Consider the following 72,089-nt stretch of genomic DNA (forward strand, 5'->3'; position numbering starts at 1 on the left):
TATTCTATCCTTCCTTTTAAACTATACACACTCATAGCCATTCACTATCTTTCTTCCATTTGTTTTGGCTCATGTTGTGTGTCCTAGCCCATACTTGATTGAGGGATTCCTTTCTTTCTTGTATTGTGGCTCTTTTGGTTCATCCTTCTTCTGGTCATTGATTTGGGCCTTGCCATCCATGCACTCTTTTTAATAATCTCATTGAGCCTAGCAATCTCCTTTCTCATAGCCTCCATATTTGCAAGGTTAGTGGAATAGGCATTCAAGTCAAGATTATAACATTTTCCACAACATTGGCTAGTAGAGGGTGTAGAGGTTTCCTTTGCCATAGAGGGATGTGAGTTGCTATCCCAAAAAATGCCATATTACAGCTCAAGTTCTTTGTGGTTTTCATCTAAGTTACAATACTTTTTCTTGAGAGCATTATGTGCTTTCTTTGTGATAGCATGGTCCTCTTGCTCTTTGTCCAAGGCCTTGCACAATGATTCCACCTCACTTCTCTCTAATGCAAGAGCTTCCTTGCTAGCAAAATAGTAGAGATCCTCTTGTTGTATAAGAGTCTCCTCTCTAGATTCTAGCTCAACTTGAACACTCTCTAAATCCTCCATTAAGTTAGTAATGAATAATTTGGTCTTTCCATCCAAGTTTTTAGTTATTTGGTCAATTTCTTCATCACTAGATCCCATCATCACTAGAGCTATCACTAATATCACTACTAGAGATATCACTAGGAGGTGGAGGAGGTTTGGCTTTTGATTTTACCTTCTCACCCTTTGCCATGAGACAAATATGAGGAGAGTAGTAGTCATCATCGGGACATGTTGTTGAAGAGCCTTGGTGTAGAGGATGACTCATGGATAGCAATGGTTGCAACCTTCTCATCCTCTTCACTTGTGCTCTCTCTAGTTGAGTCCCATTCATACCCAATGTGAGCCTCTCCCATGTATTTCTTGCTCTTTTTATGATTGGTCTTTTCCTCTTTCTTGTCCTTCTTATAATTGTTGTCTTTGATCTCATATGGACACTTGGCAATGAAATGTTCGGTGCTATAACAATTGTAGCATGTCCTCTTCTTCTTGTTTGGAAACTTTCTCTTCACTACCTTGTAGCCTTGCTTCTTTAGACCCTTTTGAAATCTCTTCATAAAGAGAGCAACATCATCAACCTTCTCATATCAATCATCTTCATTTTCAGCTTCACTTGAGGATGATGTAGTCTCTACTTGCTCTTGAACTTGCTTGATTGCTTTAGTCTTGCTTATTGAAGCTTGCTTGTTGATCTTGGACTTGCTAGTAGAGCCTTGCTTGCTTGATTTGTTGGCCTTGAGAGCTACATCTTTGATCTTTATGCCATCTAGCTTTGCTTGCAACTCACCATGCTTCTTCCTCTCATTTGCTTCTTCTCTTTGCATGTCAAAGGTCAAGATCCTTCCAAGTACATCAGTTGGTGTGAAGTACTCAAACTTCTTCTTATCTCTGATTAGGGTCACCACGGTCTCATTTCTAGGTGAGTAAGCTTCCAACATAATCTTCACTACATTGTGATCATCTAGCTCATCTCCACCATAGCCTCTAATCTTGCCCACCATTGTCATCAATATATCAAACATCTCTTGTGGCCCTTCTCCATCCAAGATCATGAACCAGCTATGCTTGGCCATCAACAAATCAATTATTGCCTTCCTTACTTTGTCAACCCCTCCATGTGCAAGGTGCAAAGTGTCCCATATTTGCTTGGCAACATCAACACCAATCACTCTATTGTATTCATCACCATCCAAAGCACTAAGCAACACACTTGTGGCTTGGCCATTGAGATGAATAATTCTTATTTTATCTAGAGTTGGATTCTTGGGATCAACTGGTGGCTCAAATCCATTGCAAATAACCTACCAAATGCTAGGATGAAGACCTATAAGATAGGCTCTCATCAAGTGCTTCCACTTGGCAAAATTATTCCCATCAAAATGAGGTAACTTGCTCACGGGCACATTGATGAAAGACCTTCGATCATGGTTAGTCATAGGCATAAAAGAATAGTTAAAGGATACGGCGGCATATTTGTTGTTGGAGTCGGCTTTGCCCTTTCCTTTCTTCTCCTTTTTGCCCCCTTGGTCACTTGGTAAGACTCATCATCATCTCCATCTTCAGAACTACTTGAGATGTCACTAGATGATTGTCGACGAAATTTGGTCGGTAGTCTACCGAGGGGTACACCCACGGTAGTAGATGAATCGGTGGAGGTGCATGTGAGGGAACCGGATGATGACACAGAGTGCAAGAGACAACGATTAGACAGGTTCAGGCCATCAGTTTGACGTAATACCCTCCTGTGTCTTTATGGATTGTATTGCATATGATCTGATCAAAACAAGGGATCCCTACCCGCCTTATATAGCCTAGGGGGTAGGGTTATAGATCTGTTGTTTCTATCCTGATCGGCTTACAAGATAGGAAGTTACAGATATCATGGTAATCTAGCACATCTAAGCTAATTTCCTAGATCACCAAGGATCTTCACGTAGTCTTGCGAGGCATGCTGACTTACACCGTACTTCACACGGTGTCATCTTGCATAATGGGCCTCGACTGGTGGCGTGGCCCCTATGTAGTCTCATGGGCTAGGCCTCCCCTAGCAGCTCGGCCCATGTGCATCCCTGTGGGTATCAGGGGTTATACCCCCACAGCTAGTCCCCGAGCGCCTTGTATCCGCCGAGCAACACTGTCTTGAGCTTGTCTAAATAGTCTAGCTAGTCGTCGGTCGTCAAAAGCATGCGTCTGAACAGATTAACTAGTAGTAGAGCTATTGAAACAGGCATCCGAGCTATTGAATACATCATCTGAGCTATTGAACATGGTGTTTGAGCTACAGAAATAGATGTCCAAGTGTTTCAATCTAGGAGCCAAGCTCAGGCTCACTTGAAGGTTCAAGGTTTGCCGGTAGGATGTAAGGAGCTCAAGTAAAAAAAATGAAGTCTCAGCCAGCGAAGTGTACACACTTAAGTGCCAATTACGATGGCTCTGACAATGTGGTCATTAGGGCAGAGTGGAGGCACAAGATGGTAGACTTGACAAAGTCAAAACACCATGGGAAAAAAACAGTACATGCACCGCAAAGTGCATTATACACAATGTAGTCCCCAAGCCTGTTGGAAGATGGTGAAGGAATCTTATAGCAAGGTCAAAGAAAAATATCTAGACCAGGCAATCAGTACATTCACTGCTAGGTGAAGTGTACACACTTAGTCCCCAAGCCTGGCACTAGGTGAAGCAGTCTCATGGTGCTAGGATCCAAAGAGGTAGTCTACGGGTGTTGAACCTATTTTTGTCTTAGCTAAGAAAAACAGTACAGTCATCGCAAGATGACGTGTACACACATAGTCCCTGAGCCTACTGAAAGATGATGAAGGTATCTTGTAGTAGGGTCAGAAAATATCTTGACTCCGTTGAAACGACGCATAGCATTGGACTCTATTTTATCACTCCACATTCAACGTAGTTTGACGCGGTGACCTATAAGGCCCACTCGATGGCCCAACAATGAACAAAGGTTTCAGGGGAGAATGCGGCAAGGGAGGTGTAGTTTCCCAAAAACCCTGGAAGGCAAAGGGTCAGGTGTCGAACCATTATAAGAGTGGTGCAACCCCGGTGCACATTCTCCACCTTTCCTTCACCACTTCATCTTCTTCCTCATGCTCACACCGCATCACTCGATAACTGCTCCACTATCAAAGTAACCGCCAGCTCGTAGTCTCCTCTAGGCCACAGATCTTTTAGATGGCACCCAAAATAAAACACAACAGCTCGAGTAGGGCATCGTGCGAGCTCAATCGTGCCAAGGAATGGGTGGGTGAGCTCCGTCAGCAACAAGGCAGCGCTCAACTAGTTGGTGGTGGACAGCATGCTGCCTGATAGGGTGATGGTGGAATGGCATCCGGCTCATGGTGAGAGCTTTCCTACCACCCACGGCGATGAATTAGTGGTTTTTGAAGATTACTTTTATCGCGGATTTGGTGTTTCAATCCATCCATTCCTTCGTGGGTTGATTGACTATTATGGGATTAGTCTCTGTAATCTGGGTCCAAATTCTATCCTTCATGTCTCTGTCTTTATCCATTTCTACGAAGCCTATCTTGGCATTCTTCCACATTTTGATCTCTTCTGTTTGAAAGCTCGAGGGGGATCTAGATCTTGGATAGTAGGTAGCTCATACTTGCAGCTTCGGGATGGGATGGTTGGCTAGTACATCACTACCCGTTGAACATAAACATGAAGTATTGGGCGCAGTGATGGTTCTACATGCAATAGGGGGAACACCATGTGGCATGTGACATTGATTAGATTCCTATGAGCAACGCCAAGTGGTTGGAGAGACCTGGTTTCAATGGAATGGAGCAAGTTAAGGTGCTCTTGACATTGATCAATCGGAGAAGGGTGGATAGGGTCATAGTAGCGATGAATTTCACTTTTCGATGATGCCAGCCCAGCAAGGAGAGGGCACATCCCGCGAATGAATTCCGCGGGGATACTAATGGGACCTGAGAGGTGCCTGAGCCAATTGACCTTAATGAAGTCATATGGTGGGTTGGGGTGTTGTTTAACCTCATGAGTCACCATAAGATCGACGACCAGCAGAGGGCCTTCAGTGTAGGGAACCTCCCACCACGAGTAAAAGTCTTATTTCTAGTTTCATTTAATTCCTTTTTTGTTGTGGCATAGTCATTCATGCTCTTGAAGATTTGTGGGTAGGACCAGGTGGTGTACTTCTTTGTAGTGTCATTAGCTGACTGGCCAAGGGGTGTTAATGCTCGGTCGAGCAGTCCCCAGCATTGGGCTAGATTGGAAGCTAGAAGGGACACGTCGGATGATCACGATGACGGAGATGGAGGTGAGCGGAGGTCGCATGTCCATGAGAAACTCTAGGGGAAGCAGCCTTCGAGCGAGGAGCTATCCCTGAAGAGAAGGAAAATGGGAGGGTTGTCTCATCGAGAAAAGCAGTCGGTGAGCATCGGCGCTCCCACTCAGCACTGGAGGTGGCAAATGGTGGTTTTGAGCTCATCGGATGATGATGGGATGGTGGCACCACCTTCTCTGAGGGTTGGGATGCCCTCGCTAGCTGCGCCAGCTAGAGCAGAGATGCGCGAGATGCCATGGATGAGGGAAACCATAGCGACGAGACATGACAGTGTTCGGGCAACTTTGGCGGCAACAACTCATGTGGCACCAGAGGCAACTGCTCGAGTGGCCACTGGAGTCCCTAAGACCATAGTTATGACCCCTGTGGAAGCAGCTTGGGTGACCACCACAGTTCCTGAGACCACTTGGGCAGTCTCGGTGGTGGCGGTGGAGACGCCGAGTGATTTGGCTGCTGGACCAACTGGTTCTAGGCGGGGGCACCAGTTTCCGGTCCACATAGTAGGAGTCCCAATTGTGAGTGACTTATCTTATTTGATGTATTTCTTTAGCACGGTGGTTTATTTATTGATGAATTTTTGTTTGTTGAAGTGCAGAATCGATGGAGGACCTATAGCCTTCTGCTACCAATGATGGAAGGTGCGCAAAGGAGCCATGAGCTCCTCACGCTGAGCTAGAGCAGGCCTAGAACAGATCTAGGTTTCCCCCACCGTGGAGCAACCGATGGTTGCAAGGCTGAACCACCCCTACTATAGAGGAGCCCTTAGCAACTGGACCGACCTCGCTTGGTGGCGGATTGCATGATGAGGGTGATCCTAGTGTGGAGGAGGTGTGGGGTATGGCGGCGATGTCAAGTGGCCTTGCCAGAGTAAGTATGGAGCTCGTAGGTGATGAGCCGAGCGGTGCAGCATGAGGCCAACCTTTGGTTACTGAACAAGTGGCGGCGACTGGCTGAGGCAGTGCGAGGACACCCTATCCAAGCACTGGCAGTAGCCGAGGAGGGCGCCTTTGCCAGTGGCCAGCCGTTGAGGTCGAAGAGATAGTGTGGGAGCCCACCTCAGCCTCCCCAACTTCTCCGGACAGGTCATTTAGCCGTGGTGAAGAGTTTGAGATGCTGGAGGAGGGGGAGGTGAGCACGGAAACTGAAGAAGCTAAGGGCTGATCTGATGTCAATTATTGGCCATATTGAGGTAAGCTTGAAGATATCTTTTTTGTCCCTTGTAGAGCACAGTCTGTTAATCCATTTGCCTCTACAGAATGTGATGAAGGTGTTTGAGCAGCACTGGCGGTAGCTGGAGGAGATGACTCCAGTACTAGAGGAGAATAAGAGTCTACAAGCATCGGTGAATGACCTCCAGGCACGTCTGCTCTGAGAGTGCCACTACAGGGAGGACCTAGAGGTGAAGGTTCTGGCATTAGAGAAGGACCGTTAGCAAATGGAGGCGGAGGGCTAGTCGATGGACGAACAACTTAGCCATAGCACTGATCAGCAAAAAGGTATGTCTCATAACTTTGCTTTGCTAGTAGGCAGCATTGTAAAATGTCTGCCGGTTACATGCAGCATAGGAGATGGAGCTTCGCCTTTCTCAGGAAGCCTTTGGCTAGCTTCTGGAGGCGAAGGAGAAAGCAAAGGAGAAAGCCATTTAAGATCTTCAACGTGAGTATTTTCACACTATTTTGACTTGTGTGGTGTTAGGCGCATGCTTAGCATAGGACTGTGTTGCTTGCAGTATCAACACCAGGCCCAGGCATAGTTCCAAGTGCTTGTGGAACAAGTGAAGGCACAAGATGATAAGCTAGAGACGATGATCGTAGGAATCCAATCCATGTTGGACTGCGTCGGTCTTGAGCAACCTAAGGGGGGACTTCTGCTTGGTGATGGGCCATACTAATCGGTCATGGATCATTGTCGAATAGCATGGATAGACTTCAAGGAGTTTGTGCACAGCGTGGCCCATGGAGCCATCATCCACGCGCTCGCATAGTTGAGGTCACACTACCCTTCGGTGGATCTCCAATGGATGTCGACCGGATACACGCAAGGCATGAACAAGGAGAAGATTGCCAAGCTAGAAGATGATAAGGGGGTGAGCAGTGCTCTGTAGATTAGGAAAAACCCATGTTGGGTACTTGGTAATTTTTTGTTGAACACTTGTAGTTATGGTATGTTTATGTTTATATTTGATATAAACCATCCGATCAGTGGTGTGTAGCTGAGTCCCCAGCCCTAGCTAGCCTAGTTAACCGTAACAGCGAGGCCCTAGGGCTATGTGTGTGTGGAAAGAATAGGGCATCACTAAGGAGCCACTATCAACCACCCATGACGCAGAGGGCGGATGCTCATGCACTGTGCAGGGAGAAGTCAGAGACAGGGTTGTTTCTAGAGGCGTCCGAGCAGTCAATGTGTTTGATTAGGTATTTGTGTTAGGCATAGTTGGCATCTCATCTTTGAGATGTTGTACATAGAATCAGAATCACTTAGCGGAAAAGTGTGGAGAAAACATTATGGAGAAACATCAGTGTAAAAAACTTTATTGAAGTACTTAAATATGAAACGTACATATCTTTGAAATGAACGCTTCATGGGTAGTAATGTCTAAGCAGGTCGATGTGCTAAGAGTTTGGAACGTCTCTTTCATCCATATCACATAGTCTATAGGACCCTAGTCGAGTGACCGCATTGATGATGAAGGGGCCCTCCTAAGGTCAGGAGAGCTTGTGCATCCTGTATGTCTTCTATTTCCTACAGAGTACTAAGTCTACGACCACAAATAATCGATCGTTAACAAGTCATCGAGGTATTTTGTTGTCTGAACATAGGTGACTAGACATTCCTCTTCTAAGCTATCTACTTCAATGAGCTGAGCTAGGTCAGGAGTTCTCATCATTGTAATTCTCCACCTTGGGTGCTCGGAAGGCAATGTCAGCAGGCAATACGGCTTAGAGTCGAAAAACCATGAAGTACGGGGAGGACGCCAGTGCTACGACTAGGTTGGGTCCTTAGTCCCTAGACCATGGCTGGTAGTTCCTTCAACCATTTGCTTGGGTCTCTTCTATTCCTTCTCGAAGAGCCATTTTTTCAATGCGTCTATGATCATACCATTGGCTACGCTCTACTTAGCCGTTGGCCCTTGGGTGTGCCACGGAGACATACTTGACTAAGATGCATCTTTCATCATAGAAATCCTAGAAGTCACTACCAGTGAACGTGGACCCTAGGTCGGTGACGATGCTATTTGAGAGGCCAAACCGATGAATTATGTCGTCAAGCAGCTTGGCTGCTTTCTTCGCTGTTGCTTGGACCAGGGGTTTATATTTGATCCACTTGGAGAATTTGTCGATATAGACATAGACCCTAGTGGAAACCTCCTAGTGTAGGCTTGAATGGCCCAATCATGTCTAGTCTCTAGCATGCGAAGGGCCATGATGCAGGGATCGCTTGCAAGGGCTAGGCTGGGACATGCATTTGTTTGGTGAAAAACTAGCAGGTCTCGCATTGGCGAATGAGTGTTTTAGCATTAGCTACAACCGAGGGCCAATAGAAACCTAGCTTAGAAAGCCTTTTTGACTAGTGTTCTAGAGGCTACATGGTTACCAGCAGGTGCCTGCATAGATCTCCTTGAGTATCTTCTCGCCTTCTTCCACGGAGATTCACTTCTAGAGTAGCTCCCCTTTGGCGTTTTTGTGGTACAACTTCCCTTCAACAAGGACGTAATGCTTACTACGGTGGGTAAGGCATTCTCTCTCTATGTTGTTAGCTGAAATGTCTATAGTGGTGAGGTATTTCATGAAAGGTTCCCTCTAATCACTACTTGGCCCATGGACTGCTGCGACTATCTGCTCGACAGTAGGGTTTTCTTCAATGTCTTCTTGTTCCTACTTGATGGAAGGGACCACAAGGTCATGGATGAACACTCTGGTTGGAACTTCAACTCATGTTGATCCTATCTTTGATAGCTCATCAGCTGCTTGATTATTGGCCCAAACCACATGGTGGTATTCAATGCCATAGAATTTGTATTCTAACTTTCTTATCGTGGCGCAGTAAGCATCCATCTTCTTGTTGATGCAATTCCAATCCTTGTTGAGCTAATTGATTATGAGTGCAGAGTCACCATACACCTAGAGGCATTTAATGTTGAGCTCCATAGCTATATGAAGACCATGAAGTGCCACCTCGTATTCAACGGTATTATTGGATGCTTGGAAGTGTAGGCGGAGGACATAGCTAAGCTTATCCCCTGATGGCAAGATGAAATATATGCCTACCCCAGCACCATTGAGGTTAAGAGGCCCATCGAAGTACATGGTCCAATGCTCAGGGTGGTCGACTAGGACAGGAGTCTGCATATCCGTCCACTCGGTGATGAAATCGGCGAGCGCCTATGACTTGATCATGTGTCGACCCCTAAAGTTGATGGTATAGGTGCCGAGCTTGATCGCCCATTTAATAATGCGGCCGCTAACTTCCTTGTTGTGGAGGATGTCACTGAGCGAGTACTCAGTGACTACTACTATGTGGTAGGCATCAAAGTACTGGCAGAGCTTCCGAGATGTGATCAAGATGGCATATAGCAATTTTTGGACCTATGGGTAGCGAGTCTTAGACTTGTTTAGGAGCTTGCTGATGAAGTAGGCTAGGCTCTAGACTTTGTATGTGTGTCTAGCCTCCTCTCGTTCAACAATGATGGTGGTGCTAACTACTCAGTTGGTCGCTACGATGTAGATTAGCAGGGTATCATCCTTTTCAGGGGCGGTCATGATCTAAGGTGTGGAAAGGAACCGCTTGAGCTTAGCGAATGCCTTGTCAGCATCCTTCGACTAGACAAATTTATCTTGAGCCTTAAGTAACTTGAAGAAAGGGAGTCCCTTTTCGCCTAGGTGAGATATGAAATGACTTAAAGCCACCATGCGCCACGTTAGCTTCTGGATGTCCTTGATGTAGTTTGGTGGCTTCATGTTGGTCACCGCCGCTATCTTCTCTAGGTTGGCTTTGATGCCACGGTGACTGATGATGTTGCCTAGCAGGATACTAGATGGAACGTCGAAAATACACTAAGTGGGATTCAGCTTCCATCGGTATATTTTAGGGCTTTGAAAACTTCGATGAGGTCGGCATTGAAGCTGTCAGTAGTCCTAGACTTGGCCACCACATCATTGACATAAGCCTTGACGTTCTTCTGATCTGGTCCTTGAGGCAGCGCTAGATGGCTCTTTGATAGGTTGTACCCACGTTCTTGAACCTGAAGGACATTATCGTGTAGCAGTAGGCACCGAAGGGCGTGATGAACGATGTCTTGATCTGGTCTTCTTCTTTTAACATGATCTAGTGGTAACCAGAGTAGCAATCTCAAAATCACAAGAGCTCATAGCCGGCCATGGAGTCTATGACATCGCCGATGTGAGGTAGGCTGAATGTGTCTTTAGGGCAGTGTTTGTTGAGATCGGTGTAATAAACACACATTCTCCATTCTTTATTCTTTTTTCTTATGAGAACCGGGTTGGCTAACCACTTTGAATGATACACCTCTTTAATAAAACCGATGTCTAAGAGCTAGGTTATCTCTACCCTAATGACCTCCTTTTATCCTGCGTGAATCGTCGAAGCTTTTGCTTGATCGGCTTGGTGGTCGCCGAGAGGTTTAAGGAGTGCTCGATTAGCTCCCGAGGCACACCGGGCATGTCCATAGGTTTCCACATGAACACATCGACATGCTCCCTTAGGAAGTTGACTGAGCTGCATCTTCCTTTTTAGGTTTGAGGCCTGTCCCCAATCCGAGTAGTCTTGGACTGGTCATCGAGGATGAGGGTCCACTTCCTTCACCTCCTTGGACTTGGTCTATGCTCAGGTAGCCTTCGTGGTTGGGATCTCTAGGTCCTCCAAAGAGATTAGCTATCGAAGTCATGATGCAGTCCTACATGTGGATGGAGATGTTCAGTTGCCTTAGCGAGCACGAAAACTTTCCTTCTCATCAGTTTTAGGTGATGTCGAGGTTGGCGCATAGGGACAGGACCCCCTGCTCCATCAGCATTTTCAGCACCAGGTACATATAGTGCAGCACGACCATGAACTTGGCAAGAGCTGGTCAGCCAAGGATGGCATGGTACTGCCATGTTAAAATTAGCGACGAAGGAAGTTGACTGTAATCAACGTGAAAATGCTTAGCGGTGCCAAAATGAACTGGTAGTGTAATCTATCCTAGGGGTAGGGATGCCTTCCTAGGGAACTGATTCCCTAGAACGATAAGTCCATGGGAATGTGCTCTTCCTTCTTGAGCCCTAGCTCCTCCATAGATCTAGCGAAGAGGATGTTAAGGGAGCTCCCTCCATCGATGAGGACCTTCTAGAAGCACACGTCCTTGATAATGGGATCTAGGACGAGTGTGAAATGCCCTACATATGGGATGTCCGACCACTGATCGGCTCTAGAGAAGGTGATCGGATGCTTCTACCAGTTGAGATACTTGGGATCAGCGACAGGGCCATCATATGTAGCAACCGACATGACATGTCAGGCTATAAGCTTCTACTCCATCTTGTCTTCGGAAATAGCTCTCCCACCAAAGATGGTGGTGATGGTCTTGGTGGGGTTCTAGTAGGTTGGGCCCTTGTTCTTTCCTCATTCTCCATCCTGACCATCTTCGGTCTCATCATCATCATGCCATGGCTTCTTTGAGGATTCACCACCGAGCATTGTCTTTAGGCCTCTGCACTCTTGCATAGTGTGCTTAGCATCCTTATGGATAGGGCATGGGCCATCTAGAAGCTTTCCAAAGTGAGCGTCGTAGGTGCGCTTGGCTCGAGTATTAGCGGTGTTGATCAAGTTATCAGGCTGGCGATGATGGCCTTGTCTGCCCCTTGAGCTCTCTGGGCGGTCACCATGCTAGAGATCGTGATCATCTTGGCGGTGATCACTGTTGTCATGGCGGTCGTGATCATCATGGTGGTGGTTGCGGTCGTCGTAGCGCCTATCTTCACATTAGTCATCATTGCGGCGCTGGTAGTGGGCAGAGCGGTAGCCCATTTAGCTTCTTCGGCATTGGCGTACCCATTTGCTATTTGTATTAGTTCGATGATGGTTGTGGGCCTCTTATGGTACAGATTTCCATAGAGCTGCTCGTGCCAGAGCCCTTTGGTGAAGGCGATGATGGCCTTAGCGTCGGTGATGTTGGGAACAGAGTTTCTTTTCACCGAGAAACGCCTAATGAAGTCACGTAGGGACTCCTTGGAGGACTAATGAAGCTTCTCTAGGTCATACTTGGTGTTAGTCTTCTCGCACATGGCCATGTAATTGTCAGTGAAGACTTTCTTGAGGTTGTCCCAAGATCGAATGGACTTCTCCCATAGGCTAATGAGCTAGTTCTTTGCAGACTGGTTAAGCATGATGGGAAGATAATTCGCCATGACATCTTTATCTCCGCCTATAGCTTTCATAGCAATCTCATATAGAGTTAGCCACTGAGCGGGGATGGCCTTTTCTGTCATAGGTGTTAACACCAATGACCTTGAAACCAACAGGCCACCGAACGGCTTGGAGCCTTTGATGAAGGGGCAAAGTCCTGATAAGCCAACAGGAAGTGGTAATTGATGGGCAGCAAATCCTGCATGTTCGGCGTTGAATTGCCAATGACATTTCATCTCTACTTCATAGCATGCAGACCTGCTATTTTCGATGCGGCCACGGACATCTACACCGGTGTTGATGTGGTCACGAAGGTCATGGGAGAGGGGTTGATTGACCTCCTGATTATGGTTGCCACCCTGACCTCCCTGGTGGTGAGGTGGACGGTCATCGTGACATGAATGAGCTTCATAGTTGCCTCTAGATCCTCTATAGAGGTAGGAGACCTCAGGCTAGAGGTTGGGGGCCATTGGCACCGTGTTGCTGGCCTCCTCCATCATGGCGAGAGTGGTGGCTATGAGCTGAATGCAGTGGAGTAAGATAGGGCATCATTTCAGAACTCATTGACTTGGACTTGTGCAGCTATGATATGTGCTCGGACCTTCTCGACCTCTAGAGTGTGAGGGAGTTTGTCGAGCTCATTGAAAGCAACAGGCTAGATTGGCACTCGGGGTCTGGTAGACTGGCTAGGTCGCCCACCATGTCAAACTGCTTCTTCTAGATTATGTTGATGGTAGGGCAGGCCACGACTATCCTCGTCGTACCGCTTAGGCTACCTCTACATCTTGGTGACATTGGCGATCGGCGTTCTTCGCTAGATGACCTTTGTGCTCTTCATCGGTTTCACCATCTTGGATGACGCTATCATGGCTTGATGTGGAAAATCATGCCCCTAAACCCTAGAGGGAAAGTAGGGCAGCTTAGCATGATCTGGGTTGTGCCCTCAGAATAATTATCAGGGGGTCTCATCTAGAATGTTGTGGAGAGACTCAGTCGGAAGATCAAAATCACCCAAAAGCTGGCGAATAGCTGCCATGTTGACCATGGGCGTAGGCTAACCAGAGTCAGTTGGGTCGATCATGTAGAGATTAGGTGGCAGTGGTCACGCTCAACATGGTTGATGAAGATTTGGTGCATGGCAGTGCTAGTACATAGATCCCACACCCTCTAGCCCAAAAGGATAGGGCCTCGGCGAGTTCTCCATTAGGGCCTCGAAGTCGGTCAAGCACTAGGCCGGTAGCGAGAAGTGGTCAGGCGTCATGCCATGCGCCCCTCTAGAGTAGCTATGATCACCTAGATCAGAATCTAGTCACCTCAAATGGTGTGGCCGAGCAAGTCGCTCAGTCATAGTGGCTTGGTGATCTTGGAGTGCAACAAAATCATCACCCACTCTGGATTGGTCTACGACTGAATCCATGAGGAGCTGACATTCCACTAGACAGTAAGTGACCCGATCAATGGATGCGATCAGATCATCACTGCTGATAGATCTCCTAACCTAGCGATGGGGCGCCGGGATCAGAGATGTCATTGCAGGTGTTGGCATGGTCAGTGCAGGGTGATCCTACACTGCCTCCATGATCCTCCCATTGTCGTCAGGGCCGATGACCCAAGTCATGGATCTGATCGTGAAGATCTGGCCCGGCTTGAGAAGGGCCATGGAGCTTAGAAAAGGTAACCATCTGGTTGGCCATGAATTCAGTACGCACACCTCCTACTTGGCTCGCCACTATTGATGAAATCTGGTTGGCAGTCTACCGAGGGGGTATGCCCACAGTAGTAGATGAATCATTGTAGGTGCACGTGAGGGAACCGGGTGGTGACACAGAACATAAGAGATAGCGATTAGATATGTTCGGGCTATCGGTTTGACATAATACCCTACGTCCTATGTCTTTGTAGATTGTATTGTGTATGATCTGATCAAAATGAGGGGGGTCCCTACCCACCTTATATAGCCTAGGGGTAGGGTTATAGATCAGTTGTTTCTATCCTAATCGGCTTACAAGATAGGAAGTTATAGATATCATGGCAATCTAGCATATCCGAGTAGATTTCCTAGATCGCTGAGGATCTTCATGCAGTCTTGCGAGGCATGTTGACTTACGCCATACTTCACATGGCGTCGTCTTGCACACTGGGCCTCGACTGGTGGCATGGCCCCTATGTGGTCTCGTGGGCTAGGCCTCCCCTAGCGGCTTGGCCCATGTGCATCCCTAGTGGGTATCGGGGGTTATACCCCTAGAATGATACATTGACTACCTTTTCTTCTTCTTCCTTCTTCCTAGCTTCTCTTCTATTTGTTCTTGCTTCTCTCTTGAGCTTTCTTTCTTCTTTTCTTTGCTTTTTGTCTTCAAGCCTTTGTTCCTTCTTCTTCTTTTCTCTAGCTTCTCTTTTTGCTTTTCTTGCTGCATTTTTTCTTTCTTTCTTCTTCATTTAGAGATTTCTCAGCATCGATAACCTTTAACTGCGGGAGCATGGTGTTGCTTGCTGTAGAGGCACTAAGCTCGCTACTGTTGGTGTCATGCAAGCTCAGATCCTCCGAATCAACATCAACGGGCTTCATGCCATTGGATCCTCCTCCAGGCTCCATACCTCATGCGATGAAGCGTACACAAGATAACCTACTCTGATACTACTTGTAGGATCTCTAGTTAGCCTAAGGGGGTGAATGGGCCTGTTAAAACAAAACTTGAGCAAACATCAAATTCAACCCGCAGCACTGTTGCTCTGACCCCACGGCACTGCCAAGCTAGAACTGTGGCACTGCCACACCTACAGACAACTTCGAGGCACAATTCAAAAACTATGAATGGAAACTTAGATCGAAGAAATTACTGAGGTTCTTGCAGGTATGTTGTTCATAGATCGATAGCAAAAAGTAGTAGCATAGGTGTATACAAGTAGATCCACCTAAAACCCTAGAAATCACCTCAACAACAACATGAAATGCAATGAAGTAAATCAAGCACAAGGTGACACAAGTATTTATCCTGTGGTTTAGCTCGCCACCAAGGCTTGCCTAAGTCCATGTTGTTGAGGTTAGCCACTAAGGCTTAGGGCTTTGCAACCCTTCCTCATTCTCAAGTCAAGAGAGTTAACTCTTAAGATGAGAGGTGAGTTTACTAGCTTCAAGAGGTGGTTACAAACCTCCTAGAGCTACCACACAAGTTGGCAAGCTCCATGGGTGAAGCTCTAGCTAGCTAGGAGCAAGCTCCAAGAGTAACAAACATAATCCATCGGCTAAAATGCAAACCAACTGCTCTTAGGCTTTGGGAATCAATGAATCTGCTCTCTAGTCGAGTTTTGGAGCCTTTTCTCTCAAGGATTGATGGGGAAATCATAAAGGAATGCTTGGGAGCTCAAGGTCACCAATAGAAAAGAGAGAGAAAGACCTAAGAGCTATTTTTTCATCGGTCTGCTGGACAGAGGTCAAAGAAGACCATTGTGAGGGAAGAGAAGAGGTATAAATACCTCTCCTAGTCCTAGCGGTCAGATAAGTTGTGGTAGTGCCATGGCCTATCTGCGGTAGTGCCGCGCTTTAGGTGCGACAGTGCCGCACTAAGCTAGACAACAAGGGATAGAAGGAAGTTGAGTTGGCTATCTTGGCTAAGCAACTGAGGATATATGTGTATGAGATTGAGCACTTGGTTGCATACTTTAGAAAGTTTATTATGTCCCCCTTTATAGTACAACATTTTCTATATTCAAATTCAAAATATAAAATGAAATAAACTTCCTTTTGAGCTTGATGCCACCACCCTTTGTAATTAGGGGCTCCTCCATTATGTACAACAACCTTGATTCTAAATTTCCTGCTTGTCATCTTCGATAAATCTCATTAGTCCTCTAATTGTCTGGTTATTATCACCAAAACCCATAATTAGGGCTTGATTGCACTTTCAGATCCAACTCTATTTCATGGTATCAATCAGTGTGGTTTGATCCCCTATCACCAGCGCTCGCCTCCTCTTCCATTGATCACCATGGACGCCAATCCGTTGTTCGAGTTCAAGCACTCCACCCATGTCAATTCCTCTCCCTCCTCCTCTTTTGCTTCTTTCACCGCTCTGTTTGGTCATGATGACCGCCGAGCGCCATCACCAGCACCACCGCCACATCACCCAGCTCCTGCTTTCATGCTCCAGATAGTTAACATCAAGTCCTATGTGGTGCTCAACATTATTGTTGGTATAAATTAATACACACAGAATAATACACAAGTGCACGGATATTATACCGATGTAGCACTTCATCAGAAGTATCCTAGTTTTATATTGATCTCAAGGAAACATGTTTGAGACTAACTAACTCTAACTTAACCCAACTTCGTAACAAAGCTTAGATAATAGGAGTATAATGGACATCACAAAGGCCTTCTAGTTCTAACTTCGGTAAGCTTTGTCTTCTATTACTTCAATTATGGGGATATTACTAAAAAACACAGGCAGAGTATGTTTCCTATAGTAACAAGGTCCTGCTAGGCCTATCAATGGAAGGTGGACTACAAAGGATTCAATGAGACTATAAGAGTCACCCTCACTGAGCTACCACAAATCCAAAAAGTAGGGTACATCCACGAGTAACCGAGTCTAAGCACCACGCTTACACTACGAATACTACTTTAACCCAGGAGCTACAAGGATTAAGTACTCAAAGAGAGTTGCAAACCTAAAGAATAATATGAATAGGATGCTTACTTGAATTAGAAGTTGATTACCTAGAGAATCTCATAAGCAAGCTCAAGAAGAACTTGACTCCACCAGGGTACAAGCCATAGAGAGAGCACCGACTATGCCTTCCTCCAAACTCTTCCCTCTTACTCTATCTCTCTATTTCTAATACAAGACTAGATCCTATTGAGGACTAATCTTCTCTTGATTGCTAGCTTTGATCCTAGTGGAAATATGAATTAGGGTTCTGGCCCTCAGGCTCTCAGGATCATTGCCTTCTAAATGCTAAGGAGGGGGGTATAGGCATGTATATATAAGGGCCTTCAAGCATCCTGGACTCTTGGATCAAACTGACTTAAAAGAACGGCGTAGATGTGATCCTTGAGGTGGTGGAAAACCAACATAGCAAGGAGAGGCCGACAGGTGGGACCCACAGGCTAGTCGGCCTATTAGTAGAGCTAGTCGGCCCCACATGGTAGTGGCTCTGGCCCTGCTTTGGCGGAGAGCCTCCTGGAGTCTTCTAGAGTCTTCCTATATTAGTCTTGCTTACGAAATTCTATGATTTTCTTTGACCAATAGGTCCTCCTTAGTGGTTTTCTGATTAAATTCTACTGAATACACAGATTCACCAGACTAATAATGGACGTGAATTCGACAATTTTACTTTGTGCAAACACTTTTAGGACAATGGCATCGCCTTTTTCTTATCCTACCCATACACATCTGCACAAAACTGGTAAGGCCTGAGCGCACCTTGCACACGCTGAACGACTAGTGTTCGCACTATGCTTCTTCATGCCCATGCGCTGCCTGCGTTCTAGGTCGAGGCGCTCAACACCACCACTTACCTCTCATAAACCTAGTGTCCTTGATGTGCCACTAGGGAACGCTACGCCTGCATGAGCTTCTTCTCAGGTACCCCTCCCGAACTATACCCATCTTCGCGTGTTTGGGTGTCTGTGCTACCCTAACCAGGCTACCACCACCACGAACAAACTCCATTCCCGCTTAGGTCATGTGTGTCTTCCTAGGCTACCCCATAGATCACAAGGGCTACTGGTTCTATGACCTAGAGATGTGACACATTATCGTGTCATGCCACATCGTCTTCTATGAGTCACAGTTTCCTTTCAGGCAGGCGTTGTGTTCCTCAACGCCATCATCTCCTCCACCACTCAGCCACCGATGACCCCCCGATCATGCAGTCAGCGCACCGACATGGTTGGTGTGCTCCTTGCCACAGCCAATCATTCCATCTCTAAAGTAGTCCACACCATTGCCTGGTCCATGTGACACCACCACGACATCATCTCCCTCCTTGGAGCCTAGATACGACGCCACGCCATCCTCCTCAGTACGACAGTCATGTTCACACCACCATCTACTACACCATATGGTGCTAATGCGACTCCACCCACTACCACAACTGCATCCGCGAGCACTACTGCACCACTGTCTATGTCCACTACAACGCCACTGGCGACTCCTACTGCACCGCTGGTCGCACGCACCCGACATCTGATGGCAACACAAGCACGGGTCGGGGTTGTCAAACCCAACCCCAAGATGCTATGGTGACGATAGCCCCATCCTCTACCGATGTCTCTTTGATTCCAAGCTTGGCGAGGCCGGCACTTCGTGATCCACACTAGAAGGCCACGATGCAGCATGAGTTCGACGCACTCCAAGCAAATCATACCTGGCGATTGGTTCCTTGGCCGGTCCGCGCCAACATCATCACCAGCAAGTGGGTGTTTAAGCACAAGTATAACCCCAACAGCAGCCTTGAACACTACAAGGCATGCTAGGTAGTGCGCGGCTTCAATCAGTGGCCTAGCATCGACTTTGGTGTGACCTTCACTCCTGTCGTCAAGCTTGTGACCATCCACACCATGCTAAACCTTATTGCAGGACGCCAGTGGTCGGTTTGATAGCTTGACATGTCCAACGCCTTCCTCCATGGACACCTTGATGAACACGTACTCTATTAGCATCCCATCGAGTTTGTTGACCTAACCTAGCCCAATGTCGTATGCCTCCTCTCCAAGTTGTTGTATGGCCTCCGTCAAGCTCCACGGGTATGGTTCGCAAGGTTCCTCTATGCCATTGTCTTTGTCGCGACATGCTTTGACTCCTTGCTATTCGTTCTACACTAGGGTTCGGACACGGCATTTCTATTGCTCTACATTGACAACATGGTGCTGAACACCTCCACAGACACTCTCCTTCAAGACATCACTGCATGACTCTAAGTAGAATTTGTCGTGAAGGACAAGGGCCCACTCCGCTTCTTCCTTGTCATCGACATCCAAAGACTCAGCACCGTATCGGCTTCTTTCTATGATAGACCAAGCCTGCCAAGGAACTCCTAGATTAGGCCAGGATGACGCACTACAAATCGGCGACCACTCCCATTGAGACGAAGGCCAAGCTCTCGTCTTCAATAGGTGCCACCGTCCACGACCCCAGCGAGTACCACAGCATCGCCGGCGGACTCTAGTACCTCACCATCACCTAACTAAACATCAGATATGTTGTGCAGCAAGCTTGCCTCCACATGCATGATCCTTAGGAGTGCCACCTCACCATCATCAAGCACATCCTATGGTACGTGTGGGGGACGACGATGTACGGCCTACACCTACGCGGCATGGCTACACCGATGATCACCACCTACACGGACGCCAACTGGGTTGGCTACCCAAACACATGACGTTCTACATCTAGCTAGCAACTGTGTCTTCCTTGGTGGCACCCTCATGTCCTAGTCATCGAAGCGCTAGGCCATGGTATTGTGTTCCAGCGCGGAAGTTGGATACCAAGCTTGTTAGAATAAACTACTATTTTCCTTGTGTGAACATAGCAAGGGAAGGTGGCGTCGAAAGGCCCTCTACTGTGATACTGTAGCCGCTATAGGTGTAGGCGCCGCAGGGCTCACCTACAACACTGTAGCCATGCAGTGGCCGGCGTAGAGTCAGCCCTCTATGTTATCTAGTTACTATTACACCATGTGGGCTATCCTAGGACTAGATGGATAGAATTGTATAAATATACTACCATGGCAACTCAGTAAAGAGAGTTCAGATTTGCCATCTCACAAACAGGGCTTCGGCCAACGCTGGTGTCTTGTATTGTGTGTGCATGCTCTGTTCTCCCTTCTTCTTCTACCTCCAGCCATAGTGTGTGGGGACGGACAACTCTTGTTCGTGGTCGGCACGGCTAGTGGGTGCTCGGCAACACTAGCGGGTGCTCGGCAAGACTAGTGAGTGGTTCACTCACCTGAGCCAGTGATCCTGTGGGCCAACAAGTGGTATCAGAGCCATACAAGGGCCGTCACTAGACTAACCGCTAGTGATGATGGGTGGTTCAGAGATGGGCGATAGTAGTGGCACTGTCGTGGCTGCCCAGCCATGACCGGAGGTCGTTGTTCACATGGTGCGGGAGGTTAGCGGCACCAGTTGGCCGATGCTGACTCGCACCAACTATGGAGAGTGGTCGGTGACCATGAAGGTCAAGCTTAGAGCCTGTGGCAGAACCTTCTAAATTATTGGGCCCACATGCACCTGTCATTGTCCAATGACTTCTGATGACTATGCATATGTTCCCGGTAACTTAAGAAGCCTATCGGGTGTCCTCAGGAAACCCAAATCATTCATGATTTCTTCTAAGCAGGATCCATTATAGAGTCGTTGCAGTATTACAATAGTTTATTTATTAATTTACATCAGAGTAAAATAGCAGAAGTCTTACAATAACTTAGTTACAAAACAGTTGTTTCACAAACCAAGTACGATTATTATTACAAACCATAGTAGTGGAGTAGCCTAAGTAACATAAAACAAAACACACAATTAAAGTGCCCTGCCCAAGGGCCACACATTTACTTGTCATCTTCGATTTGAACAACCGTCATGTAGCACGATTCAAGGCAGACCTGCTCATGAGGCTCACCTGCAACAAGGGTTAAAGAACCCTGAGTACAAAAGTACTCAACAAGACTTAACCGACGTAAAAACAGAGAAGACTCAGGAATGCGGGCTTGGGGATTCAAGGTAAGGCTTTAGCAAGAATCAAAGTTCTTTTGCGTAAAAGCTCTCTAACAAGATTCTTTCTTTCAACATTTAAATCTTCATACGGATCATATATAAAGCTGACATGATCCATATTGAGATCATGAACTTCATATCAAACTCTTTCTCAAATCATACTCAAGTTCCATTTGTTAACTATGATGATGAACAGTGAGTTGAGTCTCCATAACCGAGGAGCAACGATGATTCGAACCAATTATAACCCAGCTGGTGATTCCCAACCACACGACATATGCAGGTCCTTGACCTACATATAACAACCTACACTCAGATTCTCTAAAACAAGAATGGGTTCATGCCACCTGAGAGCACAGTACTCCACCAATCTAGCCCATTACCATGTGGGTACACGCTACTCCCGCCATCTCTCCATTCCCAGTGCGCGAGTAGCCATTCTCGTAATAGAATAGCCGAGTCTAGGGTTACCAGAGTATGTGGCTAGTACTACAAAGTCTCACCTCATGCAATTCAACAATGGACGGTTCTTAACCGACACAGGCGGAAAGAACCCGCTCACAAGACATCCATGTCTTGTGGCTCTCATACACCGAGTCCGCTCGGTCTAGATTTATTACTCCACATGATTATATCTCATGATAACATAAATAACCAATCGTAACCAAAAATCCATTTATATCTCGCAGGTGATAGGAAATCACCTGACTTTTATCGGTCTAAGCATGGCTAAGCATAATTAGGCATTCTCGAATTAAAACTGGTAACAAGGTTGATATGGAAAAACAAGGTTGGTAATGCACCAATTAGGTTTCCACTCAACTCCTAATCACTTAATGCAAAATTTAATAACAAAAGTGATATAAATTTATAAAACACAAGGTAGGTTTAAATGCATCCAAGGCTTGCCTTGATTGTCGGAAAAGTCAGGTTCCAGAAATGTTCCACAGATATCAAACCCGACCTCGACCGGTGGGTTGACTTCCTCAACAACTTGGTTGACTATCAAGTTCTCACTTTCGTTCACTACACGTGGTAATAATGCCATGTTTAATATGATGTGAGATATGAAACATGATGCTTGATGATGGATGCAAAAGTTATTAACTTGAATACAACTTTCCTTCGCGGTATAGTTACAAACTAACAACTAACTAAACCTTCTCTAGGGTTTACTTAGATTAACATTTCTTAATCACAACTTGATCATAAACTCAAACACTTACTTAAAGTGCCAAGGATCATTTTATGATAATGACCCGAGGTCATCACTCAATCCCAAATTCAAACAAAACCTAGTCATTAAGGTTTACTATCTGTTTTTATCAATTAATTAATTAATTCAAAATTATGAAATAAATCAACCTTTTCCAAATGAGCTCCAAATTTTTGTGAAGACTCATCACATGATAACTAAGTGGAAAAACAATTTTCATAATTTTTGGATAATTATTTAAGCCTAGAAAAATCATGGAATCCCATTTATTAATTAATTTGAGAATTTTTTATCACATTCAAAATGTACTGAAAAGTAACATTTAATATTTTTCCTAAATATCTCACATCTCAGAGAGGTCACACAAAAATTTTCATAATTTTTGGAGCTCTATTTATTTCTACACAAAATAAACAAATCACAGCACTATTTAACCATTTCTGCAAAATAGAGAAATTCATTTTCATTAAAACGACCACTGACAGGGTGACCCCACCGGTCAGCCCACGCTGACCATGGCGGCGAGACCCTCTGACCGGCGATTACTCACCGACGGTGAGGTTTCCGACGGTAAGGATTGCACCAACATGACCCCCTCAGCGCTGCGCTTCGATTGAGGGTATTGGTTGAGCATCTAGGCGGCTATAGTGACCTCACCGGTGACGATGGCGGTACGGCAGTGTCCTGCCGAGACGGCGATGGCGAACTATGGCCTCGCTGGCAAAACAAAAGTCTTCGGCGTACTCAGCACCTCCTAACGGACCTAACCGAGCAGTTAATTGAGCCAACCGAAATCCCTAACGCAAGCAACGACGCGCGCAGCGGCACGGCGGAGCAAAATTCACCGGCAACCTGCGGTCCCATGGCTATGGCATGGTAGAAGTAAAATAGAGCACACAGGCACAATCAGTGGCTCACCCCAAAGTTGATGCACGTGAGAACAATGGCTAAGTCGAGGCGGAGCTAGGTCGTCGGTGTTGGAGACGACAGCGGCGGTGTGAACTCATGGCAAAGCTCCGTTCTGAGGAAAGTAATTGACCAACTGATCAATGATGAAGCTCATGAATATCATGAGAGAATGAAGATCAAGAAACAACAAAGGATGAAGCAAGAAGCCCACCCGAACTCCCTATCCACGGTGGAATGGATCACGGTGGCTCCTCGCCGAAGTTGGAGAAGACAAGGTTGCGCCGGGCAAACCAAAGGGAACGAAGCTGCGCAAGTGGATGATATGGAGGCGCTAGGTGATGGCGATCATGGTGACATGCTTGGCTGAGGCTAGGAGAGTGCTGTGGCTTCGGCGCGAGCTCGACAGAGCAGGACGACGTTGACAAAAAATAGAGGAAGGAGAGAGTGATAGGAGGGCACTTCCAGACTTATCGGTGAGCGAAGAGCGGCGGTGAGAGGTGCGCTTGACACGCAACGGCAGCGCGAACACGTCGAAGCTCAAGGTGTCACCTGAGGGCGCGCGTAGAAGCCGGTGGAAGCTCGACGACGATGAGTGTCTGCCTGCTTGCACTGTTCAAGGTATTTACCGAATTGCCACTCGCTTTCATTTTTCAAATTACTCTCAAATTTGTATGGTAACTCAAAAATCTCCAAAAATAAAAGTTGCTCCAAATTTAAAGTTCTACAACTTTTCTTTAATAACCATACCCAAATTCTATCTAGATTTGAAAACGCAAGTTTGAAATCAAAAGGGGACACTTTAAGAATTTATCCCCTTTCAAATTACTTCAAATTTTATATAACAACTTTGAAAACTCTAAAAACCAACTTTGTACACATTGACAAGCTCTACACTTTTCCTTTTAGGCTCAACAACAAAATGTGCTTAGATTTTGAATTAGGTTTTCCAGGGTAGAATTTAAATGCTGGAAAATAAGGTTTTGGAATTCCAATTTAACACTAAAGTTATGAACTTGATTAATCCCATACAATTCAACACATATAATCATAAAAGTAAACTTGTTTTAGTGAATGCATATCAAAGTTTTCACTAACACAAGGATGATGTGCAATGCATATGATGACATGGCATATTTTAGTGTTTAAAACTCCAGAGGTGTTATAGAGCCCGACGGCTCTGGAATGCTGTTGACAAGGGCACCGATAATGAGGAAGATGACATATCAGCATTGGAGGCTATCCTCGCTGCTATACCGGCAGAGTATAGGGAGCCATTGGGGATGAAGAGCTCTGCTAAGGAGGCGTAGGAGGCTATTGCGATGATGCACGTCAGTTTCGACCACGTAAAGAAGGCGATGGCCCAGCTTCTGAAGCAGGAGTACGCCCTCCTCAAGTTCAAAGATGGTGAAACAGTGGACGACTTCTCCCTCCACCTGTAGATGCTCATCAGCAAGCTAAAGAGCCATGGCGTCACCATCGATGAAGAGGAGGCGGTCTCCAAGTACCTCCACTCTGTGCCAGTAAAGTATATCTAGATCGCTCTCTCCATAGAGACAATGTTGTACTTGTCCACCCTCACCATTGAGGATGTGACAGGCTATCTGCGGGTGGTGGACGAGTGCCTAGAGAAAGCGATAGCAATGAAGGATAGCGGCAAACTGTAGCTAATAGAAGAGGAGTGGGCTACTCGAAGGAACTCTAGGAAGGCAGCCTCCTCCAGCCACGGTGGTGATGGCAAGTGCCATGGCAAGGCTTCTTCGGAGAAAAAGAAGCAGGTCGAACCTCAATGCCTATCGGCGCTATGGGAAGATGGGCCATTGGGCACGGGAGTGCCCAAATCACAAGCAGGAGAAGAAGGCTGAGGCTCATCTGGTACAAGCTGATGATGAGGATGAGGCCACTATCCTAATGGCTGACATTCTATGCACTACACAACATCAAGGCCGAGGAGAAGGAAGAGGCGATGATGGTGGAAGGACCTGGGAAGGCCCTGAGGACTGTCAACCTCGATGAACCACTGCGCCCAAGTCCACCTCGGATGTGTGGGCACCAACCTAGAGCAGCAGTGGTATCTGGACTCCGGTGCCAGCAACCACATGACAGGCTCCAAGGCATCCTTCTCTGAGCTCGACGACGATGTTACCGGTATAGGTGAAGTTTGGCGACAGCTCAAGGGTAGCTATCCAAGGGCACGACACCATCATCTTTAGGAGCCATAACGGGGAGCACCGTGCGCTAATGGATGTATATTACATCCCGCAGCTGCGTTCCAAGCATCATCAACATTGGTCTGATGGATGAGCACGGTAGCAAGGTACTAATCAAGGACGGAGTCCTTAGGATCAGGGACCAGGAGCAGCAACTTCTTGACAAGGTGAAGAGGTCCCTAAACTGGTTGTACCTGCTTGACCTGAAGGATAGAGCAGCCAGTGTGCCTGGCATCAAGGCACTCTGAGGAACCGTGGATGTGGCATGCCCAGTTCAGACATCTCAGCTTCGATGCACTTGGTCGGCTAGAGAAGATGGTCCGAGGGCTACCCCACATCAAGCACGAAGGCGAGCTGTGTGACAGTTGCCTGGCCTGAGAAGCAGAGGAGGCTACCTTTCTCAAAGGCAGCCAAGTATCGCGCGAAGGACGCTCTCGAGCTCATCCACGGCGACCTCTATGGGCCAATCACACCAGCTACAAACGGTGGTCGGCGGTACTTCCTCCTACTTGTGGATGATTGCAGTCACTACATGTGGCTGCAACTCCTAACGAGCAAGGACAAAGCAGGCGGCGATGATCAAGAAGTTCAAGACGCGCACGAAGGCCGAGAGCGGCAAGAAGCTTCGTGTGCTAAGGACTGATCACGGTGGTGAATTCACTTCGGTGGAGTTCACTACGTACTACACGGATCAGGGTGTGGAGCGACACCACACCACACTATACTTATCACAATAGAATGGTGTGGTTGAGAGGCGAAACTAGACGGTGGTCGGCATGGCCCGATCCATGATAAAGGCCAAAGGCATGCCGGCAAGGTTCTAGGGTGAGGACAATGACCACGGTGGTGTTCATCCTCAACCATGCTCCGACCAAGGCCCTGACAGGCAAGATGCCGTTCGAAGCTTGGTATGGGCGCAAGCCGAGCATGTCCTTCCTCTAGACATTCGGCTGCATCGGCCACATCAGGAAGATGAAGCCAAACCTCACCAAGCTAGAGGACAGGAGCACACCCATGGTGTTCCTAGGCAACGCAGAGGGTACCAAGGCGTACCGGCTCTACGACCCATGCGGAGACAAGGTGCTTGTCTCGCGCGACGTGGTGTTTGATGAGGAGGCGACTTGAGACTAGAGTAGTCCGAGCATGGGGGAAGCTAGCGGCTTCACCAACACCTTTGTTGTCGAGCACCTAGTCATCCATGGTGGTGGAGACACTAGGGAAGAGGTGCCGAGCACTCCAGCGGTAGAGCCGAGCACTCCTGGGGTAGTGCCGAGCACTCCCGTGGCAGAGCCAAGACGGCTTGCAGTGGTGCCAACCACTTCAAGGCTGAGGTTGGGTACTCCTACAGTGTGGCCGAACACTATAGGAGTTATGACGAGCTATCCAGAAGTAGTGCCGAGCACTACAACCGAGGTGCCGAGCACTCCAAGTGCTAGTGCAGAGCACTCAGGTGGAACAGGGAACTCCATCAACGCTGATTGAGTTTGCCTCATCCTCCAAGTGACATCACTGAGTTCGTGGACGCCTACCACAAAGGTGAGGAGGTGCGGTTCCATAGGCTGGACGACATCATCGGTGGCACAGGACCCTCAGGACTGGCTGGTCGGCTGCTCAATGACACTAAAGATGCTGCTTGTTAGTGCAGAGGAACCATCCACGTTTGCGCTAGTCGAGCGGGATGGAGACTGGCGACGGGCGATGCTGGATGAGATGAAGGCGATCGAGGAAAACAAGACATGACAGCTCGTCGATCCACCTCCAAGATGTCCAGTCCGATCAGCCTGAAGTGGGTGTACAAGGTCAAGCGGGACGAGCTCGGCGCCATTGTCAAGCACAAGGTGCGCCTCGTTGCCTGAGGCTTTGTTCAGCGCGAAGGGCATAGACTTCGAGGAGGTCTTTTGCGCCAGTAGCACGCATGGAGTCAGGTCCGTTTGCTACTTGCCTTGGCAGCAGCAAAGGACTGGCGCGTCCATCACTTGTACATTAAATCAGCCTTCCTCAATGGTGAGCTGGCAGAGACGGTCTTCTTCAGACAACCTCCAGGTTTCGCCATCAAGGGAGAGGAGCACAGGGTGCTCCGACTGCACAAGGCGCTCTATGGGCTACGGCATGCCCCATGAGCCTGGAACACCAAGCTTGACGCCACGCTGGGCGAGCTTGGGTTTCAACGGCGCGTAACCGAGCACGCGCTCTACACGCAGCGACGGGAGAAGGAGGAGCTCATCGTCGGCTTGTATATGGACGACTTGATCGTCACCGGCTGTGCGCACGGAGGACATCAACAGCTTCAAGCACGAGATGGTGGCTCGTTTTTGAATGAGCGATCTCGGCGCACTCTCCTACTACCTCGACATCGAGGTGAGACAGGGGAAGGAGGAACTCATGCTCGGTCAGAGCGCGTATGCCTCCAAGCTGTTGGAGCGGAGCGGCATGGCTGAGTGCAAGCCATGCGTGACTCCGATGGAGGAGCGGCTGAAGCTGATGAAGGCCAGCACCTGCGGCGAAGGTGGATGCAACACTCTACCAGAGCATCGTCGACGGTCTATGCTACCTAGTCCACACGAGGCCGGACATTGCGTTCGTCCGTGGGCTACGTCAAGTCACCTCATGGAGGATCCTAGAGAGGATCACTAGGGTTGCGGTGAAACGGCTACTGCGCTACGTCAAGGGGATGGTGGATCAAGGGATCATCTTTCCCAAGACCAGCGGGAGTAGGCTGCAGCTCACTGTGTTTAGCGATGCAGACATGGCGGAGGGACATCGACGGACGACGGAGCACCTCTGGCGTGCTCATCTTCCTCGGGTCGGTCCCTAATTTCATGGCTGTCGCTAAAACAAAAGGTGGTTGTGCTATCTACGTGCGAGGTAGAGTACGTAGCGGCGGCCACAACGGTGTGCCAAGTTGTGTGGCTATGCCAGGCTGCTGAGCGAGCTAACCGGCGTGGAAGCTCACCCACCAGCACTGATGGTGGACAACCAGCCCGCCATCATCCTCACGAAGAATCCGGTTCTGCACGACCAAAGCAAACACATCGACGTGAAGTTCTACTTCCTCAGGGACTGTGTCGATGGAGGGCAGATCGTCATCGAATTCGTCGAAACTGGTCGGCAACTCACGGATGTCCTCACCAAGCCGCTCGGACGTCTTCGACTCACGGAGCTGAAGGAGATGATCGACATGGAGAGGGTACAAGGGATAGCAGTAGGTTTAGAGAAGAATTGTTAGAATAAATTATTATTTTCCTTGTGTGAACACAGCAAGGGAAGACGGCGCCGAAAGGCCCCCTACTGTGATACTACACTGTAGCCATGCAGTGGCCGGCGCAAAGTCAGCCCTGTGTGTTATCTAGTTACTGTTACAGCATGTGGGCTGTAATAGGACTAGATGGATAGAGTTGTATAAATAGACTACCATGGCAACTCAGTAAAGAGAGTTCAGATTTGCCATCTCACAGACAAGGCTTCGGCCAATGCTGGTGTCTTGTATTGTGTGTTCATGCTCTGTTCTTCCTTCTTCTTCTAGCTCCAGCCATAGTGTGTGGGGACGGACAACGCTTGTTCGTGGTCGACACGGCTAGTGGGTGCTCGGTAAAACTGATGAGTGGTTCACTCACCTGAGTCGATGATCCTATGGGCCAACAGGGCTGTTGCGAACGCCATGGCCGAGTGCATCTGGTTTCCGGCAGCTACTCCGCAAGCTTCACTTACCGGCGCATCAGTGGTGTACTACGACAACGTCTCCACCGTCTACATGGGCAAGAACTCCATCCATCACCGACGCACGAAGCACATCCAGTTGGACATCCACTTCGTCCGTGAACGTGTTGCTCTCGGCGATCTCCGTGTCGTTCACGTCTCGACGGACCAACAGTTCACGGAGGTCATGACCAAAGGTCTACCGATGATGACGTTAGCGGCGTTTTCATCCAGTCTCACCGTTGGCTCACTCGACGCTGCCACTGCGTTTCTGATCACTCGAGGACGGGTAAACTTTGCATTGGCTTCCATTGAGATCTTGTTGGCAAAACTTGTATGTCACTTTGACTGGGAGCTGCCTGAAGGTGTGCATAATATTGATATGACCGAGGTGTTCGGGTTGACAGTGCGTCGGAAAGAGAAGCTCCTCATCCCAAGGTTTCACCATCCCAGTTCACAAGAGGAGTAGATCACCTGGTGAGGAGTAAGACAGGTAGATCTTTTCTGTTCTTCAGCAAAAGTTGTAGGAGTTTGCTCTTTAAGAAAGAGTTTGCTCTGGTTCTACTCAGAGCAAAGGCGAAATTCCACCCTCAGATTGACTTATGGCTAGAAACCTTTGTGTAATTATTTTGATTTTCTTCTTGACCTTTTTTGTATCATGAGCCATGTTCTGGCTTTGTTTGTAATTTTAAATTTTCAATAAAATTTCAGTAGGGGGTAAAACCCCTCCTGTTCCATCAAAAAAAAGTTGTAGGAGTATCAGTATATATATATATATAATTGCTGTAGCAAGCACCCTCTGCTATTCAAGCCTGAGTATGGAACTCCAAAATTTGAGATTGGAGAGGGCTAGAATGTACCCTTTCCGTAGTAATTGTATCAAGTGTTGTAACCTCCTTTGTTTTTCCAGAAAATGCAGTGCTCGCATAGTTGCAATATTCTCTTCTTAAGCTGATAGTGTGTGACTCCTTATGTGATGTGTGGGATGGGAAGGAACCTGAGGACTCGTCCCATGCGGTTATGGGGTGTGCATCATGATCATGCTGTCAACCTACGACAAGTGATGAGACAGTTCTGGCTGCTACCACCCGAAGAGCACCTACACTAGTCAGGTCCAGATTGCCTTGTGTATGTCATTGGAGGCGTAGAGAAGGAAGTGGGGGTGCAGAATTGCTACTAATTTTGTGGCAAGCTTGGTCAGTGCGAAGTGACCTGATTTGATGGACTCCTCCAGAACTACATTGATTGTAGGCTCTACGAACACATGGTTGATAGTTAGTGGGGACTAACCAAAGCGCGAATGTGTGTGTGCAACAGGCTTGTGGATGTGCACATGTTGAGCATGAGACGGTCGACTGCATTGGAGAAGGTCAAGCAAGAGTTCGTGTGCGATGGACCGAGAGCGGTGAAGAACAGACACAATGACTTGGACCGGGGGACCAAGGGCCGGAGATTGGACCGTGGATGGCTAACATTTGGGCACGACAACGAGCAAGGGCATATACAAGTCGGAGATGAAGCGTGATCGGAGTCTTAGCCGGGGTCAGACCAAGTGAAGGCAAGGCGTTGTGAGCACTTGGTGGAACGCTGGGCTAAGGACAAAGAGGACACATGTTGACATTGGGCGTAGTGACTATATGGCTTGGAGGATTTGTCAGTTTCAGCCTCAAAACCACCGAAGGAGTAGTTTCTAGGTTTGGTTATCAAAACTCAGGGAGGATCTCGGCAGTGGCAGACCCAGCTATATTCAAGAGTATTAAGTTAAATACCCAAATTTTTTGACAAGAAAATTTATAGATATAGTGAAAAGATAAATAAACACCCGGTGAAGAATTCGGCCCGCCCCACCTGATGGCCCAATGGCCCATTTCGGCCCAAGAAGGTATATCGGGAAAAAAGCCTCGGCCTCCCCCACCTATTCGCTCTCTTTCTCTGCCTCTCTCCTGCAACCGCGACACAAGCCCACGACCTTCCCTAGCCCTAGCGGACGTAGATTATTACATATTCATAAAATTAATTGTTTCTTTTTGGAGTGCCTGATCAAGATGTCACATTTTGAATGTATGATACTTCCCATGGTGGACTCGAGCAACACATTTGAATTTTTTTTCATTGTTGTCAGCTCGTTAGATTTTACACGAGGATGGGTTTCAAAGCAGTTCCTGAGTTTAATGGATCATCAATTAGTGATCTTGGTCACATGTTGGTGTGAGGAGGTAGGGGTACAAGAATGGATGCTAATATTGAAGATCTCCTTATTAAGTGGGGAAAAAGATTCAGGCCACAAGACTAAAAAGTGGATTATAATACAGATAACGCTAATGCTTAGACGCGGGCGTCCAGACACCGCGCACCCCACTCCGCCTCGCTGCTCCCGCTCGCCCTGCTCTCTCCCACCCGCGATGCGCGCCCCACCTGCGACGCTTGCTCCCTCCCTCCCATCGCCCTGCCTCCACCGCACCTCGCGCCCAGAATCGCGCCTCCCGCCCGGACTAGTGCCGCCCGCCACGGTCGTGCGCCCATCCGCCTGCTGTGACCACTGCCGAGGCCCGTGTCACCGATGAGCTTTGCACCGGCGACTTCCACGTCACTCCGTGGCATCGAACTCCATGCCGGCGTCGAGCTCCGCGTCGACGAGCCTTTTGCAACCATATGTTTTATTCATCTGTATGTTTTATGTGTTTTATCAGAGTGTTGCATATGTCGCAATGTCTACAGACGTATGTTTTAAGTGTATGTTCCACATGCTTTAGTTGTTTCAGACATATGTTGCAAATGTATGTTCCAAATGTTTCAACTATTTCAGACACATGTTGCAAGTGTTTCATCTGAATGTTGTAATGACTATACAGGTAAGTTTCAAGAGTATACTGCATATGTTGTAATGGTCGGACGGATGTTGCATAGAAGATGAGACGTTAGGATGGGGGAAGGGACGCGGCCGAGAAAGAGTGCGGCGGAGGAGGGGTGTAGTGGGGTATGGTGCCGCGGCGAGGGGAGGAGCATGGCAGGCTTGATGTGGGGCGCAACCAGGATGGGATCGAGGCGCGGGATGAGTCGCAGGTGGCCGAACGCGGTCGCTAGGGTGGGATGGGTCACGGGCGGCCAGACGCTATCGCGGGCACGGGATCTAACGCGAGCATGGGGGCGTCTGATGCGATGCAGGTGCAGATGTCGGACGGGGGCTAGCATCCGGATGCCTGGACGCTAGCTACGCCGTTTGAATTATTCTACTTTTGTTTACATATGTATCACAACGCAAATCGATCGTATTTACAATAGTTGCATTAGCACTTGACACTTGTCACACATGCTTCTCTCACTTGCTTACATAACAACAAATTAAATAACATTTCACGGCGGGCGGTCAATATAATCAATCATTAAATCATGTGGTGAGGATGGGCGGGAGGATGTCGGACTTGTTGCCGAGCACCTTGGCGTTGGTGTCCGGGAAGGATTCCGTCGTGGCCACGACCTTGCCGTCGTCGAGCACGCTGACCGGGTACGCCATGAGGTGGCCCGGGAGGTCGCCCTGGAACGTGTCGCTCGCGAATATGTCCCAGTGCTGCTTCGCTACCTGGTTCATCCGGCGCACGCAAGGCAGGCTCGACGGTTGGCGGAGATGGCTGCCCACTACCGCCGCCGACTGGCCCAGGTGCTCCTGCCACAGGGAGATCCGGAATCCGTGGACCTGCCCCTTCGCCTGCTGGTTCCTGGTCGCTAGGTAGCCCGGCTGGTACGCGCCCATCGCGATCTCGGTGTCGCGGCCGCCGTCCATGGAGCGCTGGTTGATGTTCGCCGAGCCCACGATGATGTACTCGTCATCCACTGCATGCAAACGACCACCGGTCAGACAGAAACCATCATGATCATATTGGTTTGTTTTGAAATTCTAGACTAGATGAATTTGTAGGTGTAGAATAAGTCACTGTACCTATCATGGTCTTGGCGTGGACATAGATCATGAAGCGCCTGGCCTGCTGCGCCCTCTCGTAATCGGTGTTGGGGTCCGGGTGCTCCGGCGGCACGTACTCGCCGGGGCTTGGCGCCTCGCCGTTGCCGAGGCAGAAGAAGGTGAGGTAGTCCCTGGGGTCGGCCTGGATCCCCTTGGCGCGAATGGCCAGCGTGACGTCCGTGTACATCATCTCCATGGTGCGGCGCTGCCAGTCCAGGATGGCCTGCACGGAGCCGCTCTCCGGCACGCCCTCCGGCCACAGGGGCACCACCACGTACACGGCGAACCGCTCGCCGGCCTGGATCTTGCTGACGATCTTGAGCGAGAGCTCCTTGGGGATAAGGTGCAGCGCGTTGATGTCCTCCACCGTCACGCCGTCGTTCTGCAGCCACGCGTAGGAGCTCCCCAGGAAGTACTGGTTCTCGATGTAGATGAAGTCCCGCGCCCGCCGGATGGCGTGGATGTACGCGTCCTGGATGCTGCGCTCGATCACGTGGTCCTTGCCGCTCACCAGCCCCAGCGCCGCGGCCTCCCGCGGGGCGTCCGGGAACCCCGCCGCCGCGCCGTCGTCGATGGACCGGAACACCTGCACGTTCCACGACTCGGCGTCGCCGTGCGGGGCCGCCTCGCGCTCCGCCCACGCCTTGTTCAGCGCCACCAGCATGTTGTCGCCCTTGCCCTGCTTCTTCCACCTCTGCTCGAAGTTCTCCAGCACGTCCCACGCCGCGGGCCCCTCGACGCGGCAGTGGATGTCGTGCCACAGCTCCCTCGGCCCGCCCTTGCTGATGGACGCGCCGGGGAAGTTGGGCTGGTGGAAGTCCTTGTTGTGCGTCGTGCCCAGCGTGCGGAACAGCGGGTGGTCCTGCGTGTCGTACCTCCCGTCGCACAGGTCGATGCCGCCGAGGAAGCTCACGAGCCCCGGCGACGACTCCGCCCCCGGCCTGCCGCCGCCGTCGACGATCACCGTCTTCTGGTGGTGCGTGAACATGGTGGCTGTCTCTATGCCCTGCACGTAGCTCCGGTCCTTGTCGGGGTTCCGCGGGCACAGCACGCACTGCACGCGCGTGTCGCGGAAGAAGCTCTCCGTGTCCTGGTCGTGCGTGGCCATCAGCCCGTCGCGCTTGATGGGGCCGAGCCCCACCGACGTGCGGTCGTCCCACACCAGCATCAGCACCGTGACGCCCTCGTTCGCCTTCCGGATGAGCAGCTCGCCGAGATTCTCGGACGACGCCGACGGCTCCCGCGGGTCGCGCACCAGCACGACGTCCGTGTTCACGGACCACCCGGCGATGTACACCATCCTCCGAGCGCTGTTGATCGCGTCGAACACGTCCACCCAGCACCTTTGTGGCTCGTAGAACCTGCCCTTCGTGAGCGGGATGCGCGGTGCGAAGTCGCCGGCGATGTGCGCGTCCTCGTACAGCCGCACCCGGGAGCCGCGGCGCTGCTTGAAGAAGGTATAGGGAACGCCGTCGTACGTGTGATCGAGTCCGATGTAAATCTGTGTTCCCGCTCATTTTTATTTGTTTCAGCTAGAGTTGAGCTCGGCCTGGTTGTTCAGAACCTCCCGAGCGCGTCCTTGTATTCAGGGCCACGGCGTGCACGTTCGTTCACGTCGTGGCGTTGTCTGCCGCAGCTTGCGCGTGGTGGCTTGGTGCGTGGGATGGCACGCACAGATCGGGCCATGACGAGCATGGCGTGCATGGCGGAGCTGAGGCTAGCTCAGCCTTTCGTTTTCCCTTTACAGTTAGTAGCTCATTGTGTATAAGTAGGAGAACTTAATACAGAAAACGCTGACACACGAGTTTCGTGCTTGGCACAAAAAAAATTCTTCTTGTGTTCACTTTGTTCTTGAGTTCACCGTGAGATTGAGAGCACGCCGGAGTGAGTCCGGCTGACATTTGGTACCAGAGCCGAGATCACGCCGCCGGCGCCATGTCCGAGACTCTGTCGAAGAAGAAGGAGGTTACTCCATCGCGTTCGCCGCGCCGCCGCCGAGGCCGCTCGCACACTCGCCGCTCTCGCGCCCGCAGCGGATCGCGCATCCTGGAGCGCATTGTGGAGCGTCCGTCCGCGAGCGTCGCGTGGCCGATGCTCACGCGATCCAACTACCCCGAGTGGGCGTTGGTCATGGAGGTCAACTTCCAGACGCTCCGAGTATGGGACGTCGTCGTCGACGCCATCGACGACGATCCTGACGAGGACGACTACAACGACGATCGGGTGGCCATGGCGGGCATCCTGCGGTCCATACCGCAGGAACTCTGGAACGCACTCGCCGTCCGGCGCACGGCGAAGGAGGCATGGGACGCCATCAAGATCCTCCGGGTCGGCGACGAGCGTGCGCGCGACGCCACCGCGCAGCAGCTCCGCCGCGACTTCGGCAACCTCGCCTTCAAGGATGGGGAAACCGTCAGCGACTTCGGCGTGCGGATCACCACTCTCGCCACGAACCTGCGCACCCTCGGCGACAACATCTCCGAATCCGAGGTAGTTAAGAAACTGCTGCAGGTAGTGCCGGAGAAGCTGTCCCAAGCCGCCGTCTCCATCGAGATGTTCTGCAACCTCCGCACCATCTCGATCGAGGACGTAATCGGGCGCCTTCGGGTGTTCGAGGACCGCGGCAAGCAGAAGTCCGTCACGGACGCCATGGGGCGTCTCCTTCTCACCGAGGAAGACTGGGAGGCGCGCCGCAAGGCTCGCCGAGACCAGGACAGCTCCGGGCGCAGTGCGGCGTCGAGCTCCGGCGGGAAGAAGCGAGGCCAGCGCGGGCAAGGCCGCGGACGCGGGAAAGGAGTAGGCGGCTCCACCTCGCACGACGGGAAGCAGGCCGAGCCCAACTCCGGCAAGGCAACGAGGGCCGACCAGTGCAAGCGCTGCGGCAAATACGGCCACTGGGCCAAGGATTGCCGCAGCAAGCCCAAGGCGGAGGCCCATGTCGCGCAGGCTGAAGAAGATGCCGAGCCTGCCCTGCTGATGGCCCACGCCACAGTCGTCCCCAATCTGGTGCCAGATCCCCACGGCGCCGCCACCACTCCGCCGCCGGAGCGCCGCCCCCTTCGCGTCATGGAGGGCAAGGTCTTCGCCAAGCCGGACTGCGACTCCGAGCGCGACGACGGGGTGTGGTACCTCGACAGTGGAGCTACGAACCACATGTCCGGCAGCCGCAACGCCTTCATCGACATCGACACGGCGGTTCGCGGCTTCGTCAAGTTTGGCGACGGGTCGGAGGTCGCCATCGAGGGCTCCGGCACCGTCCTGTTCGAAGGGAAGACCGGTGAGCACCTCCCGCTCACGGGGGTGTACTTCATCCCCAGGCTCACCACCAACATTGTGAGCCTCGGGTAGCTGGACGAGGGCGGCTGCGACGTCCACGCCAAGCACGGCGTCCTGCGCGTCCGCGACGAGAATGGACGCCTCATCGTGCGAGTGAAGCGCTCGGCGAACCGCCTCTACCTGCTGCGCGTCAAGATTGCCCGGCCGCTCTGCCTGTCTGCGCGTTCCACCAACAGCGCGTGGCTCTGGCATGAGCGGTACGGGCACCTGCACTTCGACGCCTTGCGCAAGCTGGAGCTGCGCGGGATGGTCCATGGACTGCCGCATGTCGACCACGTCCACCAACTCTGCGCCGACTGCGTCACCACCAAGCTGAAGCGGAGTCCGTTCCCAGCGCAGGCAAAGCGGCGTGCCGAGGGACTGATCGATTTGGTCCATGCGGACCTGTGCGGCCCAATCACGCCGCCAACTCCCGGCGGTAAGCAGTATTTTGTGCTGTTCGTGGATGATCGAAGCAGGTATATGTGGGTGGCCCTGCTAGCCACCAAGAGCGACACGCTTGCGGCAGTGAAGAAGTTCCAGGCTCGAGTGGAGACGGAGACGGGCCGGCGACTGCGCGTTCTGCGTACCGACAACGGAGGAGAATTCACCTCCGTGGAGTTCGAGCTGTACTGCGCCGAGCACGGGGTTGAACGGCAGCGCACCGCGCCGTATACACCCCAGCAGAACGGCGTCGTGGAAAGGCGGAACCAGACGGTCGTGACGATGGCGCGCAGCCTGCTGAAGAGCCGTGGCGTGCCGTCGCTGTTCTGGGGAGAAGCGGTGGCCACGGCTGTGTTCCTGCTCAACCGGGCGCCCACGAAGGCGCTCGACGGCGTCACCCCGTTCGAGGCCTGGAAAGGCAGGAGGCCCAATGTCTCCTTCTTCCGTACCTTCGGATGCGTCGCCTACGTCAAGTCGACAAAGCCGTACCTGAAGAAGCTCGACGATCGTGGCACGCCGGTCGTCTTCATCGGCTACGAACCTGGCGCCTAAGGCATGGCGCTTCTACGACCCAGCGTCGAGGCGCGCCGTGGTGTCCAGGGATGCTGTCTTCAATGAGCAGGCACCCTGGAGCTGGAAGGACGAGGAGATGAACACGGAGGCTGAGTTCGTGGTGGAGGACAACATCGTGGAGCTAGACGCTGGGCACCACGACGCTGAAACCGGCGGCACTTCTGAGGTCCCGGCGACGCACGTGTCTGCTCCAGGCTCGCCCGTGGCTCAAACTCCCGCGACGTCGCCCGCATCATCTGCGCCCGGTCCGTCCACACCTGCGCCGCCACCGATCGAGCTTTCCCAACCTGATTTCGTGTCCCCTCCACCGAATGCTGAGGAGTACTGGGACGCGGACACGGACGACGTGGAGCCGCGCTACCGCACCGTCGACAATGTCCTTGGCGCGGCAACTCCACCGGGCTACGCCACGCGCCAGGTTGCTGCTCAGCTCCATCTGCAGATTGAAGAAGAGCCGGCCACGTTCACTGAGGCCGAGAAGCACGAGCCCTGGCGCAACGCCATGAAGGAGGAGATGGACTCCATCGAGTGCAACAAGACGTGGCGCCTGGTGCCACTGCCTGCGGGTCATCGTCCGATCGGCCTAAAGTGGGTGTTCAAGGTGAAAAAGGATGCTGCCGGTGCTGTGGCAAAGTACAATGCGCGTCTCGTGGCGAAAGGCTACGTCCAGCAACCCGGCATCGACTTTGATGAGGTGTTCGCTCCCGTCGCCCGTATCGAATCGGTGCGGCTGCTGCTCGCACTCGCTGCCCAGGAGGGGTGGCCGGTGCACCACATGGACGTGAAGTCCGCGTTCTTGAACGGGGAGCGGCGCGAGGAGGTGTACGTTCGGCAGCCTCCCGGATTCGTCGTCAAGGGGCAGGAAGACAAGGTGCTGCGCCTGGACAAGGCGCTCTATGGTCTCCGCCAGGCGCCGCGTGCCTGGAACGCGAAGCTCGACGCGACGCTGAAGGTGCTCGGCTTCACTCACAGCACCTCGGAGCATGCAGTCTATGCCCGTGGGGAAGGCGCGTCGCGGCTGCTGGTGGGCGTGTACGTCGACGACCTCATCATCACCGGGAACGACAACACCGAGATCGCTCGGTTCAAGCACGAGATGCGCTCCATGTTCAAGATGAGTGATCTTGGCCTCTTGTCCTTTTATTTGGGCATTGAGGTGCAGCAGGCGAAGGACGGCATCAAGCTCTCACAGGCGGCGTACGCGCGCAAGATCCTGGAGCGCGCGGGCATGGGTGGCTGCAACCCGTGCCATACTCCGATGGAGCCTCGCCTGAAGCTGTCGAAGGAGAGCACGGCGGCACCGGTGGACGCCACTGAGTATCGAGGCATTGTCGGCTGCCTCCGGTACCTAGTGCACACCAGACCCGACATCGCCTACGCCGTCGGCTACATCAGCCGATTCATGGAGCGCCCAACCACCGAACACCTCAACGCCGTCAAGCGGGTGCTGCGCTACGTCGCCGGCACCATCGACCTTGGGTGTCACTACAGGCGCGGCGGAGGCAAGTTGAAGCTGCTGGGATACAGTGACGCGGACATGGGAGGCAATATCGACACAAGGAAGAGCACTACAGGCGTGCTGTTCTTTCTTGGTCCCTGTCTTGTGTCCTGGCAGTCACAGAAGCAGAAGGTTGTCGCCCTCTCCTCGTGCGAAGCAGAGTACATCGCGGGGACGACGGCGGCATGCCAGGGCACCTGGCTGGCGCAGCTCTTGGCTGACCTGACAAGCGAGCAGCGCGCCGCCTTCCTGCTGAAGATGGACAGCCAATCGGCAATCGCCCTCAGTAAGAATCCTGTCTTTCACGATCGAAGCAAGCACATTGATGTTCGATTTCATTTTATTCGAGAGTGTGTTGCTGACGGGAGAATGGACATTGAGCACGTCCGCACTGAGGAGCAGCTTGCTGACATCTTGACAAAGCCGCTGGCGCGTGATCGGTTCTGTGAACTTCGTGTGCAGCTTGGTGTCGTCAATGTCAGCAGAGAACATCAGGTTTAGGGGGTGAAATGTGATCGAGTCCGATGTAAACCTGTGTTCCCGCTCATTTTTATTTGTTTCAGCTAGAGTTGAGCTCGGCCTGGTTGTTCAGAACCTCCCGAGCGCGTCCTTGTATTCAGGGCCACGGCGTGCACGTTCGTTCACGTCGTGGCGTTGTCTGCCGTAGCTTGCGCGTGGTGGCTTGGTGCGTGGGATGGCACGCACAGATCGGGCCATGACGAGCATGGCGTGCATGGCGGAGCTGAGGCTAGCTCAGCCTTTCGTTTTCCCTTTACAGTTAGTAGCTCATTGTGTATAAGTAGGAGAACTTAATACAGAAAACGCTGACACACGAGTTTCGTGCTTGGCACAAAAAAAAATTCTTCTTGTGTTCACTTTGTTCTTGAGTTCACCGTGAGATTGAGAGCACGCCGGAGTGAGTCCGGCTGACAGTACGCCGCGCTGCCGACCCCGGTGCCCCAGCCGGCGGTCGGGTCCGCGGCGACGTTGGTGAACTGCAGCTGGACGTGTATCTGGTCACCGCGTTCCAGCGACCGGAGCTTCTCGTCGCGGATGGGGAGCCACAGGTCCACCTTCTTGCCGGCGACGACGCCTTCCGTGGGCAGGTAGGCGCGGCCGATGAGCGTGGCGCCGATGGCGTTGTCGGCCTTGACGGTGAAAATGATGTTGCTGGCGTCGTGCGCGCAGTAGATGTGGAAGGACTCGTCCCACTTGGGGGAGTGGACGGGGGCACCATGCGCGTCCGCCCCACGCGCGCCTTGTCGATGTCCACCGTCGCGTACAGCTTGCCGTCCTTGCCCAGGCCGATGGCATTCTCCAGCTCTTGCTCTTGCTGCGCCCAAAACGCATACGGGCCGTCATGTACGTGTACCATGGCAAGGATGGTAGGTGTGGTACCAAGTCAAAGTCTGATTGAGGAGAGGAGGAAAACCTGGCCTTTGCAGCAGCAGATCAATGACAAGACCTTCTTCATCAAAGTCTGATTGGAGACAAGTTCAAAATATTTGAGGAATATATTCTCTCTGTTATTAATGAATGGCATTTGGAAGTAGAATGCAGTTTATATGATTGGTCCTATTTGTACCAGCCAAACTTTCTCAGCTCGTATCATCATATCAGTATATTATGAATAAAATGATAGACTGACAATGAAATTGAAATGCTAGTATCTTCATCGTTAAAAACACACCTTTGTTTTAAACATCACATTTCCGTAAAATCTACTAGTCTAATTTCAACCTTGTATAAATGTTAGTCTATTATTGGAGCGAGTATTTCAACTAAGCAACTTAGTAAGTCCACGGTAGGGTTTCAAGATTAGTCAGAGGAAGACTTGTATAACACCCCTTTTCTAATATATATATATTTTTTTTTGCAAAAAAAAATATTTTGTTTTTTTTATGAAACTACGCTCCTGCATGCTTCAGGTCATCAGGAAACTATATTTGTTTTGCGTTGGCATATTTAAGCCTGTGTATCACAAATTAATTTGGCTTCAACGTATCACAACATTGTACTTAAATCCTCTATAAGGATAATATAGTTTGTGAAAATTCACAAATTAAGAAAGGTAGCATTTAACATTAAACTTTTGTGATGCATACAATTGACATTGCTGTAGTTCTATGATATGATGGCTAAAATTTCTAATTTCCTCAAAGTGGCCGTAGTTTTGCAATAAAGGACGAAAGTACGTAGGCTCTCCGTAGGCCCAACCCAATACGAAGCAACAGGCGGTGTCATTGACATTAGAAGAGATCGTTATGAATTATGGTTATGACGAGCAACAAGACTAAAGATTTATCTTTATTTCAAAATCCATATGTGTGTCTGTCTATGTCTATATGTACATCTATATATATGTATATGTATATCTATCTATAATCTATATATCTTACTATTACTAATTAGAGACCCAACGGAGGCACCACGTTAACTCTCACAAGACGTGCTAGAAAAAAAGATAAATCCTAGAAATTCTCACAATAATTAGAAACATCTGGCCTTTAATTGGTAGACTCTAATCATCATCTCTAATAATAGTCATTGGATCTATTGCAAACGTTAACTCTCACCAGACGTGCCGGGGAAAAAAAATAAATCCTATAAATTCTCACAATAATTAGAAACATCCGGCCTTTAATTTGGTAGACTCTAATCATCATCTCTAATAATAGTCATTGGATCTATTGCAATTTATAAAAAAATTATCCACATTTGTCATTATGAAAATAGATAAAGTAACCCCCTAGTTTTGCATATAAATTACCCACCTCTGCCATTACGAAAGATAATTCAAAATAACCCCTTAAATTTGTATATAAATTACCTGCACTTGTCATTATGAAAAATAATTCAAAATAACCCCATAAATTTATATATAAATTACCCATTTTGTCATTATAAAACATAATTCATAATAACCCTCTCACATTGCATCTAAATGACCCACCTCTCTCAAATCTATATGTAAATACTAATATATGCTATTACAAAAAAATCACAATGTTATGTTTTACCATTTATATACAAGACATATATATTTCTATATTACAAACTTCTACAACAGTTAAATTAAATAACCATAATGCTATGTTTGACCATGTAAACCAAGTAAACATATATATATTAGGATAAATATTTATTGTAATAGCTTATAAGCATGGAAAATGTGTAATTAACAAACCACATAGCAATAACATAACACTGGCAATTCTCTTTAAATTATATTAATACTCCCTAATAATGAATTTCATAATTGTAACTGAAACATTACGTCATATCTATATTCGTAATTTTTAGCACTCTACGATATATAAAATATAATACTACACACATATAATTCTAACATATAACAAATTCAACAAGTTCGGTGTTAGGGCACACTCTGAGTTTCAACTTAATTAACATGCAGAAAACAATATTATTACTAAGACCTAAACTCTTTTTAATAAAAATAAATTTTGAATAAAAAATAAAAAACACTAGAGTTTCTACTTAACATGTGGATGAAAAAATTGTACAACTTGGTTAAAAGTCGAAAGCTAAACTATAATTTGGCAAAGTCACAGAAAAGGGTGCAATAAGAGTTTATATCTCTTACGATTAGGTTTAAACTAAATGCATGTCATGCTAAAAAAGATAAATACAAGAAATGCTAATTAGAGGTCCTTAATGGAGCCTCCACGTTAATCCTCACAAGACACAATAGGAAAAATAACAGATAGATCCTAAAAATTCTCACAAAAATATGAAATATTTGACCGTCAATTCGGTATAACTTAATAACCATTAATAATAATAGCCATTGGATCTATTCTATTTTATAAATAATTACCAACTCTGCTATTACACAAAACAACATAAAATAACTCATGACTCTATATTTAAGTTACCCACATATGCCATTAAGAAACAAGATCTAAATTTGCCTCTAATTACCCACGTATTTACAATAAATAATTTATGTAACCCAATTTTCAATTCGTTACTAAGAAAATTAAATATCCTCTCAAATATACATCTAAAAGATAATCAACATCTTCTATTAAAAATTGTTTAAATAATGATAGAGCATGCAGACGTTTGTACATTAACCACTTCTATCGATATTAACATATTCAGATTTGATTAATGTAAGCATATACATTGTGTCAGCATGCATGAGCGATGAATATATAATATGTTATGTTTCATCAACAAAATATTTCCTTAACAACTCATATACTAATGATGTTAACAAACTTTTTAAAACCATATTAGTAACCATGCCATAATTTATATCGGTTATTACTTTATCTATATTTATATATTTTAACTAAATATTTAACATGTCTATATTGATAGTATAACCATAATTGCAGGTATAATTCCTTGATAGGAAAATTCAATCATCTTAAGAATGTGGGAGACTACTTATGACTATATTTTTTGGGCCCTTTAACATTACTCTATAGCAATTCAACCATTATAAGGCAAGATTTAAAATTCTCTTGAGGTTAGCAATGCTACCCCCATCCGAGATCTTATTTTAAGGTCTATCACTTATCTTAGGTGACATGGTGCAAGTTTTAAATGATCGCATATGCTATTGTAGTATTTAGGAATGTACTATATGACCTAAATTCCTTATTTTAAAATAGTCCAAAATGAGAGTTAGTAAAAGATACAATAAGGACAAGAGTTTTAAGTTGAGGAAAATATCTGTAGCGGTCCATAAAAATAAATTTAAAAAACAAAATTCAGATTCATGACTTAATATATGTGATGCAATAAGGGTCACCATATTTAATGTCAAGGTTTCAAACCAATTGCATATTATAATATATAAGGTGTCATGCAATGTAAAAATATGAATACACATGAAAAATATATAAGTCAGTCCCTTGCAAAAAAAGTAATTAATAAGTTTATGATCACTAGATGTAGACTATAAAGTATCTATTATGTCTATTTTGTAGAAAACAAACAAAATACAATTTAATATAAGTAATTTTTATTAATAAAATATATTAATAGTACATCTTTTTAAATTCTTAGCCCATGCGAGAGCACGGGTTGATAGACTAGTAATCAATAATCAATATCTATCTGAGACGGGCTTTACTCCCGGTGGAGAACCCCCTCTAGTCCCGGTTCCCCACCCGGAAGCAAGCATCCGGGACTAAAGGGGGTCCTTTAGTCCCGGGTCAGGAACCGAGACTAAAGGGGGACCTTTAGTCCCGGTGGGTAACACCAACCGGGACTAAAGGTGCCTCCTGACATGCCACGGGGCCGGCACCCTTTAGTCCCGGTTGGTAATACCAACCGGGACTAAAGGTTATTTTACCTTTTTTTTTGTTTCTATTTCTATTTTCCTTTTTTTTCTATTTTCACGCTGTTACCAGGTTTTTTTTTGTTTCTATTTCTATTTTCTATTTTTCCTATTTTTAATTGATGATTCGTTTTGGTTTTTTAATACGCATTCTACGCTGCTAAAATATATGTACGTTTATAATGTTCAACATTTTGTATAAACTACAGTACGAAGGACCTTTAGTCAAGGATCAGCGGTACAATCCTATAGAGCAGATCATGTTCAAGTTCGTGCTGCATGGTTCGAGAGCTGAGCTTTTAAGTTAGCTTTTACTCTTCTGAGCAAGCGAGGTGGTGCTAACAGGTGGGACTGGCCAGCAATTCTAGCATATTGCGTACTGGGCCGGCCCATCGAGACCCTATAAACACCCGGGACTAAAAGACCTTTAGTCCCGGCTGTTAATACCAGCCATACCTTTAGTCCCGGCTCTAAATACCAGCCGGGACTAATTGATTTGGTCTAGGCTGCTGTGCTGGTGGGGGCTGTGCTAGGCTGCTGTACGGTTGCAAACTGGAGTACGCAATATGCTTCAGTAGTTTGGCTGCTGTACAGTTGCAAACTGGAGCACCGGGACTAAATTTGAATAGGGTACCACACGTGAGGTAGCAAACTGCCGGTTACAGTTGGAAGCTTTAGTCCCGGTTGAAGACAGCAACCGGGACTAAAGGTCCTTCTAGTTCTGGATGGAGCCTCTAGCCGGGAGTAGACTTTTACTCCTGGTTGGAGAGACCCACCGGAAGTAAAAGTTAACCTTTAGTCCCGGTTGGTAGCTTCAACCGGGACTAAAGGTCCCTGCAGCAAAAGCCTGCTGCAGTAGCCGTTGGGCAGGGACCTTTAGTCCCGGTTGGAACTACAAACCGGGACTAAAGGTCTCTCTAGTCCCGGGCGCGAAATATACCAGGACTAAAGCCAAATTTCGAGCTGGATCAAAGGTTGTTTCTCTAGTAAACCCAATGCAAATTCGATATGACAACTGTACCCTTATGTCTTCTATGTCTCGTATGTGATCCGGACTTATAATACATGCTCATACAAGTTAGAATAACTAGAGTCCAAGAATAGTATGAATTATGATCCAAACACGTATTAGGTTATGTTGTAACGCGCTAACATGCTCCCTAGTAAAAGAAAAAAGAAAAAAAATAGTTTTCTTCTTCTGATCTTTGCGATTTCCTCTCCAAATTAGATCAGTCTAGATAGGGGATTCTAGTTACTACTAGTCTAGATAAATAAGTGAGGTTCAGTTTTTTTTTCTCAAGAAATTAACAACATGTACAGCAGAGCATATACTATACGGTACCTTCTTGGTCGGCTGCAGGTTGCCGTCCGTGGTGACGGACAGGTCGGCCTCCAGGATCCTGGCCTCGATCACCCCGTGCAGCAGCAGCTGCGTCGTCTGTGGCTGTTGCATCATCATGCCGTTCATTCGGCGGCTTCTTCGATCGATCCTCTTCCCTGGCCTCTGTGCTAGCTAGCTTCTTGTGGAGAGCGAGCGAGGGCCGGGCGAGCCGATGAGGCCAACACAAGGTACGCGCGCAGTATATATACTGCCGCCGCCCCTCCAGCACCATAGCCGACCCCAAGAAAGCACGCTACCTGCGTGCTTCGGCTATAGCTGCAAGGATATGATCTATCATATAATATATCCATGGAGATGAGAGGAAAGCGCCGCGAGGAGAAGAGAACAGGGTGCTGTGGCCTGTGGCTGTGGGTCAGTCACTTGGCGCTACCTTTCCCTCCTTCCTTGCTTCAGCAACAATCCGAGAATCAGAGAGGCCCGGACAAGCTAATAATGAAGAGGGCTGCTCCTGATGGAGTATCGCGGCAAGGGATCGGACCATGACTATGAGGACGCACACGCAGATAGAGAGAGAGAACAGCTAGCTAGCAAGCCCAGGAGAAGTAAAGGACAAGTCCGCTGAAAAAATAGGGTTTTGGTTTCCACCGGGGTGGTTTCGCGAGATGCGTCGTCGTCGCGCTTGCGCTTTCTTCTTTCCCGAGATGCCCACTCAAGATAAAGTTCCCAAAACTGTTTAGAATCAGGCAACAGGACATCAATGTCTCAGACTTAGAAGAGGTGGGATGGAATCTATATTTGAGAAGAAGGCTTGGTATTGATGAGGTGGCAGAATGAAATGATCTGCAAGAGTCACTAGAGTTAGTGCAACTATCAGCAGAGGAAGATATGGTTTACTTGGGCCCCGGAAGCATCGGGCAAATTCTCAACCAAGTCTCTCTACAAATTCATGAAGAATAGTGGCCAAATTGACCTCAGAATGATAGAAATTTGGAACTCCAGGCTGCCCCTTAAAATCAAAATTTTTTCTCTGGATGTTGTGGCATTACACAGTCCAAACTGGGGAACAACTGAAAATCAGAAAGGGGAAGGGATCTGAGAGGTGTAATTATTGTGGGAAGCTAGAGTCAAGAAACCATTTGTTTTTTAATTGTGCCATTGCCTAAGTCATTTGGGTTTGGGTTAGAATTAGCTTGAGGTGGGGATGAGAGACCTACTTCGGTCCAACACTTTGTGGATACGATGGATCTGGGCTGAGGATCTATTGATAAATCTATTCTCCCTGTTTTGGCCAGTATGGTCTGGAGTTTATGGAAGACTAGGAATGATTTGGGTCTTCAATGACCATCTTATAAATTCCCCCAAAGTCATCGCTCACAAAGTTATGGGTTTTCTGATACAGTGGAAGGAACTTCTGAAGCCGAAGGAGAAGCAGAAATGGAGGATACCCTGAAGAAGCTCCAAGAAGGAATGCAGGCATGGTGACCATAGCTGATTGAAGACTGCTTTCGTAAGGAAGACGTTGCAAGGCAACAAAGTTTCTTGATATAGTGACAAAGTTATGGGTTTTCTGGAGGTTACCGAGATGATAAAGCTACTCCTGGTTCTTAGTTTTTAATATTTCTTACTCTCTCCATCCCCAAAAAAAAATGCAATTCTATAACAGTGCCATGTATTAGTATATCAACTTTGACCAATTATAGATAAAAAAGTATAAATATTTATAATATTAAATAAATATTATTAGATTAATTATGAAGTGTGTTTTTATAATAAATTGATTTAGAGTCATAAATATGAATACTATTTACTAGAAACTTAAACGTGAACCACTTTACGTGACACGTAACCCATAGTTACATTCTTTCACGGACGAGGTAGTATGTCCGTGGCTTGTAATCTCTTTTTTGGATGTTGCTGTTATCAGTTTGTTTAGGGTGCGTGAGTGCTAAATTTTGTAAGCTGGCAATCCCAACAGTTAGTTATGTTTTTAATATAAGCAGGGCCAATGCCTTTGGTCTAAAAAAAAATTGCCTCGGAAGTCTTCGTCAGGATTCAGAAAAGCACCTGTCTAGCAGCCTGTTCGGCTGGAGCGGCTGGCTGGCTGGTGCTGGCCAGCCCTCTCACGCGGGTACTGTTCATGTATTCTTCACCCAAATGAAATTCTTTTCCAAAAACTTGGCCTATGTCCCAGATTCCACCAAATCGCCTCTCCTCTAGCAAACTCAAGTCCCCTTACCCATGACAAGGATATAGGATATAGAGGTAGTGCAAGGAAAGCCCAAAGATTAAGTCGAAGCAAAGACCACTCAGAGAAACACTTAGGAACCTCAAGTCAATTTCAGCCCAATAGCTGTAGAAGTTCAGTTAAGAGGTGAAAGGATGGCTGTCTTAAGTAGCCACTTCCCTTATATACTAGCAGGTTTCGCGGGGTAGCAATCTGTAGCATATAACTTTGCTCATTAAAAAGTTGAATACATTTGACACATTAGTATTCTTATATACTGGCACCTCTGAGATTTAATCACATTTCACAATCTTGTCACCATAAAATACAATGTGGTTATTCGAAATTAATAATATCTGAATTCTTGCTCATGCTTAGGCAATCCGGGATATACTCTACGTGAAACATCGTGCAAACTGAAGGCACTGTAGGATAAAAGGAACAGGCATGAGGAGAATGTCAATTAGCAAACAATAAGCACATAAAAATGAAATGGCAACAGGGTTGACAGAACTATGCAACATGTTTATGAAAAGCCATCGACAGAACGCTAGTTTTTAAATTGACAATATACTTGCAAATCAAAAGAGATGAATAGTTGTATTCGAGAGGTCATGTATCTAACTATTTTAGTTGAACTGTATTGATTATGGCTGAAATAACTAAAAAATGAGAAATCGATAAATGCTGGACTGTAAATTTGACAATGGCGTGTCATAGTACAGTTCATAAAGATTATACTTACCAAAATTATGCAAAGAGAACATGATGATGGATGAAGCAATTATTTGTTAAAGGAAATTACATCGCTAATAATATTGGGAAGAACTCATCATGTAAGAAATGGGGAGATTAGATGGAACTGCCAGAACAACTGGAAACTGACAGTAACATCTGCATACATGAAGGTAATGCCATGAACCTGTATTCAAGTGCAAGAAAGCAATAGTTAGAGCAATTGGGTGGATAATTAATAAAATCAAATATAGTGTAGCAAGTAGAAGGAAAAGAAAATTTCAGTAAGATAAGTTGTCAAATGCTGTTTGTAAAAACTGGAATCCCAAATGCAATAATCTATGACCGTTTTTAAAAAAGGCTTGTGATTACTGAAAACGAATCGGTGTTAACCCACTTGGCAGGCAAGGGTCATCATGGGAATGTTTCAGCAACAAATAACAACTGCAAATCGCAGGAGGTCAGGTTTGGTACAACCGTGCAATTGCCAAACTATTGCCCTTCTTTTCAACGATAAATTGCTTATCACTCTGAACCTTTAATATGCAAAACAAATGATAAGGTGGGTAGCTAGTGAATGATCAGCTGAAAGTGGCACTGAAAGAAGGCCTTATGACTTTCCTGTACAATCAGCAGGTGAACCGCGATTTATTGGACTACTGCCAGCACAACCGTCAATTGAAATGGCAAATTAGAAAGTTAGAAAACAAACATTCAGATATTGGATAGATGGAAAGGAGGTAAATGTAAGGAAACAAAGAAAAACAGAAAGTGGCATTTTATTTTAATGATTTTGTTTGCAGACCCTATATGTCACTATTCTGGCATCAAAATCTAGAAGTATGGGTTAAGTGTAGAAAAATACTGAACCTAAACTTACAGGATTGATATCCCTGCAAGATAGGTGGCTTTTCTCTATTTTTTGCATGGTACAACTGGAACTGACACCAACATGTACTCAGTTCCAGTATATACACGAAGGCAATGCCATGAAAATGTAAAGTAATACTTAGAGCAATCAGATTTCAGAGTCAATTAGCCCAGCTGAATGCATCAAGCATATACATAGGAAGGGCATACCCTGAATTAATAAACAGGTAATAGTGCAATAGTATATAGACGTCGAATAGGCACATGGGTACGTGCTTTGAAGAAAAAATAGCACACTGCAAAAGAGATTGTGTAAGGGCAGACCCAGTGCCAGAGGCTCCCACATGAGTGGGGTCTGGGGAAGGGATAAACCGAGACGAGCCTTTCCTCCGCAAAATCTGCGGAGAGGCTGCTTCGAACCCACGACCTGGTGACTCAGTGAGACAGCTCTCACCACTGCACCAGGCCTGCCCTTCTACAAAAGAGATTGTGTAGCAAAAAAAAAAGAATGGATTTGTACCTTCATCTTAGCATCGTGATTGGGGAACGTCGCTTGAGCAGACCTGATTAATGGATCTGTAGAAAAATCATGAGGAGATAAACAGATAAGGACAATAACGTGGATGCTTGTTATCTCTGCATTATTAATTCTGTGCGGCCACACGAAGGTCAGCAAAGACCTGTAGAAACACATCTGTGACCAACTCAGGATCCCTCCAGCACTGGTCATAACGAAATGCATCAAAATAGATATGCATGACAATAGTAAGCATCATTCAGCAGGATTACTACTGAACTCCATTCGTGATGATAGGTAAGACAACAGGACATAGATGCATAATCTGGAAATACATAGGAGCCCTGACCTGACTTTGCATAGATGTCGTGCGATAAAAAATAGGGTCTCCATCGGTAAGACAGGCCTATAATGTTGATCTGAATCCATTCATATTTGATCATTCCCAATCCGCTTCAACGTTGGAATCCTGGAAAGTAGGTGCGGATTAGCAACCAATCCGTTCATACTTCATATAAGCTGAAGCAAAACAAATACTAATCGGACGTAGTTCATATAAGTTGAAGCAAAACAAACGGTGCCGGCGACCCTGGTTCACCGTGAACAGAGCGGGAGTGGGGACAGGGCAGTACCACCTGCGAGCGACGCAGAGGCATGAGCGGGGCCGGGTTTGAGGCCGGCATCGCATCTCGCGGCCGCAGCGGCCGCTATTGTGGTCGTCGTGGCTGCGGCGATTGGAGGCGAGGAAGCAGAAGGAGACGACGTGCTTCAGACGCAGATCGGGTAGGGGTCGCTGACCTCGACTCGTCGGCTGGGGAAGACGAAGGTAGCGATCGGGTGGCGCTCTGCGGCCGTAGCGGTGGCGGGTCGACCTACCTGAGGCGAGCGACGGGTGGAGCGGCGGCGGCGAGCTTGGGGCCCGGTGCGTCGACGGTGTCGGGGGGATGGAGGGGGCTTTCCTTTTTTTTTATTTCTGTGCGGCCGATGCTTCTGGAGGGCTGAGCCGTGGCCGACGGATGGAGAGTGCCGTGGCATCGTGCGGCTGAAAAGAAGGGGGCGACGTGGCTGAAGGAGGTGACAGATTTTGTTGTACACAAATAAGTGCGTGTTTAGTTCGTGAAATTTAGGAATTTGGCCACGGTAGTATTTTCGTTTTTATTTGACAATTAGTGTTTAATTATAGACTAATTAGACTCAAAACGTTCGTCTCGCGATTTCCAACCAAACTGTGCAATTAGTTTTTTTTCGTCTATATTTAATGCTCTATGCACGTATCGCAAGATTTGATATGATAGCTACTGTAGCACTTTTTGAAAACTAAACGTAGCCTAAGGGTAATAATTGTTAGACAGGACTATTACACATTTCTAGAATGACTCTGCGTTTAGACTTGAATCACTTAGCCAACGGGGTGAAATGCTCCAATTCGTTTGGCAGGGACCAACCCTGATCCTATTTCTACAAGAAATACTTTACTAATTTATACTAGTTTTGATCGGCTGGAAGCGTGGATTCCACCCAACCAAACGAGTCCTAAGCGAACTTGGGTTCCGGCCGGCCCATGGCAGCCCTGCACGGGCCGCCCGCATAAGGCCTAACCCGCCTTCGACGTTGATAGGAGAGCCAAGGAATGTCTTTGGAGCCACCGAGCACGCAAGCGACAAGCCGAAAAAAAAAATAAAAGCCTCTCGGCGGAATGGCGGGCGGCAACGCCGTAACGGCGCACGCGCGATGGCGCGACTCGCACCGAGGTGAGAAACAGTGGCAAACCGGAAGCAAGCGTGGCGTGCCGCGTGCCGATCCAGCGCTCATGGTGCGGCCGTCGCATGCACCCAGAAAGCTGCCGCTGGCCGCTGGCCAGCCCGCCCGCTGCGCTCGGCCATGCAGCCTTTTACCCTGCGGGATCGTCTGGTTGTTGGGTTCTTTAGTCGCTCTTAAAATTTATATCACATTGAATGTTTAAATATTAATAAAGAGCATTAAATATAAATTAATTACAAAACCAATTACATAGATAGAGGCTAATTTGCGAGATAATTTTTTAAGCCTAATTAATCTATCATTAGCATATGTTTACTATAGCACCACGTTTTTTAAATCATTGACTAATTAGGCTTAAAAGATTCGTCTCATAAATTAGTCGCAAGTTGTGTAATTAGTTTTATAATTAGTCTATATTTAATACTCCATGTATATGTCTAAACATTCAATGTGACAGAAATTTTAGTAAGGTCTGTATAAACCAAACACCCCATAAAAAGCAAACGGTTGGTATAGAGGCAAACGGCGTGGCGCCTCCTGTCCGCAAACGATTGGTAAAGGCTGGCAGGCTGATTTTTAGAAAAGGGAATATATTAATATCTTAGCTTCTGCATCGACTAATGCATATGGCTATTCATTATTACAAGCGAGCAAAATAAAGTTCAAGGAATCTCAAACACGAAGTTTTGAGCCATGAATACAACAAAATTCTCAAAAGGAAAAGACTAAAGAGCAATTATGTTGCTAAATCGCCAGTTGTGTCTAACAAACATCTCCATCGCGGCCGTCTCAATAGTCCTACAGCCCGCCTTCATGAAATGGCGATCATCCTCCTTCTGAAGTAAGGTCCAGTACCTGGTCCAATACATTCCCTTAAAGATAACCTACAAATAAGACGATGCTATGGCTTTGTAAAACACAACGTCATTCCGAGTTAACCAAAGAGCCCAGCAAATGACACTTGCACCCACAAGAATTTGAGACTTCCTTTTCCTATTTAACTCTTCCAACCAACCTGTAAATAAATTGTGTACACTAGTTGAAGGTTTTAGGTTAAAGGAAATATGAACAATTTTCCACATAAATTTAGCATAATAACAGTCAAAGAGTAAATGTTGCATGGTCTCATTGGTGGAACAGAAACAATACTTCCTATCTCCTTGCCACTGTCATCTAGCTAAATTATCCTTGGTCAAGATTACGCCTTTGTATAAATACCACATAAAGACTTTAATCTTGAGGGGTAGTTTAAGTTTCCAAATTAAAGTATTGTAAGGTAAAGCCTGTACATCTAATAATGCTCTGTACATGGAATTAACTAAAAACAACCCTTTCTGATGCAGCCCCCACATAAAGCGATCCCTTTGGTTTCTTAAGTGTGCATCTGCAACCATGGCCACTACATTGTGCCATGCTTGCAAATTAACCCCCATCAGAGATCTCCTGAAAGCTATATTTAATGGTGTCATAGACAGTACCGTCCTAATAGATGCACTTTTCTTTCTCACAATGTTATATAGTGATGGGAAGAGCGTCTTGAAAGGACGTGGCGTTATCCACGAATCCTCCCAAAAACACACTTGGGATCCGTCACCTAGATCAAAACTACCCCTCGACAGGAACTCACCCTTGACCTTCATAAGGCCAACCCAAAACTAAGAGTCCCTGGGTATGTATTGAACCTGAGTCCAAGTCTTGTCCCTTAAATACTTATTTTTAAGCAACTTTTGCCAGACATCATCACCATTTATCAGTTTGAAAAGCCACTTGCTTAAGAGGCACTTATTATGGACACCTAGATTTAGGACACCCAATCCTCCTTGATCTTTTGGTGTACATACTATTTTCCATTTTGTCAATCTATATTTCTTCTTGTGTTCATCGCTTTTGTCAAAAGAACCGAGATCTAAAATAATCCAATTTTTTCAAAATCCCTCTAGGTATTTCAAAGGATGATATCATGAGCATAGGAAGACTGCTTAGAACCAAATTAATGAGGACAAGCCTCCCACCCACCGAAAGCATCTTACTCCTCCAATCACTCAGTCTCTTTTGAAATATTTCTTCCACATGTTTCCAGTCCTTATTCATTAGTTTTCGATGATGCATAGGAATTTCTAGGTATCTAAAAGGGAATTATCCTACATTACATCCGAAAATTTGTGTATATTCAAATTGATTAGCATTAGCTGCCCCATAACAAAATAATTCACTCTTATGGAAATTGATTTTGAGTCCCGATAATTGCTCAAAAGCACAAAGCAAGAGCTTTATATTTTTTGGCCCTCTCTAAATCATTGTCCATAAAGATAATAGTGTCATCTGCATAATGAAGGATTGAGAGTCCTTCATCAACCAAATGCGGAACCACTCCATGGATTTGTACGACCTCTTTTGCTCGTGAAATGAGTATAGCCAGCATGTCAACCACTATGTTAAACAAGATTGGAGATAACGGGTCCCCTTGCTGCACTCCTTTTCTTATTTGGAAATAATGGCCTAAATTATCATTGATCTTTACTGCAACACTCCCTCTAGACATGACTTTTAAAATCCATTCACACCAAACCGGTGAGAATCCTTTCATTCTGAGGACTTGTTGTATAAAAGGCCACTTAAGATTATCATACGCTTTTTCGAAATCCAGCTTTAGGATCACTCCATCTCTCTTTTTCTTATGTAGCTCGTGTATTGTTTCATGTAGTATTACAACACCTTCCATTATATATCTTCCCAGAATAAAAGCCGTCTGAGACGGACCTATCAACTTATCTGCCATTTTCAAAATTCTATTATTTAACACCTTCGTAAAAACCTTGAACGACACGTTTAAGAGACAAATAGGCCTGTACTGTTGTATCCTAGTCGCATCCATGATCTTGGATAATAGTGTAATTACCCCAAAATTTAAACTATGAATATGCAGTCTCCCCATATAGAATTCATAAAAGAGGCTCATCAAATCTTGCTTGACAACATTCCAAAAGAATTGATAAAATTATGTAGGAAAGCCATCCGGACCCGGTGCCTTATTATGTTCCATATCAAAGATTGCCATTTTGACCTCCTCCTCACTGAATGGAGCCACCAATACTTCATTCTCCTCCTCCGACACTTGAGGTATATCATGCCTCAGAGTCTCGTCCAATGAGAAAGAATTCTGTAAATGAGGTCCAAACAATCTTTTGTAGTAATCGGTTATATAATCTTTCAATTTTGCATCCCCAACAATAATTCCTTCTTCCTGTTCTAGTTGTGTGATTTTTGTTTTTCTATGTCTCCCATTTGCCAACATATGAAAATACTTAGTATTATCATCTCCCTACAACAACTTTGTTGCTTTTGATCGTTGGAGCCAATAAATCTCCTCCTCTCTTAGCAACTTAGTTAATTGCCCTTTAAGATGATATCTAAGCTCTACCTCCTGAGATGATAGCAAAGTTGTTTCTGCCTTTCTGTCGAGGATATCTATTTTATCCATCAGGTCTAGTTTATGTTTCTTGTTTTGGGAGACTAAATTTCGAGCCCAACCTCTAAGAAAATGTCGCAGCCTCCTTATCTTAGACTACCACCGTTCCAAAGGTGTTCTACCTCTATTCTCAGACTCCCACACCTCTTTTATCAAATAAAAAAACCATCCCTTGTCAGCCACCCTAGCTCAAATTTAAAATTCCTAGCGTTGCCTTTGTGAGATGGTTCCCCTTCATCAAGTAAGAGTGGTGTGTGATCAGAGATTTCTCGAGTGAGAGCCTGGACGGTCGCCAATAGAAATTTTTGTTCCCATTCGGTTGTCACCAAAATACGATCTAACTTCTCATAGGTTGGAATTTCAGCATAATTATCCCAAGTGAACTTTCTACCCGTCATTTCTAGTTCTCTTAGATTCAGAGTTTCAATAATGGCATTAAAGAGAAGTGGTCATTTATTATTATACCTTGAATTATTTTTTTCGATGGGTTCCTAATTATATTGAAATCCCCCCTACTGTAAAAGGTAGATCCCCGCAGCTAGTGCAAGCATGTACTAACTCTGATAAAAAGTTCTCTTTGTTCTCTTCCTATGCTGCGCCATAGACCGACAAAAGGGCCCATCGAAAATCATCTACCTTATTTCTTGAGACAAATTTTATGTAGTAATCTCTATCAATAATATTTTTACTTTGAAGCTTTCTCGATTTATCCCCATTAGCATCCCCCCAGACATACCTCGGGGACATCGCCAATGCCAAACAAAATCATCCCCCGCACAGAAAGTTTCTAGACAATGAGTTCAGAAACTATTTCTGTTGGTTTCTGATAAAGCTATAAAATCAAGCCTCTTATCTTCGGCCACATCATGTAAAAAGGTATGTTTAGCCAGGTCACGTAGACCTCTACAATTCTAGAAGATCCGTTTTATTGGAACAATTTTTTCTTTGTAGACGCCTTCCTATTAAGGAGTTTCTTAAACTTTTTAATTTTTTGCCACCATGATGGGTATGTCAACAAGTACTACATCAACGCCCACATTACTATCATCCATCACCACCTTCGTCAAGTCACCTGAAAGGTCCTAATGGCTAGAGGGGGTGAATAGCCTATTAAAAATTTCTACAACAACACTTAGCAAACCAATTAGACAATTATAAGGCGAAGTAAGTGTTGCGCTAGCCTACTAAAAATGTAAGCCACCTACCACAATTCTAATTTCTATAGATTCTAACCACACAATGACTATGGCACTACACTAAGTTAGTGTTCTCTCAAAGGCTAACTAAAGAGCCACACTAACCAAACTAACAAGCTCTCACAACTAGCTACACTAAAGAGCTTGATAACTAGTTTGCGGTAATGTAAAGAGAGAGCAAGATAGTTATACAGCCATGTCGAGGAATGAACCAATCAATCACAAGAATGAAAACCAATGAAGACCAATCACCTCGGAATCAAATGATGACACAATGATTTTTTACCGAGGTTCACTTGCTTGCCGACAAGCTAGTCCTCATTGTGGCGATTCACTCACTTGGAGCTTCACGCGCTAATTGGCATCACACGCCAAACCCTCAATAGGGTGCCGCACAACCAACACAAGATGAGGATCGCACAAGCCACGAGCAATTCATAAGAGTACCTTTTGGCTCTCCACCGGGGAAAGGTCAAGAACCCCTCACAATCACCATGATCGGAGCCGGAGATAATCACCAACCTCCGCTCGACAATCCTCGCTGCTCCAAGCCCTCTAGGTGGTAGCAACCACCAAGAGTAACAAGCGAATCCTGCAGTAAAACACGAACACTAAGTGCCTTTAGATGCAAACACTCAAGCAATGCACTTGGATTCTCTCCTAATCTCACAAAGATGACGAATCAATGATGGCGATGAGTGAGAGGGCTTTGGCTAAGCTCACAAGGTTGCTATGTCAATGCAAATGGCCAAAGGGTGTGAGCTTGAGCCGGCCATGGGGCTTAAATAGAAGCCCCCATGAAATAGAGCCGTTATACCTCTTCACTGGGCATAACACGGGGTGACCGGACGCTCCGGTCATATCGACTGGATGCAGGACCCCAGCATCCGGTCGTGCGATGCATGCCACGTGTCATCAGCTTTAAATGTTGTTCGCCCGATCTCAACGGTCAAGTGATGACTGGACGCACTGCTGCGAAGTGACCGAACGTTGGACCTCAGTGTCCGGTCATTTCCAGTAAGCATCTAGAAACGAGAAATCATGAACGGACGCATCCAGTCATGCTCGACCGGACTCACCCAGCGTCCGGTCACTCGGCGTCTCCTCTGTGCACTGCCACATCAGCAGGACCAGACGCAGCCCTCCTGCATCCGGTCACTAAGTGACCCAGCGTCCAGTCAGCGACCGACGCCAGCATCTTCGCTACTTCTATTGATCGGACACACCGGTCCTTCTGAGACCAGCGTTTGGTCACTTACAGTGACCTTCATCTTTTATATATAGTGACCTCCGTCTTTACAGTGACTCCGCCGGTGAAGTTCCTAACCCTTGCTCACATGTGCCAACCACCAAGTGTATCACCTTGTGCACATGTGTTAGCATATTTTCGTAAACATTTTCAAGAGTGTTAGCACTCCACTAGATCCTAAATGCATATGCAATGAGTTAGAGCATCTAGTGGCACTTTGATAACCGTATTTTGATATTTCACCCCTCTTAATAGTACGGCTATCAATCCTAAATGTGATCACACTCACTAAGTGTCTCGATCACCAAAAATAAAATGGCTCCTATAATTTATACCTTTGCCTTGAGCCTTTTGTTTTTCTCTTTCTTCTTTTCAAGCCAAGCGCTTGATCATCAGCATGGCATCACCATCATCATGTCATGATCTTCACTTGCTTCACCACTTGGAATGTACTACCTATCTCATAATCACTTTGATAAAGTAGGTTAGCACTTAGGGTTTCATCAATTCACCAAAACCAAACTAGAGCTTTCAATCTCCCCCTTTTTGGTAATTGATGACAACCCTTTCACAAAGATATGAATTAAAATTCAATTGAATCCATGTTGCTTGTCCAAGCATATTTACTTTGTGTAAAAGGATATGGACAAGTTTTAGGAACCCCAAATGGTATCAATTGCTCCCCCTACATATGTGCTAAGAGTTTGGATAGTAGCTTGCACATATGCTTAGATAGGAAATATAGGAGACAATGTCTACTAAATGATGCTAAGGTATAAAAGATGGGCCTTTGAAGCGTAATACCAATCAGACTGCACCATTATACCATCCTTAGCACCATGGTTAGCAAGATACCACTTGAAAACACTTGGAAATGAAATCACTAGATAACCTATGCATGCTAGATTTTCATTTCATCATTCAAACCTACAACTAGCATACACCATACAAGCATGGATATTGAAATTTAAAACTTGTGCCATGCAAGCAAACATATGAAATTCATATTCAAATGTACCATACAAGTTCATGAGCTCGCTCCCCCTACTTGTGTGCTCAAAATTTTAATTGATCCCTTTGCTTTGTCATATCTCTCCCCCTATTTTAAATTCTCCCCTTTTGTTGTCTTTTCACCATCTTAGTACATTAATATATCTTTTGTTTTTTTCTCCCCATGTACTAATATTACTAATATCACTAATATATTTGTTTTTCTCCCCCTTTGTCATCAATGACCACAAAGGTTCAAAATATAGATAGATTGAGATTATCAATGTCAATCAATGGGGTGATGATCATTTTTCCCAAATTTGGTTTTATCTAGATCATTTGCCAAAGATATTTAACTCGGTTTGATCCAAGGACAAGCTTCTTCACACCTCCAAATAAGGGTTATCTTGTACCATGTTAAGTTAAACACTTAGAGCTCATTTTCTAGATCAAACACTAGGTTTAAAAGCCCACAAACATGTCATATGCTACCACTAGATCAAAATAAGTATAGAAGCAATAGTGGTACCATATAATCATCAAATTTATTTGATTTTCATGAGTGAGCCTATTAAATGTGAAAGATGTCTAGATGCACTAAACATATCCTTAGCAAGGATGTATGCCATGCCAATCAACTTTTACCTTGGATTGCTCGAAGGAGAGACATGTCATATAAGTGGAGGGTGCATCAACACATATTTGAAAAATTCAATATGTTCAACTCATTTCTTAGCTTGCAAAACCTTTTCTCATCGAATGGCTTGGTGAATATATCGGCAAGTTGATATTCAGTGCCTACACTCTCACTGCAAATATCCCCTTTTTGTTGATGATCTCTTATGAAATGATGGTGGACATCAATGTGCTTTGTTCTTGCATGTTGAACCGGATTGTTGGTCAACTTGATTGCACTCTCATTGTCACATAGCAATGGCACTTTCTTGAACTTGATTCCAAAGTCACTCAAAGTGGCCTTCATCCAAAGTATTTGTGCATAACAACTACCAGCGGATATGTATTTGGCTTCAGCGGTTGATAATGCAACACTATTTTGCTTCTTTGATGACTAAGAAACAAGTGATCTTCCCAACAATTGATATGTGCCTGAGGTGCTCTTCCTTTCAACCTTGCATCCCGCATAATCTGAGTCAGAGTAACCAACTAGCTCAAACTTTGCTTCTTTGGGATACCACAAACCAACATTTTGTGTATGCTTCAAGTACCTTAATATTCTCTTTGTAGCCTTCAAATGACTTTCTCTTGGTGATGATTGAAATCCTGCACACATGTACACACTAAACATGACATTTGGCCTTGATGCGGTCACATAGAGTAGGCTTCCAATCATAGACCAATATAATTTTTGATCCACCATATTGCCACTTGCATCACTATCCAAGTTGCCATTTGTGCCCATTGGTGTGCTAATGGCTTTACTATCACTCATGCCGAACTTTTTGATCATGTCCTTGATGTACTTGCCTTGACTCACAAATGTACCATTCTTTAATTGCTTGATTTAAAGACTAAGAAAGTAACTTAACTCTCCAATCATGGATATCTCAAACTCACTAGTTATTATCTTTCTAAACTCATCACAAAAGTCTTGATTAGTTGATCCAAATATGATGTCATCAATATAGATTTGCAACACAAACAAGTCTTTGCCAATCTTCTTGATGAAAAGAGTGGTGTCAACCTTGCCCATCGTGAACCCTTTAGAGAGTAGGAAGTCCCTCAATCTCTCATACCATACTCTAGGTGCTTGTTTTAAGCCATACAATGCCTTCTTAAACTTGTATACATGGTTGAGCTTCTTGTCATCTTTAAAACCAGGAGGTTGTTCAACATATACTTCTTCATTGATGTAACCATTGAGAAATGCACTCTTTACATCCATTTGATATAGCTTAATATTGTGGGCACAAGCATAGGCTAGCAAGATTCTAATTGCTTCCAATCTAGCAACCGGGGCATATATTTCTCCAAAGTCAAGACCTTCAACTTATGTATAGCCTTATGCTACCAATCTTGCTTTGTTCCTTACTACTATCCCATCTTGATCTTGCTTGTTTCTAAAGACCCATTTGATTCCAATCACATTGTGTCCCTTTGGTCTTTCCACTAATTCCCATACTTGATTTCTTGTGAAATTATTCAATTCTTCATGCATAGCATTCACCCAATCAACATCCTTCAATGCTTCATCTATCTTCTTTGACTCAATGAATGACATAAATGAGAAATGTTCACAAAATAAAGCCAATCTTGATCTTATTTGTACATCTCTAGAAATATCACCAATTATAGTGTCCAATGGATGATCCCTTATAATATTGGTTGGTTGGAGGATTGGAACTTGATTGCTTGCACTTGCTTGATCAAAAGGTTGAGATGATGTACTAGCCACTTGATCTTGTTCATTGTCATGAGAGCCACTTGTATTAGCTTGATTTGTATCATCTTGCACATTTGAGTTAGAGAACACTTGCACTTGATCATCTTTATCATCATTCACTTGCCAGGCCCCAATTCACCAATATCTATGTTCTTTATGGTATTTGAAAGTTGAATGCCTCTAACATCTTTCAAGTTCTCATTCTCTACTTGTGAACCCTTGGTTTCATCAAATCAACATCATGAACTTCCTTAAGAGTACCACTATCCAAATTCCAAACTCTATATGCTTTGCTTGTAGTAGAATAACCAAGTAGGAATCATTCATCACATTTCTTGTCAAACTTACCCAATCTAGTGTCTTTCTTCAAGATATAGCATTTGCAACCAAAGACCCGAAAATATGCAATGTTGGGCTTTCTACCATTCAAAAGTTCATATAGTGTCTTCTCTTTCATTGGGTGACAACAGAGGCGGTTGCTACAATAGCAAGCCATGTTGATAGCTTTAGCCCAAAATGATTGACTCACATTGTACTCACTAAGCATAGACCTTGCCATATCAATGAGTGTTCTATTTTTCCTCTCAACAAGACCATTTGATTATGAAGTATACTTGGCCGAGAATTGATGTCTAATTCTAAATTCATCACACAACTCATCAATTCTAGTGTTCTTAAACTCACTACGATTGTCACTTCTAACTCTCTTGATGGTTGTTTCAAACTCATTGTGAATGCCCTTGATGAATGATTTGAATGTTGCAAACACATCATTTTATCAACTAGAAAGAATACCCAAGTGTATCTAGTATAATCATCCACTATCACAAAGCCATATTTGTTACCACCAATGCTAGTGTATTGAGTTGGCCCAAATAAATCCATGTGCAATAACTCAAATGATTTACTAGTGCTTATCATGCTTTTCTTAGGATGGGTGTTTCCAACTTGTTTGCTGGCTTGACAAGAGCTACAAAGCTTATCCTTTTCAAACACAACATCTTTCAGCCCTCTAATCAAGTCATGCTTAACCAATCTATTCAATTGTTTCATTCCAACATGACCAAGCCTTCTATGTTATAACCGACCCATGCTAGACTTAGTGAACAAACATGTAGATAATTTAGCTTCACTAGCATTGAAATCAACCAAGTATAGATTCTCATATCTCCTTTGAAGATCAAGTTAGAGCCATCTACACTTATGATCTCTACATCATCTACCCCAAATATGCATTTGAATCCAAGATCACATAATTCAGCCACGGATAGTAAATTGAAGTTCAAGCTCTCTACTAGCAACACATTGGAAATGCTTATGTCATTGGATATTGTAATCTTACCAAGCACTTTGACCTTGTATTTACTATTATCACCAAATATGATACTATCATAACCATCATTGCCATTGGTGTTGATTGAGTTGAACATTCTTGCATCACCGGTCATGTGTTGAGTGCACCCACTATCAAGAATCAAATGCCTTCCTCTAGCTTTATAATTGACCTACAAAAGAAGATCAATTCTTTTTAGGTACCCAAACTTGCTTGGGTCCTTGAAGGTTAGTTACTAAGCTCTTTGGTACCCAAATAGCTTTCTTCTTTGAGCCCATCCATGATTTACCAATGAACTTAGCCTTTACACCATTTGTACCCTTAGTAAGTACATAGAAAGAATTAATCTTAATTGAGGATACATTAGCATTTTTGCTTTTGTTCTTGCATTCATGCTCTACATGACCAACTTGCTTGCAACTAGTGCAAAACTGACCATTGTTCTTCATAAAACTAGTCTTATGAGGAGCAAAGGCCGCCTTGCCTTTCTTGGGGATATAGCCCAATCCCTCTTTATAGAGAGAAGCTCTTTGGCTACCCAAGCACATAAGCAAGCGGTCCTCACCACCATAGGCCTTAGCCAAGGTGTAAGTGAGCTTATTGACCACCTTCTTGAGGGTCTCATTCTCAACCATTAGTGAGGCATCATAAGTGAAACCATCACTACTAGATGAAGTAGAAGTAGAAGTACTACAAGAAGGGTTAGCGGGAGCAACAATGATAGGCATAGATGATGATTCATCAATTATATCACAAGTTAAGCCTACATCATAAGTCTCAACATGCTTCTTTTTATTTTATTCATTAAATAAAGAGGAATGAGCTTTTTCAAGTTTCTTGTGAGCCTTGCCAAGCTTCTCATGGGCTTCCTCTAGCCTCTTATGAGATGCATTAAGCTCATCAAAGGCTTACTTAAGGGCTTTTAGTTCCTTACGCAAGCTTTTGCATTCCCTTCTCTTAATGCCAAAGTGTTCTTTAGCATCTTCTAGCATGTCAAATAGTTCATCCTTGGTAGATTCATCATCATCACTATCAATATCATTTTCATTTTTATTTTCATTATCATGTTCCTCATCACTTCCATCATCACAAATTCATACCTTAGTGGCCTTAGCCATGAAGCATGATGGAGTGTCAAAGAGAGAAGGCTTCTCATTGATAGCAATGCTTGCAAGTGCCTTCTTCTTGGTAGCCTTGTCATCATCACTATGATCATCATCACTTGAGGAAGCATCACTATCCCAAGTGACCACATATGAACCATCTTTCTTCTTCTTGAAGGTCATCTTGTCCTTCTTCTCTTTCTTTTTCTTCTTGTCCTTCTTCTTGTTCTTCTTGTCATCATCTTTGTCGCTATTGTATGGACATTGAGCAATAAGATGATCTTTGCTTCCACAATTGAAGCACCTTCTTGACTCTTCCTTATTCTTGGATGAAGATTTCTTCCTTCTAGCATGGTAGCCCTTCTTCATCATGAACTTGCCAAATCTCTTGACAAAGAGAGCCATCTTCTCATCATCATCATCATCATCCCATGAGCCATCATCTTCACTTGATGTATCTTGCTTTGCCTTGCCCTTGGATGATGTGGCCTTGAATGTCACGCTCTTCTTCTTCTCATCCTTCTTTTCATCTTTCTTCTCCTTCTTTTCTTCCTTCTCATCATCATCTCTATATGTATCATCGGTTATTATATCTCCCAATACTTGGTTTGGTGTCATGGTGTCCAAACCACTCCTCACTAGAATTATGACTAATGTGCCAAATCTTGGAGGCAAACATCTCAAGAACTTATGGGATAAGTCCTTATCCTTCACCTCTTCTTCAAGTGCTTTGAGATCATTGACAAGCACTTAAAGTCTATGAAACATCTCTGGCACACTCTCATCCTCTTTCATCTTGAAGCTACAAACTTCTCTTTGAGAATGTATGCCATTACACCCTTCATGGCTTGAGTACCGTCAAATGATTCCTCCAATTTCTTCCATGCTTCATGAGCTCTCTCAATGTTCTTGATTTGCTCAAAAGTTCTCTCATCCAAAGCATCATGGATGGCACTAAGAGCAGTGTCATTATTTTGGAGTAGCATTTCTTCGGCGGTGGTGGGAGCCTCTTCATCTTCAATCTCAATCTTTGTCTCTACCACCTTCCAAACCTTTCTATTGATTGACTTGATATAAGTTGTCATCTTAGCTTTCCAATAGGGATAATTTGAGCCATCAAATTGGGGTGGCTTCTTGGTGTTGTTGATTTGAGCTATTTTTACATCGAAGGTTGTTAAGCCTCAAATCACGGTGACCTCGGCTCTGATACCACTTGAAAGGTCCTAATAGCTAGAGAGAGGTGAATAGCCTATTAAAAATTTCTACAACAACACTTAGCAAACCGGTTAGACAATTATGAGGTGAAGCAAGTGTTGCGCTAGTCTACTAAAAATCACTGTTCGCCTAAACGGTCGTTTAGCCCATTTACACACCGTGTAAACGCTACACAGTGGTGCGCTATTTTCGTTTAATCACCCATTTACCCCATTTAATTGGCCATTTACCCCGTTAATGGGACGTTTTACCCGAATAATGGCTAAACGGTAGGTGACCGACTGTTTACCATTTAGCGTTTAGGAAAACATTGCTAAAAATGCAAGTCACCTACCACAATTCTAGTTTCTATAGATTCTAACCACACAGTGACTATGGCACTACACTAAGTTAGTGTGCTCTCAAAGGCTAACTAAAGAGCCACACTAACCAAACTAACAAGCTCTCACAACTAGCTACACTAAAGAGCTTGATAACTAGTTTGTGGTAATGTAAAGAGAGAGAGCAAGATAGTTATACCACCATGTTGAGGAATGAACCAATCAATCACAAGAATGAAAACGAATGAAGACCAATCACCTCAGAATCAAATGATGACACGATGATTTTTTACCGAGGTTCACTTGCTTGCCGGTAAGCTAGTCCTCGTTATGGCGATTCACTCACTTGGAGGTTCATGCGCTAATTGGCATCACACACCAAACCCTCAATAGGGTGCCGCACAACCAACACAAGATGAGGATCACACAAGCCACGAGCAATTCACTAGAGTACCTTTTGGCTCTCCACTAGAAAAAGGTCAAGAACCCCTTATAATCACCACAATTGAAGTTGGAGACAATCACCAACCTCCGTTCGATGATCCTCACTGCTCCAAGCCATCTAGGTGGTGTCAATCACCAAGAGTAATAAGCGAATCCCGTAGCGAAACACGAACACCAAGTGCCTCTAGATGCAAACACTCAAGCAATGCACTTGGATTCTCTTCCAATCTCACAAAGATGATGAATCAATGATGGAGATGAGTGGGAGGGCTTTGGCTAAGCTCACAAGGTTGCTATGTCAATGCAAATGGCCAAAGGGTGTGAGCTTGAGCCGGCCATGGGACTTAAATAGAAGCCCCCATGAAATAGAGTCGTTGTGCCCCTTCACTGGGCACAACACGAGGTGACCGGACGCTCCGATCATATCGACTAGACGCAGGACCCCAACGTCCAGTCGTGCGATGCATGCCACGTGTCATCAGCTTCAAATGTTGTTCGCCCGATCTCAACGGTCAAGTGATGACCGGACGCGCTGCTGCGAAGTGACCGGACGCTGGACCTCAACATCTGGTCGTTTCCAGTAAGCATCTAGAAATGAGAAATCACGACCAGACGCGTCCAGTCATGCTCGATCAGACTCACCCAGTGTCCGGTCACTCAGCGTCTCCTCTGTGCACTGCCACATTAGCGAGACCGGACGTAGCCCTCCAGCGTCCAGTCACTAAGTGACCCAGCGTCCGGTCAGAGACCGACGCTAGCGTCTTCACTGCTTCTACTGACCGGATGCGCTGGTCCTTCCGAGACCAGCATCCGGTCACTTATAGTGACCTCAGTCTTTTCTATATAGGGCGCCGGTGAAGTTCCTAACCCTTGCTCAAATGTGCCAACCACCAAGTGTATCACCTTGTGCACATGTGTTAGCATAGTTTCGTAAACATTTTCAAGGGTGTTAGCACTCCACTAGATCCTAAATGCATATGCAATGAGTTAGAGCATCTAGTGGCACTTTGATAACCGCATTTCGATATGAGTTTCATCCCTCTTAATAGTATGGCTATCGATCCTAAATGTGATCATACTCACTAAGTGTCTCGATCATCAAAAATAAAATGGCTCCTATAATTTATACCTTTGCCTTAAGCCTTTTGTTTTTCTCTTTCTTCTTTTCAAGTCCAAGTGCTTGATCATCACCATGGCATCACCATCATCATGTCATGATCTTCATTTGCTTCACCACTTGGAATGTGCTACCTATCTCATAATCACTTTGATAAACTAGGTTAGCACTTAGGGTTTCATCAATTCACCAAAACCAAACTAGAGCTTTCATCGCCACAGAGTCGATCGATGGGGAAGTATTAGGATCGACCTCATCCTCCTCTGATTCACATTCTTTATCAATTGAATTACCAACATACAAAGGTTTCAATCTCTCTTGTTCTACATCTTTAATTAAAGCTATAGAACCAGCAATTAAGTTTTCTCTACCACCCAGACTAATCCTCACCCCTCCTAAATTTTTCTCAATACGATCACTAGAAAAAGAACATACTGAATTAATAACTATCTTAGCATTACCTTGGGGATCCTCAAGATTTTTTATGGCAACTCTTTTTTCTACCTTCTTAAGAGAGTGTACATCAGCCACGTCCGCATTCCGCTTGCTGCACCGCATTGGAGTAAGCTCTTCGTCAGACAACACCGCCATCGTCATAACACTTCCCAATACATTGCCATCCGCTGACACTCCGGCCTCTACCATGGCCTCAAGAACAGCCCCAAGGTACTGATCCTCACCCACAAGCACTCCATCTGATGTCCCATCAACCTGCCTTACCTCAACTGATTCTCCAACTAGTGTGGAAGGCTGCTAGTTATGAATTTTTTGTGAACCCCAACTAGCAGCCCCCAAACTGGCTAAAGGCAGCTGCTGTTGCCCCTTCTCATTCCCTTTCAGTAATTTTCCTGAGACCAACTTGCCACCCAACCTTGATAACTGTGATGAACGTTGCTGCATACGTGCTGGAGCTGAGGACCCTGGAGGTACCAGAGAAGCTGCTACTCGCACATCCACCGAATGACCTTTCTTGATTCCCACAAAATCGCATACCGCATCACTCAGATCATTCTCCTCATCTAATAAATCATCCTCTTCAAGATCAACATCCATATGTGCTTCTGGATTATTTGCTTCTTTTCCTGAATTGCTACTGATTATTGCACTTGCTGCACTTGCACCTGAGTGGATAACCTTGCTATGATTTTGTGCCTCCTCCATCTCACTGCCCTTTGGTGCCCCACTACCATGATCTTCATTCCCATTATTCTTGGTGTTCCAAATGCTTCGCAGCCTGATGTTTGGTAAATAAGGTTCAACTTCGAAAACCAACTGAAAGTATCGATTACCAATAATGACATCTAGTTTGGTTGGAATTACCTCTGGATCTAGTACTACCACTGCAAACCTTCCAAAGCTACTCGCTCTAGTTGTGACCATGTCCACATCTTGAGTAACTCCAAAAAGAGTTCCCAAAGCCCACAAAACCAAATACTCTCTTAAAATTGTCGGAAGATTTAAGACTCTCATCCACACCACTAGCAAGCATGACCGAAATATTCCTCATCTTCCTTGAATTCTTGAAATTTGAGAGTCACGCCTTCTTTCATTTCTGCATTGAACCTTGTCATCTTTGATAGATCACCCTTTGTAGGAAAAAGCACCTTGAACTCAAAGCTCCTTGTGCCGTTTTACTTCCCAAGCAAAAGTGTCAGAAACCAAAACCCGCAAAAAACGACAACATCTTCTTCTGACAAATCTTTACCAGAAGTGGAGATCAGAGCCATTCTCGATTCTCTCTTTGTCGGCTGAATTGGTGCATGTGGAATAAGAAAACCGGCTAGTGCATCTACCGCTTGACCGACCAACTGGGCTACTGGTTTCGGCTGCTTAAGAATCGGAACATCGACTCATGGCATGATCAGAGCTTCTGCAAATTTCACAAAATACCATCGCAATGCACTCAAACATCAAGTGACCCTTTACGCCACATCTTCTGCAAACCTTAGTGGTGCTTGTCTTCTAGTGAAGCACCTACAGCCCCCACGCTCAATGTTTGTACCACTGAATTTTCAACATGCACATCAATTGGTCCACCTGCCAAAGAAGAACCCTTTAGAATTTGAGATCCAGCATTAACACCTTGCTCCACACCTGTACCCGTTCCTTTCAGGTGCTGCTAATCCACAATAACACCTTGCTGTTGATTGATCTCCATCCCCGGCAAAGCCATAGACGGCGTGGTCATCACTAGAGGAGCTTGCGACGTGTATTGCTGCTGATTCACAAGTTGTCGCGCCGGGATCTGAGGGTTCGGCATAGGTTGCTACGACGATACCTGCTGTGATGGCACCTGCTGCTATGGAAGAGGCTGTTGCACGTACTGTCGTTGCTGCACAATCTGCTGTTGATGTTGCGGTGGCACCTGATGCTACAGATGCTGCGGTTGCTGCTGAAGGTTCGGCGAGTGGTGAGTCACCTGGTGCTACTGTGGACCATATGGCTGAAGTCGTTGCTGATTCCGGTGAGGTATGTGACGCTGATACTTGTTCCCCTGTCGAAACCCGCCGTTCCGGCCTCGATCCCCATTACCGACAAAGCATCCTTGTTGTCCCCGTTCATAATCCCACCCGAGGCCATAATTCGGTTGAGCCCCGAGGTTAGGGTTGAACCAATGACCATTGAAAGGTGCGCCATCGTCTACCTCCTGGTACACAAGGCCGGCTCCGTATCCATGTCGGCCACCGCGCGCAGCACCACCTCCACCGCTTGTGCGCTCTCCACCACGACAGGTTCCGTGACCTCTTCCTCCAACACCAGCCCCATCATTGCCCACCCCGCCTGCACCTGGTGACGCCATGCCCGCACGCACGACTTGCACGTACGAGGGATGAACAGAGGAGGGAGTGGCAGCTAGGGTTAGCTTGTTGATCTCGTCAAGGTCGCAGGAGGCAAGTAGGAAATGTGATGCTAATTTTCCTGTACGACCCCTTCTACGACCGCATCTGTCAAACACACAAAGCCCACGTTGGGTCTCAGAAGGCCCACCTGTCTCTGTGCCTAGAACAGATCGGCGGCAAGGACCTTCGTCTCGCATGTAACTCGAATCGCAGGCGTCACGTAGCCCACCCGTTCCTGCTGAGAAGACCGAACCCGCATGTTGCTATTCACATGGTCAACCCGTCCCTGCAGAGGAAACGGATCCCGCATGCACTGTTTGCATGTCGCAGAAAACGGATCCAATTTAATTTGATTTTGAAACAATGACGAACAACAATCTTCGTGAACCTCGTGCACTAACTTCGCCGGTGACGATGGGGATGACCTCCCTAGGACCTCGGCAAGAGTACCCCCAGCCATCGCTCGTCGACCCCGCAAAAGCGTTGCCGTACAATCGCCTAGCGTCATCGCCGGCGACGCCCTTGGTCGTGGCAGCTTCCTGGACCACGGCGTCAACGACGGCCGTCGTCGTGCTGTCCAAGCTTTGATGATATTTCGCACCAAAACTACTTTAGTGTCCGAAGATGCCAAGGGACGAAGATGCTTCTACCCGTTGTTGGATCGACGAGTCTTGCAAAGCTATCTCCGCCTCGGCAAGCTTCTCCTTTCCAAAGCCATGAACTGTTGCTTGGCGTACCAAGTCTGGTGTATACGGTGATTGATCGAGCTCCTCATCGGATTCGTCGTCGCCGCTAATGCCCAGAACTTGGACTTCCCACCTATGGGACGGAGGTCTATCGCGGGATCGGAAACAACCCAATCACCACGGCCACCAACGGGTATCCAACCGTCGTCATCATCCTCTGTCCCAACACTGTTTACCAAAATACTACGTAAGCTTACCTTGTTTTCAACAGCCCGATCTGCCGCACTCCTGCGAGATTCCAAGATCACCGGAATGCGAGGACGCCTTGCAAAAGATCTGCCAGGCACACCAGTGATCTTCTTCTCGCCGTCGTGGTCGACGGATTTGTGGAAACGTCGGCCTTCAGAAAGACACGACTCAGCGCTGTTGAGCACGAAGGCTTCCTTCGAACTCCTCCCAGCGACGCCACTGTTCCCGATCACGGTGTTGTTGGTCGCGATGACATGGCCGGCTCCGGCAATGCGGAGGGACTGCCCCGCGGCGCCGCTGTTCCCGACTACGCAGTTGTCGAGAACAACGTAGTCATCTCCGGTGGCGCCGCTGTTCCCGGTGTCGTTGTTGTCGGACGCGACAACGTGTCCCTCTCCGACAACACGAAGAAGCCAATCTCCATCGCGCAGTGGGTCGCCGTCGGTCGTGACAACGTGGCCCTCTCCGGCAACACGTAGAAGCCGATCTCCATCATGAGATAGATCGCCGGCGTCACTCCGCCGCTGGCCTCCGTTGCCGTCGAGGTCCTCGGGGTCGCCTCGAGGCTGGCAGGCTCATGCTCGACGAGGCGCTGGATGGCAGCGGCGATCCTGGTGTTGCGGCCTGCAGAGCATCTAGCAGGCGCCCGCCTCCACCATGGGACGCGGCGCCGCTGGCTTTTGCGGGCTAGCCGCTTCTGGAACACGGACATGGCTGGGATTATGTGGGTTAGCGGCGCGGGTCACCCAGCGGGATGACGGACGCAGCCCGCGCCGTTTGCATCCGTAGAGCGGATCGACCCGACCGATGCCTCTACGCTACGCGTGTACATTGCCAAACAAGGCGGGATCCGCGGCCCGCCCTCCGTTCCATTGCATGCGAATGCGATGATGCCTCTCCAGTCCTCCACCCTGGCACCCTCAGCTTTGGCCGTGGGCCGGCCCCCACGCCCCACCTCTCTCCCTCGGCGCACCGAACCAAAGCGAAGGAAAGCAGGCGCCCCCGCCTGCCACCACACTCATTCCGCCGCGACGGTCGCTGCACGCTCCGTCCCCCACGCGTGCCGGCCGGTGCTGCTGCCCACACTCGCACTCGGATTCCGACCCTCCCTCCGTTCCCGGCCGGCATACCCAGGCGGTGGTGGTTCCCAACCTGGCAGTGCCAGTGCGACAGTGGCACGCACGCACCCTCTCCAAGGGCAACGGACGATTCACGATGCAGCCTCACAATCATTGCCAACAGGACAGGAGACAGACGCACGCACACTTGACGAGCAAGGCTCCTCTCCTCCAGCAGAGAAACCCCTCCTTCGCTGCTGTGCTGGACGTGCACGCAAAACAGTGCACGCTTGCTTCCAGGGCCTCGTTTAGTTGGCCACCGGATTCGGCGCCGCCGGATTCGGGTGGTACTGTAGGCTACTGTAGTGTTTTGTTTTTATTTGGTAATAATTGTCCAATTGTTGACTAATTAGGTTCAAAACGTTCATCTCCCAAAGTACAACCAAACTGTGCAATTAGTTTTTGATTTCGTCAACATTTAATACTCCATACATGTACCGCAAATTTGATGTGACAGGGAATCTTCTTTTTGCATAGTGCCAAATTCTGGAATTTGTGGGAACTAAACAACCCCCAGGACTACTTGTACAATAATAATACTGCTACTCCTACTGGCGTACTAGCTATAACAGCACGCACACCAAACTAACTACCAAAGCAACATTATTCTGGGCAGGTCCCAGCCAAAGCAGGAGTATATTATCATCACAACGCGTATAAAGGCGTGGCAAGGCCATTCCACAATCAATACATAGCCCATGTATAGTTCCAATCCAAAATCCGTGCATAGAGCATTAAATGTAGAC

At 46.8% G+C, this 72,089-nt stretch overlaps 2 protein-coding genes, 1 long non-coding RNA gene and 1 pseudogene across 4 annotated transcripts in view; all 4 read right to left on the minus strand.

Moving 5' to 3' along the window:
* Window positions 1-31,914: 31,914 nt before the first annotated feature.
* On the minus strand, window positions 31,915-34,498 carry LOC136530146 (phospholipase D alpha 1-like). The gene is made up of 2 exons (XM_066523051.1): window positions 33,000-34,498; window positions 31,915-32,893 (listed from the first exon to the last, which is right to left on the minus strand). The coding sequence occupies exons 1-2, from the start codon at window positions 34,318-34,320 to the stop codon at window positions 32,451-32,453; spliced, it is 1,764 nt and encodes a 587-aa protein (XP_066379148.1). The 5' UTR covers window positions 34,321-34,498; the 3' UTR covers window positions 31,915-32,450.
* A 5,210-nt stretch (window positions 34,499-39,708) lies between these two features.
* Window positions 39,709-45,770, minus strand: LOC136530162 (phospholipase D alpha 1-like; annotated as a pseudogene).
* Window positions 45,771-45,829: 59 nt separating this feature from the next.
* On the minus strand, window positions 45,830-50,832 carry LOC136530178 (uncharacterized). Its single transcript, XR_010777673.1, has 4 exons — window positions 50,485-50,832; window positions 50,202-50,321; window positions 49,856-49,911; window positions 45,830-48,652 (listed from the first exon to the last, which is right to left on the minus strand). It is a non-coding gene; the product is annotated as an uncharacterized lncRNA (long non-coding RNA).
* Window positions 50,833-71,520: 20,688 nt separating this feature from the next.
* Window positions 71,521-72,089, minus strand: part of LOC136539693 (transcription factor bHLH144-like) — a 4,973-nt gene continuing 4,404 nt past the window's right edge. For both annotated transcript variants that reach the window (XM_066531655.1, XM_066531656.1), the window contains 2 exons: window positions 71,864-72,089; window positions 71,521-71,586 (listed from right to left, as the gene is read on the minus strand). The exon at window positions 71,864-72,089 is cut by the window's right edge and continues 2,055 nt beyond it. The gene's annotated coding sequence lies outside the window, so the exon portion shown is untranslated. The remainder of the gene's footprint in view (window positions 71,587-71,863) is intronic.

Source organism: Miscanthus floridulus, chromosome 2 (genome assembly GCF_019320115.1).
Source record: "Miscanthus floridulus cultivar M001 chromosome 2, ASM1932011v1, whole genome shotgun sequence".
NCBI classification, from domain to species: Eukaryota; Viridiplantae; Streptophyta; class Magnoliopsida; order Poales; family Poaceae; genus Miscanthus; species Miscanthus floridulus.

Coding starts and splice junctions, on each gene's coding strand:
- LOC136530146 (XM_066523051.1), bottom strand. CDS start 34,320: ATGGTGTACATCGCCGGGTGGTCCGTGAACACGGACGTCGTGCTGGTG. Junction 32,894..32,999: donor CCACGCCAAGACCATGATAG/GTACAGTGACTT, acceptor GTTTGCATGCAG/TGGATGACGAGTACATCATC.